General features: G+C 34.6%; 7 protein-coding genes, 1 non-coding gene and 1 pseudogene across 10 annotated transcripts in view; 2 read left to right on the top strand and 7 right to left on the bottom strand.

Moving 5' to 3' along the window:
- Positions 1-1,274, top strand: part of LOC132637006 (leucine aminopeptidase 2, chloroplastic) — a 12,981-nt gene extending 11,707 nt beyond the window's left edge. For both annotated transcript variants that reach the window (XM_060354130.1, XM_060354131.1), the window contains exons 9-10: positions 1-81; positions 872-1,274. The exon at positions 1-81 is cut by the window's left edge and continues 107 nt beyond it. In XM_060354130.1, the coding sequence (XP_060210113.1) occupies positions 1-81; positions 872-1,003 (213 nt within the window). In that variant the 3' untranslated portion in view covers positions 1,004-1,274. The remainder of the gene's footprint in view (positions 82-871) is intronic.
- Positions 1,275-3,772: 2,498 nt separating this feature from the next.
- Positions 3,773-12,319, bottom strand: LOC132637005 (probable cyclic nucleotide-gated ion channel 5; annotated as a pseudogene).
- Positions 12,320-18,524: 6,205 nt separating this feature from the next.
- Positions 18,525-20,949, bottom strand: LOC132638828 (early nodulin-like protein 14). Its single transcript, XM_060355587.1, has 2 exons — positions 20,660-20,949; positions 18,525-19,792 (listed from the first exon to the last, which is right to left on the bottom strand). Exons 1-2 carry the CDS (start codon positions 20,859-20,861, stop codon positions 19,416-19,418), a joined length of 579 nt encoding a protein of 192 aa, XP_060211570.1. The 5' UTR covers positions 20,862-20,949; the 3' UTR covers positions 18,525-19,415.
- Positions 20,950-23,453: 2,504 nt separating this feature from the next.
- TRNAE-CUC (transfer RNA glutamic acid (anticodon CUC)) lies at positions 23,454-23,526 on the bottom strand. The gene has a single exon. It is a non-coding gene; the product is annotated as a tRNA-Glu (tRNA).
- A 1,395-nt stretch (positions 23,527-24,921) lies between these two features.
- Positions 24,922-31,576, bottom strand: LOC132637004 (uncharacterized). Its single transcript, XM_060354129.1, has 11 exons — positions 31,429-31,576; positions 28,791-29,209; positions 27,775-28,349; positions 27,241-27,325; positions 26,990-27,085; positions 26,589-26,741; positions 26,274-26,381; positions 26,055-26,174; positions 25,727-25,852; positions 25,563-25,646; positions 24,922-25,201 (listed from the first exon to the last, which is right to left on the bottom strand). The coding sequence occupies exons 2-11, from the start codon at positions 29,184-29,186 to the stop codon at positions 25,076-25,078; spliced, it is 1,869 nt and encodes a 622-aa protein (XP_060210112.1). The 5' UTR covers positions 29,187-29,209; positions 31,429-31,576; the 3' UTR covers positions 24,922-25,075.
- Positions 31,577-32,921: 1,345 nt separating this feature from the next.
- On the bottom strand, positions 32,922-43,369 carry LOC132637003 (nucleoid-associated protein At4g30620, chloroplastic-like). The gene is made up of 7 exons (XM_060354128.1): positions 43,206-43,369; positions 38,150-38,304; positions 35,561-35,661; positions 35,407-35,446; positions 34,559-34,630; positions 33,770-33,826; positions 32,922-33,102 (listed from the first exon to the last, which is right to left on the bottom strand). The coding sequence occupies exons 1-7, from the start codon at positions 43,270-43,272 to the stop codon at positions 33,025-33,027; spliced, it is 570 nt and encodes a 189-aa protein (XP_060210111.1). The 5' UTR covers positions 43,273-43,369; the 3' UTR covers positions 32,922-33,024.
- A 2,592-nt stretch (positions 43,370-45,961) lies between these two features.
- On the top strand, positions 45,962-50,252 carry LOC132637002 (uncharacterized). 2 transcript variants are annotated; one of them, XM_060354126.1, is made up of 4 exons: positions 45,962-47,243; positions 48,102-48,172; positions 48,682-49,180; positions 49,772-49,999. In XM_060354126.1, exons 1-4 carry the CDS (start codon positions 46,866-46,868, stop codon positions 49,778-49,780), a joined length of 957 nt encoding a protein of 318 aa, XP_060210109.1. In that variant the 5' UTR covers positions 45,962-46,865; the 3' UTR covers positions 49,781-49,999. The 2 variants fall into 2 exon arrangements, with proteins under 2 accessions (XP_060210109.1, XP_060210108.1); XM_060354125.1 differs by having other exon boundaries at positions 46,005-47,243; positions 49,789-50,252.
- Positions 50,253-51,985: 1,733 nt separating this feature from the next.
- Positions 51,986-54,051, bottom strand: LOC132638827 (shikimate O-hydroxycinnamoyltransferase-like). Its single transcript, XM_060355586.1, has 2 exons — positions 53,532-54,051; positions 51,986-52,995 (listed from the first exon to the last, which is right to left on the bottom strand). Exons 1-2 carry the CDS (start codon positions 53,961-53,963, stop codon positions 52,120-52,122), a joined length of 1,308 nt encoding a protein of 435 aa, XP_060211569.1. The 5' UTR covers positions 53,964-54,051; the 3' UTR covers positions 51,986-52,119.
- An 8,591-nt stretch (positions 54,052-62,642) lies between these two features.
- Positions 62,643-64,870, bottom strand: LOC132638826 (shikimate O-hydroxycinnamoyltransferase-like). Its single transcript, XM_060355585.1, has 2 exons — positions 64,397-64,870; positions 62,643-63,813 (listed from the first exon to the last, which is right to left on the bottom strand). Exons 1-2 carry the CDS (start codon positions 64,826-64,828, stop codon positions 62,938-62,940), a joined length of 1,308 nt encoding a protein of 435 aa, XP_060211568.1. The 5' UTR covers positions 64,829-64,870; the 3' UTR covers positions 62,643-62,937.
- Positions 64,871-71,628: the final 6,758 nt, after the last annotated feature.

Raw genomic sequence — 71,628 nt, 5'->3', positions numbered from 1 at the left:
ATGAAATCGGGTGTGGCCGATATGGTGAATACTGGAGGTCGTCAAGGCGGTGCAATAACTGCTGCTCTCTTCCTCAAGCAGGTGACTGTCTGATCACTCTAAAAGTTTCTTATTTTTGATTGACATGTAATTTAGCTCCCGTTTGTCCATACAAATTTCACTTTATTTCAAAAAAATATAAATACAAAACACCGTTTGGTTATACATTGGATTGTTTTTTTTTTTTTTTTTTTTGGTGGGGGGTGATGTGTCAAGTTTGAGAAAGTGGTTAGTTTTAAGTGAATTTCTTCCCACTCGTAAAATTTCAACTTTTTATCAAGTTAAATATATGTTCAAACACTCCAATGACCCCTTTTCAACTTTTTTCCGAATATCACATTTTTTATGTCCAAATACCTACTTAATCTGAACCAGCTTAAGCCGCATAATATGGAATTTACAATGTCATTCCAAGAAAATTCTGGCTTGGGGCCTTATTATTAGATGTGCTTTGTACACCCAATAAGTTCAGCAGCGTCTGCATAATGAAATCTTGTGGGCATGAAGTATATACTTGAACCCGAAACCCATAAGCGTTTCATATTTCATGGGAATAAAAATGACCTGGAGCTTGTGTTCTAGCAGTGTTGCAAACTTAAGTTCAGTAGAGCCAAAAATTTCTTCTAACATCATAAATAAAAGCAAAGTGACAAGGACGGGAACTTAAGACATTATAAAAGGCTAAGGGCCTTTGTTCACACCTACAGATGATAGTCCTACTTTGTTTCAATTTTACGAAAAAAGAAGATAAAATCGTTGAGACGAGAGAGCTGACATGTGGTTTTTGTTATCGCTGAGACGAGAGAGCTGACATGTGGTTTTTGTTTTGCAGTTTGTTGACGAGAAGGTCCAATGGATGCATATCGACTTAGCTGGTCCCGTCTGGAGCGATAAGAAGAAAAACGCCACTGGTTTTGGTGTTTCAACCTTGGTGGAATGGGTGCTGAAAAACTCTACAAACTAGAGCCAGTCAAAGATTGCATCATCATTTGATGGCTAAACATATGAGGGAGTTATAATCTCAGGGGACTCTTGATGTTTGAGTGAAAAAAAGTATCAAGTTTTATGAATAAATTGGGGGTGAAAGTGGTGGAAAAGAAAAAAGCTATAGTAGGGGCTTTGATCTTCATAGACAAGATTGGAGTATACTGTGGCTGCTTTCTTTTTTGCTTGATTAGTTGCCTTAAAGTGTCACTTTTTCTTATGGAATGGAGTTTTTATCATCTGTTTTACAAGTGCATCAGTAAGATCTGACTGAGGACTCAGATTTTATATTAGAACTTTTTTTTTTTTTTTTGATTAAGCACCGGGTGTCCGGGTCTCTTTGAGCCCCGACTAATCCCGGGGGTGCACAGGCCCTCGGCAAGGAGTTTCCCGCAAGTGCACCACGGGTAATTCAGGGTTTTACCCCAGTCCGATGGCCCTCAGAAATTGTTTGCACCCAGTGGGTTTCGAACTTGAGACCTTGAAAGGGAGCACCCCAAGGCTCAAGCCAATTACCACCAGGCCAACCCCTGAGGTCAACGTGTCCGTTTGTGCTGAAAAAGGAAATGGTGATCTCTGTTTCTTTACAAGTTATGGCAACTACATTCATGAAAATAAAAGGAAGTTTGCTTGGACTTTTCAAAAATGTTATTTGCGTTTGTGTCGAATTCTCAAAAGATATAGTACTACTTTTGGTGGATGTGACACCCACCTATCATTATTTTGAGAGTTCGGACTACGCAAGTATAAATATAAAGCATTGTGCGGTAAGTCCAATGAGGCCAAGGATGCAATTTTGTGATAAGGATTGTGTGTTTGGTATGACGAAAGTCATTTTTCAAACCGATGAAGTCATATTCTAGCAAGTGTAATCATTGTACTACCTCATCTCTTAGCAAGCAAAATTATTTTTATTCTCATGAATGATGAAATTACCGTATATATAAAGTCACTTTTTCCTTCATTTACATATGATAGACGTTAAATTCCTGAATTTTTCGTGTGTTTATTTATTTATACTTTGAATCTGTCAGCTTTGCTACCTTAAAGACAATGATGAACAACACTTACCATGGCTTTAGGATTTTTAATTCAACAATCTAATGATGTTTAATTTTAGAAAGGACTCCTCTGATGGGGAGCCCTTTACCCCAGTGTAAGATTTTCCGGCGCTAATCTGGATCATCCGCCCCAATACGGATACAGGGTGAATACCAAAAGAATAAACTTTTAAAAGGAGAATTTTTACACTCTGGGTGTAATTTTGTGAATTGTGCTAACTCAGCTATTTATTTCATGGCCTTTACTTGAACTGTGGACCCTTTACTTGAACTGTGGACCCCACTCTGGAAATGGTATACCCACGTTAATAACAGGTCTGATTTCAAAATTGAAAATTTTATTCATCAGTACAATCATTAGTTAACTTGTATTCCCTTAGTTCACTTTTACTTGTCCACTATATTAAAAATAAATTTTTCACTTTTACTTGTCCACTTTAGTATACCAAGAGAAAGACAAACTTACTTTTTTAATTTTACTCTTAACATTAATTATTCATTTTCAAATCAATTGCTATGTCTATTGAGACTGTACACCAATTAATATAGATAGTATGATAAAATATATAATTCCTTTATTAATTCTTAAGGGGCATGCAAAGTGAAAAGTAGACAAATAAAGAACGGAGGGAGTAGTAATAGATTAAACGGAAAAGGGCCAAATATACCCCTGAACTATTAGAAAAGGGCTAAAGATACCTCTCGTTATACTTTGGGGCCAAATATACCCCTACCATTATACTTTGGGCACAAATATACCCTTTAATTTAACAGAGGACACGTGTCATCATATTATTAGCCTATTTTAATTATTTTCAAATTAATGAAAAATTGAGGCAAGATCCATCAACGCCGCCATCGCCACCTTCACCGTCGCCACCTTCAGCCGGCGGCGCTAGTGAAAAACATATTCACCACCACCATGCCACCCTCCTCCGCCTCCACCTTCCGTAGAGAAAGCAAAGCACCAAGCCAAAACAACTAAGACAACTCTAATATATCCCTGAAGTGGGATTTGTCTTCCTCTATTACACCCTGCATTAACAACAAAGCTCCTTATCAGCATGTGTAAAGAACTTTCCTATGCTTCTTTAATTTCAAACAATTATTCTATTGTCAAACCTTGATTATCATTATGGCACCATCCTTGTGCAAAACCTCATGGTACTCGTGACAAGAAATATCCTGCAATACTTAAAAGTATGACTATCCGATCTTTTCATATAGGGAGAACGATAACATAAGCTAATTGGTAATTAAGTACTAAATTGTACACAGTTAGGGCAGCCGGCATATCCAGAGCATAAATGGTTAACTAGTGCCGGCGATGGTGACGGAAGGTGGCGGCGGAGGAGGTTAGCGTGGCGGTGGTGAATATGTTTTTGACTAGCGCCGGTGACGTCGGCGGCAGTGGTGATGGAGGCGGTGGAAGGTGGTGACGGCCGCGTCATTGATGGACTTTGCCTCACTTTTTAATTAATTTGAAAATATTTAAAATAGGCCAATAATATGATGACACATGTCCTCCGTTAAAACGAAGGACATATTTGTGCCCAAAGTAAAACGGTAGGAGTATATTTGACCCCAAAGTATAACGAGAGGTATATTTAACCCTTTTCCGTAGATTAAATGCCTTATCTTTCACTTATTACGGACAGCTACCTGTAGTTATCTTTTAGGCAACCTGATAAAGCGTAAAAGTTTATTTACACAATCAGTGTATTAAAATTAAAACTACAGAAGTACGTAGCAATAAGACTAAACATGAATTATACATCAAGCCCATGCAAAGCTCAAAAGATTGAGCAAGTCAAGCAAAAGGCATACAAAATTCACTCAGTATATTCACTAAAATCAGGCTCTGGAGGCTTTTGCAGCTTCATCAGCTCCCTAGCACTCTTAAGATTTCGATTCCTGTGAACGCCTCGGAGAGCATTAGCTGCAAATCTCGATGCCAAGAACGTCGCGCCAATACTAAAAGAAGCTCCACCCGAGTTGCTACTGGCCCCCGCCAATGCTTCTGCTATTTCTTCTTCTTTCCTTTGAAGTTCCATAAGTTTCCTTTTCGTGAAACGCCTCCATGCTGCTTGGATAAAACAAGCAGCCCAAGTCCTCCAGTGTTGCGAGTAGAAACGAAACGTGTGTTGAACTTGTCGACTATGAAGCTTTCTGAACTGACTAGCGACGAATTTCAACTCGTCTGCGATTAGAGCAAAAGCCTCTACTTCTGTTAGAGCTTTCACCGTACGAGTAGAAGACGGAAGGTTAGAACCTGATTTCGGGTCTAGCGCCCAAGTAAGAAGTTCTTCTCCACAAAAGTCGGATTCTTTTAACAAACTGCGGTTGAAAAAACCGCTTCTGCCACCATCGGTTGTCACACTCTCAAGGCGACCTCGTATGACAAAGAGCATTTCGTCCACTGGATCTCCTTCTCGAACAAGGTAAGTGTTCTCGATGTACAAACATGGTTTTAGACGCTCACAAATTGCGTCGAGCAATCTCTCCTCCATATTTGCAAATAGAGGGACCTGAAAATCAATAAAAGGTATATTAGTAAAAACAACACTAAGCAAAAGCCAATACCGTAACAGCTCTTAACAAGCAAGAGTATAATCAGTAGCGGAGCCAGAATTTTCACTAAAGGGATTCAAAAGATGAAAAAGTGAACACGTAGAGAAGTCAAAGGGATTCAACATCTATTATATATAATACAACAACAACCAACCAGTGAAATCCCACAACGTGGGGTCTGGGGAGGGTAGAGTGTACGCAGACCTTACTCCTACCAAGGTAGGACGGCTGTTTCCGAAAACATCTATTATATATACATAAAAAATAACTTTGACTATGTATATACAGTGTAATTTTCCCTCAAAGGGGGTTCATCGCCCCTCCAGCTCCGCCCATGCTTCTAATGCTCACTTTAGAAGCATGCTTGGATTGTGGAGGGAACGTTTTCATTACCTCCATTGTACCATTGGAATCTAGCAAGAAACTAGGATAACATGAAATAAAAGAAAGGACACTATTAAGACCAGAAGAATACTGCATCATAATCATTTTTTTTGTATGAGAGCAAAGCATATGCCTAGAGATCTTACTATAGAAAGGACGGATGTATTTATCATGATGCGGCCTCCGTATTATTGAAGAACTGTACTACCATGACCACTATGAGACCCATGTTGCTCGGATTCTTTAGAAATAAAGCCAAGTGTGTGTGTCGGATCCTCCAAAAGCTATGTATTTTTGGAGGTCCAGACACAGGTGCAACGACATTTTTAGAGGGTCTAAGCAACATAGTACTCTCTCTGTCCCAAATTATGTGACACTCTTTCCTTTTTAGTCAGTCCTAAAAAGAATGACGCCTTTCTATATTTAGTAACAATTTAATTTTAAACTTCCTGTTTTACTCTTAATGAGATGATTCATTGCCCCACAATATCAATGGCTTATTTTAGACACCTTGACATAAATTGGGACAGAGGGAGTATGAGACAAGTTGATTCAAGGTGGGAGAAACAAATATAACAGAAGCGGAACATATAATTTACTTACCCTCTTCACTAGAGCGAGACAAAGATGACGCTTAATATCTCTCCTGAGATCCTTGGGCAAATTCTGAACTATATTTTCTTCATCCACTCCTCGTGTTTCTTGCCACTTGTACTGATCATAGCCCCTAACCCGTTCTCGGAGATCTTGTGGAAGCAATCGATGATGCATCCACTGTTCCGAGTCGCGCCTTCTAACTCTCATCTCTTCAAGCCGAATAGTAAGAGACTGAAGGTATGTCTGTGATAGCAAAATACCAAACTCTTGAGTATACAAAATCCCCATGGATACAAATGCCATTATCAGAAACACTTCAAAGAAATTGAAAATCATTATAAAAAAAACAAACACCTTGAACAACAGATTTGAAGCTGTATGTAATTTTCATGAGAGTCGGATTTGATGAAACCAAAGGAGTACATTAGGCAGATATCATAGTGCTAGTAATCCGAAAATTCCATCCTTTGGCTTGGAGTCTTGTTCAGAATTTCTTTTCTTGAAAGCTTACTTTCCCTAAAGAAACTTTCTTTTTGGTATCATTTTGGAAGAAATGAGAGATGGGAGCCAAAAGAAGAATAAACAACAGCAACATCTCAAAGTATAAAACTCTCAATAAGTGTTTGGACATAAAAAATGTGATATTTGAAAAAAAGTTGAAAAAGGGTATATGGAAGTTGTAGTGTTTGGACATGCATTTAAATTTAAAACAGTAGGAATTTTGTGAGTGGCAAAAAGTTTCACTTGGAAAAACTGGTCAAAACCAAAAATTTCAAACTTGAAACTCATTTTAAGAAACAATTCAAAATATCAATCCAATGATAACCAAACACTGCTAAGAAATTTCTCTTATTGAAAAAAAGGAAAGAAATTTCATGTCCAACCAGGTCCGTAGTACTTAAAAACGTCATGCCAGAAGTATCCAACAAAGATCTATATCGACATGGTACTCCACTATGGTACTTTTCAGTAACAAAGGCATAGCTTAAGATCATAAACCTCTATAGAAGTCACTAAGTGCATTATCTTAAATGTAAAATGTCTTAAAGTACTCAATTTTCATCGAGCGCAAAGTATCATATCAAATTCTTTGGTGAGCCAAATTTGCTCTATCTATCCCTGCATTGGTCAAGTGGGGCCAGAAACCCGCACATACATAATCTGCACTTTTCTGAGCTTAACACTAAGCTCCACGTGCAATTGATCATTCTGCTCACTGTTTTTACACAATGTTCTGTTCAGCAACAAAATGACGAGAAAAGTCTATAAGATATGTCAGTTCGGAAGCTACATTACTGACATTCGGTTATTACCTGCATGTTACCGATCAACAGTGCAAAGAGAATGAGCCCGAATATTGCTAGTGCAATTGAGAATAAAGACTCCCCTGGAAATGTGCTAGTTTGAAGTCCCTGTCCAAGGGTACTGCACAAGCAAAACACAAAAAATAGAAATGCCATTATTACAAGTTTACCCAAGGTCAATTACCAATTAATGTACAATAGAATTTAAAAGGCAAAATAATGTAAATATTCATTTAATTAGTTTCCCGAACTCTAGCCTAGTCACTTCTTTTCTTCTTCTTCAGTCCTCTGGGAAGGAAGCCAAATGTAAAAGAAAATCCTACCAATAGTATTGGTATAAGTATAACCTTAGTGAACAGACAATATGAAGAAAAAGAAGCATATAACACTGGAAAACATTCACTTAGGTACTTGTCTTACATACACTATAACTCCCATAGAACCCTACAATCTCGTTCACATTTAATTATAGGCTGTCCGGATTCGGGAACAGGGAAACACTACCCTTCCGTCAAACCTATTTTAATAGACAACAACCCAGTGAAATCCCACAACGCGGGGTCTGGGGAGGGTAGAGTGTACGCAGACCTGACTCCTACCAAGGTAGGACGGCTGTTTCCGAAAGACCCTCGGCTCAACATGAGACAACATGAACCCAAAAAAAAAAAAAAGGTGCCGTAGTAATAATCATTATAATAAGATTCTAGTGCCTGATTGGCAAGAAATTCCCTGCTCTCCTCATATTCAACCAGAAAAAGTATAACACTAGAAGTCTGGAACAATTGAATTAGGCACTTGACTTTTTTTTTTTTTCTATAAGCGAAAAAATATCTGAAGGCTATTGGTGCACAGTTCGAAACTTGATGGATATGCGTCCATCCCTACCCCCTTCTCCACTTAAATACCATGTTTTTCTCTGCGGTATGATTAGAACCTGTGACATACACCTAATTCACACATCACAAGTTGCGCTCTTACCACTAGATTAAAGTACTGGGTCACTTGTCTTATATCTCCCCTATAACTCCCATACTCCCCTATAATCTTTTGGTAGTGTTTAACCTAAATATAGTTTAGCACATGGTAAACTACAATGAGGTATTCAGTCATAAATATACACTTCAAACAACAATACAATTTAGCAGTAATGTGATGGAAAATCTACTATATTTTTTGACTTGTTTTCATTCCCTAGGCGTTTTCCCTGAAAGATAAGAGAGAATAACGTGAGGAGATCAGAAGAATGTTAACTGAGCGTAAAAGTAAAGTCACCTTAAGTTCTGGAGTCCCCACCACAAACAGTAGCAATATTTAGTCACAAACTCCATCGAGAAAACTATGCCAGATGACAAAGCCTGCTTAAAAATTCCAAAATCAAATGGTAGATTGTCATCATCTCCAAAAGGGCATGCTTCATTTAAAACTGATTCGCTGATAATGCTCCAAGCATTATACCCTGTCATGTCTTGATTGCCACAGTACAAGAAATCGGTGTTGCATGTTGTATTATTATGTTTACAAGCACTTTCCCAGCATGTATCATAGCGTTCCACAGAAAGCAAATACCAAAAGGAGCCAACTATCTGATAAGAACCAACAATAATGGAAGTAAGGAAGTTCGTTTCAAGGAGAAAGAAGAGCATTGTTATACATGTGAACCTAAGACCTCAAAGAGAAGCCCAACAATGTATTGAGAAATAATAGAAATAACACAGTTAAAGTGTGTGACCATCGCATCTAAAAGCTTAAACTGTTAGAGAGAGCAAGCTTTTAGTTGTTTAATTATGTCTTCAACATGCCCTCTCACGTGCGGGCCTGATTCTTTTTCATGAGCCAAGCACGTGCAATTTTTTGATAATGGTGGCGGTGAGATTCGAACCCAGGACCTCTGCCTATTCTGATACCATGTTGAAATGTGTGACATCTTATCTAAAAGCTTAAGCTATGAGAGAGAGAGAGTGGACTTTTATTTGTTTATTTAAGTCTTTAACAAATACGTGAAAGGTAAAAAGGGTGAACAAGTTAGATGGATGTTAACCAATTAACAAGTATGTGCTCGTTTGGCTCATAATCTAAAGAAGACATTAACAATTGGCAGTAAAGAGTCCAAAATTCCACCTCAAAATAACCTTTGCCGATGGTTTTGTAAAGATTGACCAATCCGAAATTCCAACTTACAGAAAGAACATCTAATTTGCATATGCTTTGTAGAAAAAGTAAACAATATATTCTAATTAGAAAATGAAACAGCAAACTCTGTATTCCGGCAATTGAATCAGACAACAGATAGCACGCTGCATTTCTTTTAATTCAATACAGCAGATATAGTTGTTAAAAAGTTTTCCACCTATTTGGAATTAATTGCTTCAGTTACAAATTAATTTTACTTTATAGATGTGATTTTAGCTACATTTAAGACAAGGAAGATGCTATTTACACAGATTGCATATTAACAAAGATTTTCCCTCATAAACCGATACAAAAATACAAAATAAGTATTCCCTCCGTCCCAATTTATGTGAAGGTGTTTGACTGGGTATGGGATGTAAGAATGAAAGGAAGATTTTTGAAACTTGTAGTTTGGAATAAGCCATAGATATTCGTGGCTATAAATCATTCTCATTAAGGGTAAAATGGGAAGTATAAAATTATATTGTTACTAAATATAGAAAGGTATCATTCCTTTTGGGATTGACAAAAAAGGAAGGAGTGTCAGTGTGTCACATAAATTGGGACAGAGGGTAACATTTTAAAACAACGCAATGAATAGGTTATCTTAGCAGAAGAGCTGATAGCAAACACTTCGACAACTTAATAAGTAGCTTACGTGACTAGCAAGCATATATAGCAGCAAATAGGATGCAGCACCAGCCCATGCAGTTTCAGCGAAGACACCAGTAGTTCTTTTCAATTCCGAAGTTAAGGGTATAACTCGGACAAATCTGGGGATATACTGAAGCAAAATGATATAGAGCAAAGCTTGTTTGGTAGCCAGTACATCAGAACCCGTCGCTCTCTGCAGGAATCTCCCAGCTACAATCTGCATAGATCCATTATATGTACATATAAGGACAATGACTATAAGAGCCATGGTAGTTTACTAAAGAAAATAACGTTGCCATTTAATGAGACACCAAAGAAATATAAAGCATTTTTTATAAACCTGAGGCAAGGGAACCACAGCAAGAAGATCGATGATAAAATAGGATCGCAAGTATCTTTTAGCAATCTGTGCAGGATCTATCACAAGTTCACCCCTTCCAAAAACTCGAGATGATGGTGCAATATAAGCTGTACGAAACTGAAGTGCCATGTGAATAAGATAAAATGCATCAACAACGGTACGAAGCGTTGTGGCAATCACAGCTAGCTTTCGATCAATCTGAAGGCAATTTGAGGTGTTATCGAAAACTGGAAGGTAGAAAAACAGTGGATCCACAGACACGGCCAGAATGCATGATATAACAAACAGTTTATTCCACAAGAGAAGGAATTTGTCTTGAGGATCAAAAATCTTCTTCTCTGAAACTTTTAGATCTTCAGGAAATACTGCCTTAGAGACACCAAAACCGAGTGTTCGACCAATAGACTTGAGTCCTTCAGATCCTTTTCTCATTCCTCTCTTAAAGGACCTTGATGGGCTGCTAGTTGCATGGCCATTGCGTCTTAAAGCTTCCATGATGAAGCCACATTTATTTACTGCTATGATGCTGACACTGACGTTAGTCCGCAGTCCAAGTAATCCAACCTAAAAAAAAATGTGAAGAAGCAGTATTAGCTGCCAAAGGGAAGGTAGAGATACTCAAAGAGAAATCATCAGTGACTCAACAAATGGCCATAATAACATTGTTCACGTCGAGCCTCCTTATCCATCAGCCATAAATTGCTTAAAACGGTAAACAGTAAGGGGTTGTTTGGTTGCTGGTTAAGAAGTAATTATTCATGTATTAAAACTAGCATAACTAAGACTGTGTTTGGTAGTATTTAGCTGCTATGTATAAAATTCAGCACATCAAATATGGTGTTTGGTTACCAGTTTACAATCCCGCATAACTAATACATATACAAGTTATGAGGTAATCTATGTATTATTTTATGCAAGGTCGAAGACGAAATAATTAATACCTGCATAACTCTAACCAACAACCAAACAACCCCTAACATCTTATGTGTTATCGTTAACTAATAGAAAAATGTCTAGTCCAACTAAAAGAGTGTCGAAAAAAATCTTCAAAGACAGCGAGGGTATGATGTAATCTACCGGAAAGACTTAAATTGCATTGATTTACCACAGAATTTTCAACAGCTCATTGCGCAACAGATAGTATTTAGCCCACAGCTCCGACTGCCATTTCACATTACAAATCAAGCACCTCAGTTTCATCAATTTACCCTTGATTTCACATTAAGGACCAACAACCTCAAAAATATAAGAACATATAACCCCCAAACTATATGTGGAAAGAAGTGGACTGAAATAAAAGTTTAATAACATTAATAAAAGATGTTTTAGTACCTCACAAACTTTTTTTGCTGCCCACGCAGATCTTGGGACGTGGAACCACAATCAAACATTTTGAACAGACAAATACATATATAGTAACTGCAATAAAGCAAAAAAATCTAAGTTGAAGATTTGAAGTCCAATCTATAACTTTACTCAAATTTGGCCACGAAAGACAAACATTGTCATCAATTCTCCTTGCTTAGAGCAAGCGCCTTGCCATTTTTACATCTTTCTATACTTGCAATAAAGCAACTCTATTTTCCAAAATGGAACCACGAAAGGAGCATCATATATTGAGCTACTTCAATAACAATTTTGATGTTCTTTTCTTACATGAAAGAGAAGAGAAAAACGTTAAAATAAGTTCAGGAAAGTGAAGAGGGCAACTTGAATAAATTGAATTTTGAAAGTTGCAGATCCTACTTGTTCAAGCAAGTCTTAAGTGCTTTCAAAAATGACAACGGTGCTAAAAGGATTCTAATTTGTCATTTTTAACCACCAATGCACAAGTTAAAAACGGACCTTTCAATAAAGCTTTTCTGTAACATATCTACCTAGAAGATCCTCTCTTGTGGCCGAGTTAAAGCGAGGAGGGAAATCTAGAAGATACAATTCCCGAATCTTCCCAAGATGTCTTGCTCGGTATATTTCTACAGTTGATGCAGAAGCTACATGAGATCAATCCCTTAAGCTAGCTGATATATCAGAACTTCACTCCTACTGGAGGACAGTTTGAAAGTTGTGAGCTAACGTTTTTAGACTAGATTTTGCACAAGTCCTAGGATTTAGCCTCGGCTAGTTTTGGCAATTATGTAAACCTGAATTCTACATAGTCAGAGCACCACTGGAACAAGTGGTTCCAATTTTCTAACATGTACCCCACTACCCCCCCCCCCCCCCCAAAACCCCACTAACCATGTTTCCCTCCTTTTTTATGTAGAAATGCTCCAAATAGCTTCTGAAATATTAACATGTACGTGGAACTGATAATCGGAAAAAACCAATTACTACATAGTAGTTACGTTCCAATATCATCATCCCTTTGAATGACATGAGCTTTTTTCATTTCCAAGTCAGAAAGCACAAACGCCATAAATTTTTAACCAATAAAGATTGACTCTTTATTGACCATCTCAACTGTAAACTTGTATATGAGTTGACAGAAATAATTCAGACAACAAAAACAGACTATACCATAACCAGCAAACTAGTCAAGACTCAAAAAAAAAAAAGAACAGGGAAAAAAAAAATTATGTTTGCTAATTTACCGAATAATCTCAGGAAGTGAAGATATAAGAAGCCACAAACCACACAAGTTTTAACCAATAAAGATTGACTGTTTATTGACCATTTCAACTATAAATTTGTATATCATCAATCAGACAACAAAAACAGATGATAGCATAACAAGCAAACAAATCAAGACTCATTTAACTAGTCAGAAAAGTCAAAAAAAGATAGAAAAACACAGGAAGAATCCCTGTAAATTTGTATATAAGCAAAAAAGAGACAAACCCCATAAATTTAATCAATAAATATTAACACTTTACTGACCATATATAAGCAATTCAGACAACAAAAACAGATGATAGCATAACAACCAAACAAAGAAAACCTAATTATTTTTGCTATTTAAGTGAAGATATATAAAAGGCACAAACCCCATTTTAACCAATAAAGATTGACTTTTTATTGACCATTTCATCTGTAAATTTGTATATAAGCAACTTCAGACAACAAAAACAGATGGTTGCATAACAAGCAAACTAATCAAGACTCATTTAAGTAAAAAAAAAAAAAAAAAAAACCAATATTGCTAATTTGAAGAATAATCTCTGCAAAGTGGAGATATATATGTAGAGGGCACAAACCCCATAAATTTAACAAATAAAGATTGACTTTTTATTGACCATTTCAGCTGTAAATTTGTATATAGGCAACAAAAACATACTATAACATAAAAAGCAAGCTAATCAAGACTCAAAAAAGAGGGAAAAAAAAAAACAGAAAACTTACTTATATTGCTAATTAAATGAATTTCTTTACAAATTAAAGATATATAGAAGCCACAAACCCCATTTTAACCAATAAAGATTGAATTTTTATTGACCCCCTCAGCTGTAAATTTGTATATAAGCAATTTCAGACAACACAAACAAATGATAGCATAACAGCCAAACTAATCAAGACTCAAACAAAACAACACACACACACACAAAAAAAAAAAAAAAAAAAAAGAGAGAAAAAAAGAAACAGAAAACTTAATTATTTAAATCAAAAGAGAAAACCCCATTAAGTTTAACCAATAAAGATTGACCCTTTTTTACCACTTCAGTTCTAAATTTGTATAAAGATTGACTCTTTATTGATAACTTCAGTTGCAAACTAATCAAGACTCCAAATAAAAAAATAAAAAAACTTAATTATATTGCTAATTCAATAAATTTCTTTACAAAGTGAAGATATATAGAAGGCACAAACCCCATTTTAACCAATAAAAATTGACTTTTTATTGACCCCCTCAGCTGTAAATTTGTATATAAGCAATTTCAGACAACAAAAACAGAAAATAGCATAACAAACAAACTAATCAAGACTCATTTAAGTCCAAAAAAAAAAAAAAGAAACAGAAAACTTAATTATTTAGCTAATTTATTGAGTTTCTTTACAAATTAAAGATACACATAAGAAGACTAGATCAAGAAAAAGTACTTACAGTTGAATTCTTTAAGGTTAATCCATCAACTAAGGTGCAAAAGAACAGAGAAAAATGGAAGAAAAAAGTTAAGGGGGTGGGGGGTGGGGTGGGGGGGGGCTGTGTGAAAGCAAAGATAAAGTCAAAAAAATAATTGTGAAGATATAAATATGAAATGTAAAGCACTAAAATGAGAAGTCAAAAGTGAGGAACAGAAGAGCATAGGTTAATGTAATAAAATAGACCACCAGGCACCAAGTTCAGACAAGAAATGCAGCTTCCCACCTACCCCACCCCCCAACCAAAAAAGACCCCACTTTTTCCTAAGTTTTTTTTTTTTTTTTCACTTTTCACTTTTTTGTTCTTTCAATAACATAGTTTTATGTTTATTTTATTAAAATTAACTTTTGATTTTGCTCTTAATAATACTATTTCAATCTCTTTTTTACTTGTTCGTATTTGACTTGACACACCTGTAAGAAGTAATAATTGAAATGAAAATTTTACTATATCACCCCTAGTTATTATAAATCAAATATATTTTAAAAGTTTTGCAGTCACCGATAGTTTCTTGAAGTTTTCAATCTAATAAGAATAAAATAGGTATGAAATGATAAATTATCTTTTAATTTTTTAAACTAAACAAGTAAAAATGGACGGAGAAAGTATGTTCTTGTTGCCACGAAATGTCATAGGAGTACTTTTTTTGTCGCAATTTATGTGACAAAATATTTAATTGATACAAAATTTAGGGGAAAAAAAGATTAAAAGGGAATAAAGGGAATAGCATATTAACGCTACAAATTCCAAGAATACTTTGCTCTTAAACTTTTTTTAAAAAAAATAAAAAATTGTGCCTAATCAAATATTTCTCTTATATAACTTTCTCCATTTTAGTTGTCATGATTACTAAAAATAATTGATTCAAAAATATTTTTTATTTTAGAAAATTAAGATAGAATTAGTGATAATTTTTTCACCTTTATTTTTACTTTAATAAATGTGAAGAGAGATTAAAATGCTGAAAAATAATAATATAAATTTAGATCAAATAATAAATAAAGATATTTAATAAAATGATTTTTTTAATTAAATATTATTTAGAGAGCGTGTAAATGGAAACATGATAAGGAACATGGACAGTAGGGAGTAAATATGAAGTGAAGAGAGTATTCAATTATTAGTATAAATTTTGGGTAAATTGAATATTACAAATATCTTCATACTACTTAGACATGCACACTTATATTATTTTTATCAATGAGATTTCAAAACTTAATTGAAAATTGATTTCACAAAATTTCGAAAATTAATTTATCCAGCTCAAACCGTGCTACCACATATTTTTTTTTTCTTTTGGTATAAACATTTCGAATCTTATAAATGTTTTTAATGATTAAAAGTTATACGCATTTTTAATATTCTTTGCCTTTTTCGTATAAATTTTTCTCATCTTATAATTTGTTTTTGAATGATTAAATGTTAGCAACAATTTCATTCTCACATTGACCAATCACTTTCTCCTTACATCGTCGTCTGTGAGCAGAGACTTAGTCACATGGGTTGACTAGAAAAAGTGGTCACTTAATTCTTTTCTTTAATATAATATAGGAAGTTAGTTTTACTCATTCAAGCCTCGTCGGGTATGGAATCGTTTTTGTTAGGGAGTGTTTTATCTTTAATGAATAATTTTTACGAATTCGAATTTAATTGGGTCCAATATAAGTATCAGACACTCACCTACGCTTTGGGAGCCGAGTCGAGCCCTGCTGGAACTTAGGTTAACACTTGTATAATAGCCGGTCATCGATTGGAAGCGAATAAAATGGTGATGAACTTTGATTGGCTTATACCTTCGACTATATAAAACATAAAGAAGAAATGGACGTGACGGAAAAAAAAGATTGTCTGAAGATAATGAATGACACAATAAATGAACAAATTAAAATTAAAGGAATCTATCATTTTCAGTCTTGAGATGACAAGGTCCATCACTCGACGGACTGAAGAAAAGGAATTTGGAAGCACTTCAAATCCGATTTTCAAGTCCAGAAGATGTCTAATTAGCCTGGAACTTATAAAATGATTGTGTAATTAGTGAGATTTTCAATAAATTTATACCAAAATTTTCTTTTATGCGTCTACTGATATGCTGAAATAGGATCATCCCTCGTCATTTTGAACTTGCATTAATATCCTTTAATTTTAGATGTATACCTCACATACATGTTTAATAATAATAATAATACATATGTAATTTTAAAATATTTTTACTAATTGACATGGAATGCAAGTGCGGCATGAGATGTGCACGCGGCGCACGAGATACACGTGTAATGCACGTAGAAGCTAGTTATAAGTGCAATAGGAAAAATAATACTCTACTAGCTCTAGTGAAAATAATATTATAAATGCAATTAAAAGACTATCAAAAGCGAACTCAAAATTAAATGTTAATAGTACTAAGGTGAGTAATCTGCTATAGTTGATTAAATTACATTTTCTACTACGTATAACTTAAATTCGGTCTATATTAAGTTAGCATACTTAAATTCGGTCTATATTAAGTTAGCATACTATCTCAAACAAATAATTTTCCAAGTTAGATGTTCTAAGTTCTCTCTTTTTATTATTTTAACTCAAGTACTTGAACAAAGTAACTATAGTGATGGAGGATGAAGTTGACACTGACGGTGCTTGTTCAAAGAACTGGAGACTATGCAATATCCAACAAATTGAAGAAGTAAAATGCCTTCTAAAAATAATTTCAGTTTAGACATTTGGGATTATTTGTCTCACAACTATGGCACAACAGAACACATTTACAATGTTACAAGCTTTAAAAATGAACCGTCACCTCGGCCCTATTAAATTCCAGCCGATTCTCTCTCTGTTATATAAATGATCATCGTAGGAATATGACTATCATCTATGTCAATCTCATTGAGACATCCATCAGGAAAATTACGAAAATCAAAGGTGGGATCACATTGTTACAAAGAATTGGAATTGACATGTTTTTTCTAATTTTGTCCATGGTTAATTGTAGCCGAGCTAATTGAGAAAGTGAGAAGGAATTTGGCTATAATGTACAATAGTCTTGATGGAATTGCACCTGTTACAATTATGTGGTTAGCTCTGCAACTAATACTTATGGGATTTGCTAAGGCTTTTAACATTATTGGTCAAATTGAGTTTTACGATAAGGAGTTTCCTCAAAATATGAACAATGTGGCTAATTCTTTGTTTTCTTGCATGGTGATTGGTGCAAGTTATTTAAACAGTTTATTAGAGCACATTTTGCATATAATTATTTGGGGTGGGGGGGGGGGGGATGGACATCCAGATTGATTAACAAAGGATACTAATCAGGGTAGAGTTGTACTACTATCTTATTGCATGATTAAGAGTGTTGAATTTATTCTATTTTATATACGTTGCTCATCGATATCAGTACAAGACTAGATTAGTAGTTGATGATGTAATTAAGCTTTATTTTTTGTTTTTCATGAACTTCGTGACATGAAGTATTAAGCAACTTGTGCTCAAAGTTGCATATTAGTGCATCTAGCTAGCTAGTTGTTTAGTATATTGTACTTAGTTGATTACGGGATATGCCTAAGTTAAGGTTTAGACTTAGATAAGAGATGATGGATGTGTACAAATACGAGAAAATTTGATCTACTTAATGAAAAGTGTTTTTGTTTTGTTTATTTTCACCAACATAGGTTGTGATGGGATGGTTAAGTCTCTTCACCCTTAACGAGAGTTCTCGGGTTTGAATCTGGAGAATGGTGTTGGGAACGCTGCCCCCAAAATGGTCCCTACAATGCACAATCCTGATTTAGTCAGGCTCCAATGCAAATACCGAACCGGATGAGAAAAAAAAAAGTATTATTGATTTTCTTTTTCTATTCTCTCCTTTTTGTGATGGAGTGGCAGTAGACTAGTTAGAGCAATATGAATATATTTGGTCGAGTCCTATCTGGTTTATCCATTTTCATAGATTTCTTGCGATTCTTCAACTTGAAAGTACTTTTCACTCAATTTTACACTACGGTACGGGGAATGCAACATATTAAATCCACGCGCTAAGGATAAGAAAGAGGAAAAAAAAAAAACTTTTTACCTCCCCCAACATTTGTTTATTGAAAAAAAAAGAAAAAAAAGGAGCAATATAGTACAAAAATATAAGGATTTAACTATTTAACTCATAATAAATACACACTCACAATTTAATTGATATTTTTTACATTATCAGTATTCATTCTTAATTTGATGCTGTAAAAATTAAAATTATACAAGTGATCAACTATAGTTAAATATAAAAGATTATAGTGTCTACAATGCTAAACACAGCCAAAAGTATTTAGCTAATTAGATTAAGTTGTTACAGTTTAAAGTAAATCTCATCTTTATCATTATTAAATTAGATCACATCTTTATCATTATTAAATTAGATCACATCTTTATCATTATCGTTTGTTTGATGTTATCTTTATGTTTAATTATCTTTACCTCGTAGTAAGAGTTAAAGTCTTTCTTTGTTTTAGGATTCTTTCCCCGGTAAAAGGATTTCACCCACTTAATGTTTTTCATAGTGATTTATTTGTAATTACATTAATTACAAGTAAAACTTGACAACAAGACTGATAACGTCTCCAATATGCCAAAGATGACAAAAAAAAAAAAAAAAAAAAAAAAAAAACAACAAAGTAATGCTAGTCTCCAATATTATGATAAGATTGAACAAAAACCTAATGTCTCCAATAATATGGCAACAACAAACAAAACCACAAAAGAAATACTACTGATAGTAAGCAAAGAATTTGCAGAAATGAGTCATTAAAAAAACCCTAAAATGTAAAACTAAGACTAATTAATTAACCTATGCAACAACAAAACTTGCCAACATAACAATATAATGAAACCTCTGGAGACAAGACATACTCAAGTTTTTCTTGTTTTAGGATTCTAACTTGTGCAAGAATTCTACCTACCGTTTTTACTAGGTTACACGTCAATACATAGCATAAAGATTTACTTATAATTAACTTATCAGTAATCTAATTGTTTAAATATATTTTTCATTATCAGCGTTAAAATGTTGGAAATAAGAAACAGGATTGCACAAAAAGGTAATGTCTCCAATAATATGCCAAAGATAACCAAAAACCACAAAAGAAATACTACTAATAATAAAGAACTACCAACATAATTTTCAAAAACAAGTCATGTTTAAAAAAAAAAAAAACTAAAATTTAAAACTAAGACTAAACTAATGCAAGAACAACAAAAGTTGCAAACATAACAATGAACCCTCCAATGATCCCAAACTTCATGCCATCACATCCACTTGCGGTAGCCGGTGCCGGAGGGAGGAATTCCACCAGAGAATCCACCGGAGCCGACGCCGGAGAATGATCCTTTGGTAAACTATGTTGAGGTGACAAAACTTTAACTTCAAGTTTTTGGCCATTTTCACAATGGCCATTTGCTCCACTAATGAAGAAAAATGGGCCTGAATTGTCAAGCAAAATCTTGGTTTCACCATCTTGATATGATTTTATGGGTTGGGCCTTGTTGCAATTGTTGTAGTCCTCTTCATTCACTTGTAGTACTGAGTCTGAGTTTGGATCATATGTCAAAACTGTAAAAATATGAGGAAAACAACAAGATAATTAGAGGAAAAATTATGGCCAAATACCATTCATTCATCTAGTTTACAAAATATGTACATAGTGCATAGGTAATGCATACTTTATACTACGTATACTATACATACATATACATATAATATACATGCTTACACACAATATATACCGCCGAAGTGTATAGGTAGCGTATACTTCGACCATGTTGGTAAACTAGTTGGCCAAAGGATGCATTTACATAAGTTTCCCATAATTAGAAGGGTAAAGAGAAATATTTTGAATTTATCTAATAAAATAGGACTTGGAGCAAAGAGTAAATTATCTTTGTGTGAGCTACAAGTCATAGATTCGAGCCGTGAAACCAGTCAGTAATATTTGGGTATGCGTAGATGGTCTACGTTAAAAAGATAGGCCCATTACTCAAAGAAAATGATTTCAGTTACATATGCGAGTAACATTTCTGCTATCACAAGTTAAACTATATTTTTATAAAAGCAAGATCACAACTCATGAATCGAAGCTCTAAAATATTACAGCAGCATGTATCAAACAACAAGAAAAAAATAATCGTAATAGAACTATTGAAAAAAAAAAAAAAAAGAGAGACCAAAACACAAAGAAAATAAACCACCAACTTACTAGCATGAACATATATATGCATGCAATGCAAGTTTTATACTAATTTTGGAGAACAAGGGATCTCCCAACATTAAATTTTAAGAAAATAACTGCGATAACATCACTAAAAAAAAATAGGAGTTAGTGACATTTGACAAACTACTTTTGTCGCTAAACAACAAAAATCCATAAAATTATAAAAACATCAAGTTAGCTACGGCAGTTTAGCGACAAACAATAATTACCTATATAATCTCCAATCTGAAAACGAGTTTTCTCAGCCCACTTATTAAATTCATCAGGTGAAGAAGGTATCTTCCAAGAATTTGCTTTTCCATCAACATCAAACTCTCTTGCTTCACCAAAACAACTTATGAATAAAGTAATCACTAGACAAGCCAATAAAGAATAATCACAAATTTTCATGGCAACAACTCTTTTTCTCATTTTCAAGAAAATGCAGATTCTTTTAAGAGAAAATTATAAGTAATGATTAGCAAAGAAGGAAATATATATATATAAGTTGATTAGATAATCGTAGGGTTTTGGGTTTTGGCAATTTTATCGCTATAATATAGTACAAGCTTTTGGTTTTGTTGAGGAGTCTAGGTTCGGAGTGATTGAGGCTGTGAAAAGTTGACACGTGGGGATCATGATAAGCCAAAAGGGAGGTTTGGAAAATTTGAATTATGATATTTAAGTGGATTTTATTTGACATTTATTTTCCATAATAATTAGCATAATGAGCCGTTTCATTTCATGAGTCTGAGCATGAAGTACAAAAAATCCTAACTTGGCTGTATTATAACTACATTACAACATTAAAGGACAACCCGGTGCACTAAATTTTTGCTATGCGCGGAATTAGGAGAACATTATTAAAAATATTTCTGTAAATAAAAGTATAAGTTTTGATTCTAGCATTATCAAGAATACTTAGAATACAAACATATTTTTCTATTACTATAAATTTTATTGTTATCGGTATTTACATGAGAAGCTCGAGCGGTAGAGTAAATCGCAAGGGACTTAAACAGGGCGAATTTAGGCATAAAAAATGAGTCACATGAACACATGGTCACCCGACTAAACTCGGTATATTATGTATATAATTCTTAAAATATATCTAATATTAATCAAAGGAACACATAGTCAAACTAGAGTGAGTGGAGCACTGGTTAAGCGCTAGGTTTAATCCCTTAATGTGGAAAATAGACAAAATAGTTATTTAATTATTTTTCTAATATTTAAAATCAACTATGTTGAAGTTCTAAATATTTGAGAGTTTGAAATCAATTAAAATTGTACCGTACATTTGTAATCTAATAGTTTTGCTTATATTTTTTAAGGAGGGGATAAGTATGAAAAAAGTGCTATTTGTTTTCTTGGAAAAAAAAAACTTGCATAGTTATCATTTCTATATTGAATACAACTTCTATTTATTTAAGTTAGGATTCACGTTCGTTTTTTTACACCAATTAATATTACTTATGGTATGTCTTATTTCGTTTAGGTTTAAAACTCACTTTAGTAAGACCCTTTTAACAAAACTGCCGTAGGCAATAAAGGAGAAACATTAGGTTTAGAAATATTCAGCAATTAAAATCACTTCAGATTTAAAGTTCTTTAACCAATTAGTGTTACTTTTGTTAATTTTCTAAAATTTTAAAATCAAAATAATTTAGATTAGAAAGGAGATGAACATAAATAAGTCCGTACTCCACATTTTAAACATGAAATCCTGATAGAGTCGATGATTGCGGAGATAAACTTGCTTGTGATTTGAGGTAAAATTTTGTAGACGATATTCTTGGTGTATGATCCTTTTTGCCGATTTTGGCTACTATGTCATGACCAAATTCTTATAATTGACATTGATATTCCCCTTCAAAGTGTGACATAGTTGTACATGTGAAAAATATATTGCGGCAAATATTGTCCACGTTAGCTATTGTTTGACAACGTGTTTTATTTAATGTCATCGAAAAATATAATCCCACAAAAAATTATCATTTGATAAGAGAGTGTAGCATATGCTAAGAACGTCGATATAAAAAATATATTATGTGAGATACAACAACATAATATATTTACTCACATAATATATTTGTCTCTCATATCCTAAAATACCTATAGTTACAAATAATATATAATTAATTTAACTAAATTCACATTGTTTACATGTTTAGTAAATATTGAATTCAACTATTATGTCCACGTAATAATATTCATTTTCATCTTTAGACAATTGCATTTATTTTAGTGAAAGTATTCTAATTATATAAATTATTTATTGATTCACGCGATGCACACGTGCAACACACGTACACTTAAGACTAGTTTTATTTAAAATGGTGAACCATCCTCTTAAAATCCTGGATTCGCCTCTGAACTTAAACCCTTGTGCTTTTTGAAGTCGATAGATTTTTTTTCTTGCTATAAATCTTTACAATTACAAGTATTAAACATGTAGAAGGTCAAGCTTGTATAATATATCATGAGACATCTTGACGTCGAAGAAAAAGTATGAGAGTACTATTGTTTAATCTAACTCTTATGGGAGCTTTAACAATTATGGACTTTATTAATTACATTTTTTTTTTGTTTTTCACCCGATGTCCAATACCCGCATTGGAACTCGACTATATCTGGATTCGCGCCGCATAGGGCCCCATTCGGAAGGAAGCGCTCTCTACCAAGAATTTTTTCATACGCAGAACTCGAACCCGAGACCTTTGATTAAGGGAGGAACAACCCCATCCGCTGCACCACATCCTTCACTTCAGTCGTTGAGACACTATTACATATTTACATTAAACTTTTTATTGTGAATCCTTACGTTTAAATCTTAACTCATAAATAACAATAGTAATTAGTGCATATTTCATTGACAGCTGCTTGCTTTTACACAGCTTATAAACCATGTTTATAAAATAAAATAAAAAACAAAAATCGATACATATATACTTCCTTATTTTTACTGATCCGGTAGAGAAATAAAAAGAAAAAAGAAAGAAACAAAATCCAAAAAAAAACATATTCCGTTGCCGGGACTTGAACCCGGGTCTCTCGGGTGAGAGCCGAGTATCCTAACCAACTAGAGTACAACGGAACCTGGTATGTATTGGCGCTCAGTCCTATCTAGACCTATTCTATTTCAATTTTCTCATAATCAAAGGTTGTAGTGCGATAGATATGATCCCTCGAATCCTTAATCAGAGGTCTTGAGTTTGAATTCTGAGAAAGAAAAACCTTCTAGTATGGAGTATCCTAACCAACTATACTAGAACAAATTTATTTTTCATTAATGCTCAGTGCTATTTGTTAGTCAATTATATTTTACGTGTTGCTATGAGTTTTCTAATAATCAAGAGTTGTAGTGTGATAGATCTCGATAGAGATTAGTAAATGTGACATACACCACACAAATTTAAGTCAGGCTCGTGCATATAAATACGTGATAGTTATTACCCAAAAAAGAAAAATTAAAATTAATTTTGAAAAAGCTAATAACGACGTGAATAATTTGAAAACTCCATTGAGAGATAACATAATCAACGATTAGGTTTTCAAAATGATAGTATTGGTCAACATTCACCATGTATATGAATGGAGTTTGGACTTTTTACCCCTTCCAATAACATTTAATTACCTGCCACATCAATACACACACAAAAAAATGGATTTGAATTGAGGTGGAGTAGTATTTTTTGGGACGTGAAAAAAATGAATGTTAATGGATTTGAATTAATGGATAGCAAGAGAAAAAAAAAAAGAATTAAAAGGGTTCAAATTCAGTCCAATCATCCAATTACAATAAGCTTGGATAATGTACACTAGTACGAAAGATAGGAAGTACACTAGTAGAGATGTAGGCAGTTTGCCCCCTAAGATTCACCACCAAAAGATGCAGTAGAATAACAAGTACACTTTCACTCATAATCAAAAGTCTCAGGTCCAAGGACTTCTCGACGTAAGTCCAAATTCGTCCATAGTACTATTATTTGATTAGATCATCGAATTTTTTATTTCTCTTGAGATTTCTTCAATGTTCAGTTGTACACGTCTTTTTTCGGAGGTCTACAACCATTATGTGACACACGAGTTACATCACGTACGAATAGTATACCATTTTGATGAATAGCTCATAATGCTGCATCTCTTCTAAAGTCGATATGAGGTTATCATAACATAATATATGAGACTCATGATTCAAGAAGTTCAATCTTCCGTGTGTAAGGTAGAAGCCCCAAAAAATGGTTCTCGATACATAAGCATTACACGACCTATTTTGAGCTTGAAAGAAGAACTGTTACACCCCCTTTACTTAAGTAATATCCTAAGGTTCCTTCTTAGCGCTTTTCTCAGCCAGGTTCTGTCAGGACTCTTTCATACGCTCGACAAAACCATCAACACAGGTTGTGACATCGGATGAAACATACAAAATAGATGAAAATCAAATGAAGAGGGAGTGGGGGGAGGGGGTTCAGTAGTTAAGTACCCTTCATAAAGTCAAATGATTCACCTTCAAAATCAAAATAGTGAGAGATCACAGTTGAGAGTATACAAAGTTACAAACAGAACTGCAGCAACATACAAAGTGTTCAAACTTCTTAATCAACATTAAAAGCCAAACTAAAGGTGGACAGATTTATATGCTCTCATTTGAGAAGTGTTTTCACAATAGACTTGGTATTCAGCTTCTTCAAGTCTGTGTAAGACTGACCACATCCCACAAACATGACGGGGGCGCCAGATATGTAAACCATGGACAATGCTGCTCCCACCTGCACCAAACGTTGAATATCAGAATACAACAACTACTACGCCTTAATCTCAAACTCAAGTGGGGATCGGCTATATGTATCTTCACTGATCATGTCGCTCCTTTAAGCTTGTCTCAAGCCAACATTATGCAAACATAAGGTAGATATAAGAATGTACTAGGAATTCTCTCTATTTTCTACCGGTATATAAATCTCTGATCTGACTAGAAATCATAGGACCTAAAGTAAACGTTTAACATGATTAAAGCATATTTATCAAAATGATAATCAAATAAGTAGGAAAAATATTAGCATCACAAACTCATAAAGTAGCATAGGCAGGCATCAAACTAGTTAATGCAAAAAGACCATGACCATGTACCTTATCATCAATGGTGTCAAACTTCGTAAGCAGAATTCCATCGATCAATCTTGGATTTGGTGAGGGTGAAAGGTCACCTAATTTCTGCAGAAACAAGAGAACGTGTCAAATTAAGAGACAAACATTGAAGATTTAGGAAATTATCATCATGATTGTAGGCAAACCTGGTTGAATTTTGACAACTGATCAACAGCATCATTTCCGACTAGCGCCTCACCAACGAAAAGGATCAAGTCTGGACTGTTCACATATATAAGCTTTGAAAGAGCTCGCATCAGTGGCTCATTATCCTGTGGAATATGACAGTTGTGGATTAATACAAAGGGAGTGAAAGATAAAACAAGAAACAAGAGTAGTTCAGCTTGAAAGGGTGGATATTGCAGCATCCAAGAAAATATTCTACTACGTTTTATGTACCAATAAGTGGAGTTATACCGAGAACTCCTACAGGGACTTCCTGAAACTGCTAAGAGATTCAAAATTCAATAGTACCTGCATTCGACCAGCGGTATCAACAAGAACAACATCTGAACCATTTCGATTAGCCTCCTGGATTGCTTCCTTGGCAACAATAGCTGGATCCTTCTCATAGCCCTTCTCAAATATGGGGATCTAATAAAAAAATTCAATGTCAGAAACTAACTTGTGCAATCTCTTCCCCAGCGGAAACCAAGAATTTCAATAAGCACAAAATTTCCAACCATGGCATACCTGAAGTCTACGTGCATGAGTACGTAGCTGCTCTACAGCTCCTGATCGGAATGTGTCACAAGCAGCCATCATTACATTGACCTTGTGCTGCTGAAGCCAATAAGCAACCTGCAGCAGAATGACATATAAAGAATCTCATCAGAAGATATACAAGGGCCCTTAAAGTAAAGAAAAAAGAGCAATTTATTTTTTATTTTTGATAACCGTGGTGACCAGGCCAGCGGGATACCTGCCACCTCCCATCAGCAACAGGTACCAGGTAACTCTATCCACCAAGGCTAGGACAGATGGGGAAAAAGAGCAATTTTAGTTTACCTTAGCAAGATTGGTAGATTTTCCAACTCCATTAACTCCAACAAAAACCACAACATATGGTTTCCCTTGTTCCTTTGCGGCATGAACATCCCTCATGATATCAATGGAGCGTTTAGGAGTTAAGATGCGAACAAGGGCCTCCTCCATTGCTGTCTGGTTTGATCAACTCAACACCTCATATTAGTATTCAGACTATACAAAAAAATACAACTATTTGACTTTGAAAACACCCTTCCTTTTAAACTATTCTTTTTTCTTATAAGCCGGAAGATACTGAGGAATGTGATTTCAAAGAACTTGGCTTGAACACTTCTTAAATGGCATTGTCCCTCCATGTTCGAGTACTTTAAAGATAAAAGATGATCTACTCTATAAATGAATGGAGGTTCCAACTCTCTTACCTGAACAGTTGAAGAAATTCTTGTAAATGAGCCAAGCTTTTTACCCTCCAGGCTTGCTGCCACTGATTCACAAAGCTTTTCAGCAATTTCCTCAGCCTGGAAGACATGTGTAACACTCATCAACCATTTATAAAATGAAAACAGCTGATAGAATTATTTTACCCTTTTCTTCTCTTATTCCAGCTTTGGTTTTTGTTGTGTGTGTGTGTGTGGGGGGGGGGGGGGGGGGGGGGGGGGAACTGTAAACTTACCACATTTTTGGTCATCAGCCTGTCCTTAAGAGCTTTTAAAGCTGGCTCTAAGTCAGCTTTCTCCAAATTTGCCTTTCCTGCGATACTGGAGACACAACAGCAACCGCATTAATGTCCAGCATTTACCAGTCAGAAATAGAGATCCATTATCTTGAAAATAAAACTTATCTATCAGTTTTTTTCCCATTTCTCTTGAATATATTTCAGCTTTTCATTAAAAAAACCCAAATAAAATTATACTTCTTCAATGTCTGATAAACGAATTAGGCCAATTTCACCGTGATTATGCATGGAGGCAGGTGAAAATCCTTCTGATCTATATATACTCATTGACCCATGTTGTGAGGACTATAAGATAATAATATCAGCCATTCCATTAACTATTTTCCATAAAGATGAACTCTCCTCTTTTCATGAACAAGAACAAAATGACCGAGACTAATCATATAATAAAGTAATCAACAAAAGAAAGATATATCAATACTGGTAAAATGACTTTTTCCTTTTCTGAAATCAAAACAGGATGAGAATTACCTCTGGAACATGGACGAGAACCAACCTTTCTTCTTTGCCTCGACCTTGCTGTCTTTCCCTGGCTCCTCCTCATCCTCCTCTGTCTCACTATCACTACTCAAAATCTCCTCTTTGTCCATCATACTCTCACCTTGAACTGCTGCCACAACTGCTATATTCTCATTCCCGTTCTCACTAATAGGATCCGTGAAATCCAATTTTGACTCCTTAGGTTTATCATCCCAGACTCTGTTCTTCTTTATCTTTTTTGTAGGCTCTGCCTTGGATTCCTTTACAACAGTAGTATCGGTTTTCTTTCCACCTTTAGACCTAAGTTTCTGTAGCTTATTTACATCAAAAGCCCCAGAACCAGAAGAACTTCTATTCTCTTTACCATTAGCCTGCACTACTACTCCATTTCCATTACTACCGTTAGAATGCCCATTTTCCAAGGCACGACTTTTTACTTTATCGCCATCTCCCCCATCTTTTCCTGATTCAGCACCACTCTTTTTTTGATTACCTCCATTCATAATAATTCCTTTCTGTACTTGTCCTTGCTTCTTACCAAGATTATTGTTGACAGGCTTGCTCACCTGTAGAGTTAGAAAAATTAGCCCATGAAAATATGACCCGCTCAACCCGCCCAAGTTTGGGCTGTCATTGGCCCACCCATGTATTAGCTCAGCCCATTTCAGCCCATCAAAACATTGAGCTGATATGCAACCCAAATTGACCTATGAGTAACCTTATCAAAATATTTTCGAAAAGATCTGTTTTTTATTTGATACACTGGGTATGTTGTTGTTGTATGTTATATATAGCCATAATAATTTTATTAGGTACTAAAAAGTTATAAAAGAACAAACAAAGAAATTAAAATATAGTAAGAATTGAGCGGGTTGGGTAATGAACCGCTCTTTAGCCCATCTTAGTCCAAACCTTTTCAGTCCAACTATGGCGCCCACTTATTAACTCGGCCCATTTTGACCCGCCCAAATTCAACCTAACCCGCCCATTGGACACCCCTAACTCACCTGCTTTGATTTCTTCATTTCCTCAGCACGGGCCTCAGCTTCCTTCCTAAGCTGCTGAAATACATTGTCAAATTCATTGTAAACAGTCCTTTTGGGGTCATAAATCTCTGAGAATTCCCGCTTAACCATGGAAAGCAATTCATCCACATACAAAAGATGAAGAATTTTCTGATACACAGCAACAAACACAAGCCCCAGATCGTTGTGAAACGTCCATTTAAGAGTGTACGCAGCTCCAGGTACATCATAGTTGTATGAAGCAGCACCTGACCGTTCCTCCAAAAGACACGAACGAATCAATGTGTCAATCGGAGAACCTCTAAGAGCATTTCCAAGCTCCTTATATGTCCAGAGGATCAAGCCCCCTCTAGTGAATATCAGTAACTGCTCTAACATCTCTGCGTTCTAAATATATACCCCTGCAAACAAAAGATGCAGGTTAAGAAAAACTCACTTCTCAGCCAGAAAATTAAAGCCCCTGCAAGTAAAACTTGCAGCTTTGAAGAATGTAGCTTCAAAAATTACCAAACTTCTATAATAGATTCAACAAATGGTACCCCACCCCCCACCCCCACCCCAAAAAAAAAGGACACAATAAAATCTTTTAAAAAATTTCTAGAATTTGGAAGCTTTACACATCAAAAGATTCCAAAGATGACTAAACAAACCTAAAAAATAATAATGAATCAACTATGCCACAATCTCAAACTTGTTGGGTATATTATATGAACACACTATATTTATTCACTCTATTCAAAGTCATTTCATTCCCAAACTGGTAACAATTCGTCTTTTAAAGCAAATTAGGAGTTCCCAAAACTAAAAGTTCTCTTATTTTTTATAGAATTTGAAAGCTTTACATATCAAATGATGAGGAAGAGGACTAAACAAACCTCAAAAATAATAATCAATCAATTATACCATAATCTCAAACTTGTTAGCTAGATTATATGAACACTCTAGATTTGTTTCTCTCTATTCAAGCTCATTTCATACCCAAACTGGTAATATTCGTCTTTTATGTAAAATGAGGGATTTCCTAAACTAAAAGTTCTCATTTTTTCTAGAATTTGAAAGCTTTACATTTCAAATGATAAGGAAGAGGACTAAACAAACCTCAAAAATAATAATCAACCAACTATATCATAATCTCAAACTTTTTTTTTTGATCAGGTAAACATATTTTCATTCATAAACATGGCCAAAACACTGGCCGTATACAAAGGGTATACTAAAAGGTAAAGAAATCTACAAAAAGAAGTAATTCTCTACAAACTCCACCCAATCTTCTATACAATTGAGGGCTCTATGGGTGCACCAAAAGAACATAAGGGATCGAATGCAACTCCTTAATCTCAAACTTGTTTGGTATGACGGAAAATGTTTTCCTATTTTCCCTTGTTTGGTTGCACTAAATATCTTGGAATATGTTTTCCTTAAAAAATTTTGAGAAAACATTTTCTGGATCAATAAAAACACCAACGCATCCCCCACCCCCGCATTATCTACCCATCCCCTAGCTACCTATCCACCCACCCCCTCCGCCACCCCGCCTACCTGAATCTACCCCCACCCCCACCCCCCACCCCCACCCCGCCTACACACGACCCCCCACCCTGTCCTTCCCCCCCCCCCCCCACCCCCCACCACACTATTTAGACTCATTTCATTCCCAAACTGATAAATAATTTATCTTTTAAAGAAAATTAGGAGTTTCCAAAGCTAAAAGTTTACTCTGCATATCATTAACAAAGAGAATTGGAAATCTGAAGTTTGACTTAAAAAGAAAAAAGATCAGAAAAAAAAAAAATTCACCAAATCCTTTTCATAATTTAAGCAATCAACCAATAAAAACTTTTTTTAAAAAAATTTATTTCATCAATTAAAAAAATAAAAACAATAGATCAAACCTCCAAAAACCCAAATCTAAGCACCCTTTAAACAATTAAAAAAAACAAACAAACAAACAAAAAAAAAATCCACCAAATTCTTTACATGATTTAAGCATATAAACCAATTAAAAATTGTTTTTTTTCAACTTTATTTCCTCAAATTAAACAAAAAGAAGGAAAATCCAATAATCTTTTGCACAATTCAAGCATGTCAAACTTCAATCAACCAATTAAAAATGTTTTTTTTTTTCAAATTCATTTCCTCAATTAAAAAAAAAAATCCAATAGAGATCAAACCACAAAAAAACCCCAAATTTTCATAATTTAAGCAATCAAACTCCAATCAACCAATTTAAACAATTTTAAAAAAATTTATTTTCATCAATTGAACAAAAAATAAAGAAAACCCAATATAGATCGAACCACAAGAAACCCAAATCTTAATAATTTAAGCAACCAATTAAAAAATAATTTTTTCTCAAATTTATTTCATCACTTAAACAAAAAATAAAGAAAACCCAAATCCAAAACACCCTTTAAACAATTAAAAAAAACAAAACAAAAAAAATTCAAGCACCTTTTAAACAATTAAAAACAACCCAGATCGAAAATAAAAATAATAAATCCAGCTAACCCAAAAATGAAAAAAGAAAAAAAGAAACAAGAATTACAAAACAAAAAGATAATTAATATATATATATACTACAATTTTAAGTAGATGAAAAAGGGGTGTTAATTATTCATACCGATTAATTTTTCTTGAAGAACTCTGAAGAAAAAAAAGGAAATGAATTGAATTGAAAGGGAAAAAAATGAAAATGAAAAAAATTAAAGGGCAAAATGAATTACTTGGTGTATTTATATGTGAAGATGTTAGATTTGACTTTTTTTCTACGTGTTGACTAAATTGTCCTTATTGTTATCAACGAAATAAAACGTGTAACTTCCTATTTTGGTAACGAATTTCATGTGAAAAAACGTGTAATAAAGATGTTGGTGAAAATAGGACAAATTACTGTATAAAAATAAATAAATATTAAGACTGAGGTCCGGTTATGTCGCTCTCGTTAAGGAGATTTAAGTTCATCCATTGGATCCTGTTTAGCTTTAATTAGAGATTTCGATGTCAAGCACCGAGTATGAAATTGTTTTTACTAGGTGAATCGAATTTAATCGGATCTCAATATAGATTGCGAGCATCGAGTGGGAAATAAAGGCAAAAAAAGATTTTTTTTTTTTTAATCTTATTCAAGCCTTATAAATTTTAAAGTATTCTGGTAAAGCATTTTTCTTTTTAACGAGTCTTATACGACACATTGAAGCTCCAATTTGGAAATTTGAATACCAAATTGTAATAACAAAAGTAAAAATAGAGTTTTGGATTTACTTGAAAACTAGACTCTATGAATGTCGATAAACACATTAATATAAAATCCTTTTCAATTTAAAACTTCAGATTTATTTTAATTGAATTTAATGGAAATGGAGAAGTTGATTTGGTTGTTGTAGGAATTTTTGGTATATAAATAAGATTTTTTTATGTAATTATAAAAAATGTGTAAAGTACTGTCCTTTATGTATTGTATAAGAAATACGTGACTTATATCCTATGATTTGAAAATATGTCGACCTGAATATCAATTTATCTGGATAAATTACCTCACAATACAAAATCATTAAAGGGTTTTAATTCATAGATTGCTATAGTATTTTTTTTTTAATGCAAAATTATGTCATATTTTAGAAACAAAGCATTTACTTAGATATTTACAACCCAAAACCTTCGATCGAAGTAACGTCAACCTTACAAGAATAGATTTCAGATTCGAAATTTGAACTTGATGAGTTCAATATTTAAGATTATTTGCACGGAATACATTGTACCTTTGAAATTATTGTAAATATTTTTTGTAAACATTATTCTTTGCACAGAATACATTGTACTTTTGATATTATTTGTTAAAGTTTTAGTGAATTTTTCATATTTATACTTATACTCCGTGTCAAAAATACTGAGTATAGTTAAATCCATCAAATATAGGCTACATCCGACTCTGACCGAGGATAGCCTGGTGCACTAAGCTCCCATTACGCACGAGAGCTGAGGAAGGGCCAGATTTATTTCTTTTATGTTCTTGTTTTGAGGAGTTCTTGCAGTGATGATTCAACTCTTATGACAATTTTCCTTCAGTGAAAAAGAATTTAAACATTCAATCTAAAAGCTTTTGAGTGCATACTCTTACCAATAAATTATAATATAATTGAAAATTGTATTCATAAGGTTGATGCAAATACACTTGTGTTTGCTAGTGTACAAAATTGAAACTCAGTGGAGACAATGTTCATTGCTTGGATCCTTCACCAAGGCCTGCTGGCATTCCCAAGCTTTGAGCAAGATCACTCATTCTTTCCTTCATTGCCTGAAATATAAGGGCCATATTAGAAAATTAAAAAACCTGAGGGTAGAATTAGATATAAGTTTGAGGTGACGACGAGTGAGGATTACTCAGTTGGTGAATCGCCCCTAACCCCAACTGTTAGGCTGGAGGTTCGTGTCGCATGGGGGTAGATAAGAGAACCATTTGTTCTTCCCACCTCCCACCTCCCTCCCCCCACACCCCCTCCTTTTTTTTTTTTTTCTTAATCATAGAGAAATCAGTGCCCTTGAAACTCGAGGATAATGAACCTGTCCCTATACCCTTCTCCACATAAATATCAAGCTTAGTTCGCATGGTGCCGGCCTCAAACCTGTGACCCAAGTCACAACTCCCGCAACCTTTGCCACTTGAACTAAGCCCTGGGGGTACCATTGTTCATCCCCTTTAGTGGGTAGTTTAAAAAAATTATTCCCTCGGTTTAATGGTTTAATTTTATAGAGGACAGCTTTTGATAGAGGATGGCGTTTAAGAAAGAAACAAAGATTTCTGGGATTGGTGATCTTACACATGCCGTGATATTTTTGTGGCTTTAAAATCATGTCATATAAGGGTAAAATAGAAAGTTTACAGTTATAATGTTTTAGAGTCTAAAAAGTGTCAAATAAAAATGGACCAGTGGGAGTAAAAGGAAAAAGTTTGAGGTTCTTACCAGTACACTTTTCTGATGTGCATCTTTGTATGCCTCTGTAATCAGAAGTGAGAGTTTCTGCAAAAGAAAAATATTCAGACTCCAATTAAACATTTGGCAAGTGAAGTTTCACAAATCACAGGAGTTCAAATATTGTTGCACTCTACAAAGCCACAATGTATATACCAATTAAACAACACAACTCACATCCTTGCCCGAAAATTTCTTCATGAAATGTGGGATTTTCTTACCAATTACAAACACATTTCATGATAAAGGAATAAGAAACGACTTGGCTAGTGTACTACACAAACTAAAAATAGAGCACTAACTGAAGAAAAGAGGGATAGGAAAAGGTAAAACGTCCTTCACACTGGCATTGTCAGGATGAAAATATGCATTTTGGTTAGCTCTTTGTGCTTATAGTATAGAACATGCTGTAATGGAGCTAACACCTCCCTTAGTGTACTCATAGCATCTTCTCGACGCCAACAATATAACATCTTACTTCATCTAAAAAGAAGGATGGAAATATGCATTCATGAATATTATGTCAAAGAAGGGTTCAAGTAAAAACATCTTGGTTTCTCGGGTAAGAATGGTTCAAAGAAATTGTATGTCAAAGACCAAGCATGAACAAATTAAGAGTACCAAGGATCTCAATGGGCAATAAGAGGAGTTAGCTCCTTATAAAATAGCTGCGTGATGCATAGAGCAAAAGATGATTAATAATTGGGAATCCATCTGTAAAGCATCAAGTTAACACATTTTGATAGGTCAAATAAGATAAGCTATGCAATATATACTCACTTCTGGCCCCAATGCCATGGCAGCCTCAGTAATTTCAGTACGTATCGGTTGCTGATTCCCAGACAGCGTTACCTGCAAATGGTGTAAATATTGATAAGTTCCCATAAAAATGTATCTACATTAGAATTTCTCTAGCATTTTCAAGTTATCATGATCTGTCAACAACAACAATGCCTCAGTCCCAAACAAGTCAAAACGAAGGTTTTGGAAAGAAATGCTACAAGAACTACTAGGCCAGCCCTGAGCATTCTATGTCTAAAACAAAGGTTGTTTAATTGTTCCAGTCAACAAACAGATCCAACTACGGGTGTCAAATGGGCAGGTCGAGCTGGATTTGAACGGGTCAAAATGAACTGAGTTAATAAATGGACACGTCATTGATCCGCCCAAAAGTTAATTGGCCTGAAATAGGTTGGGCTAAAAGAACCCGCCAATTCTTACTAAGTTTTAATTTCTTTGTTTGTTCTTTTATAAATTTTTAAGCACCTAATAAAACTATTTTTTCCCTTTATTATTGCTGTATATAACATATCAAATTTAAAAAATGTCTTTTTGAAAATATTTTGACAAGGTTTCCATGGTTCCATCAGCCCAAATTTTTAGATGGGCTTAAATGGGCTGAGCTAATGGCGGGTCACATACTTGAAAGGGTCATGTTTTCATCGGCTAATTTTACCACCCCTAGATCCAACACTTAAGTTGTCAAGTAAGATTGGTCCCCAGATTTCATCTTAATTTCCGGAGCAGTTGAATTCCTATTTCAGTTAGGTAAAGTAGAAGTGATTTCTTCAGTCAGATGACACCAAAAAAAAAAAAAAAAAAAAAAAAAAAGCAAGAAAAGAGCATACCTTGATTAGTTCGCCTTCACAGTAACCATCAAACTCTGCTCTGAAAATACAAACCACCAAGACAGAATAAGTAGAAAGTGATACATGCTGTTCTCATATTGATAGCTCAAGGGAAGGTTAAAACATATTACAAAGTACACTATTTGAGACATACAAAGCAAGCTCTTTTTGTACTCGCACTGCCTCAACTTGAACCACATTTTGTGCCTTCTTCACCGTCTCGTATAAGTCTTGCATGTTGCCAAAAAGACCTGCCTAAGATCAAGATCAAAAACCTGAGGTTGGTTACATGAAATAACAAAACATTTTTGATAAGTGAACCAACAGTTGAAACATAAGAAAGTAATTACAAGCATGCTTAGGCTGAGGAGGATCAGCTTATACAAGTTGGGTCCATCATATGAACCCTGAATATTCATTCTGTTCCACCAGGACTCATTTCATTCGAGTACCCAAAAATTAGGCAAACTGATCCCAACTAATGTTTGTCACTACTTTACCTAATTGGTTTTTGAGAATGGTAGCAAATGCCAATACTTTTACCTAATTTAAGTGTAAAAACAGATTTTCACTATTTTTTTTTAAAAAACGGAGAAATCCCCGAGGCTTAGTGGTGCATGATTCGAAACTTGGTCAGTAATGAACCGCCCCTCTAACCTTCTCCATCTTACAAGGTTTTTGTCTGATGCAGGGTTCGAACTTGTTACATGTACCTAACAAACACGTCACACTATGGACTCTTACCACCACACAAAAGCCCTGCGGATAATATAAATACCACTACTTGATATCACATATATGGATATTTGCTTCCATTGTGATTATGTTTACTTTTTTGCTAAGTCTGCATGACCTCTGAGAGATTTAAATAACTTGCAGTTTGCCATCCAAATTTTGAGAGCGATCAAACTTCCTATGGACGTGACACTTCCATAACATACTAGCCAATCAAGTGTAGAAGAAAAAGGTTAAATGGACAAATATATCACTTTTAAGTTTAGCTGTTTCATTGGATAATCAAACAGCTAAACAGAAAGTGCCACCAAAACTTAAAGGCAAGTTCTACAAAGTGGTGGTTAGACCGACTTTATTGTACGGGGCGGAGTGTTGGCCAGTCAAAAAATTTCACGTTCAGAAGATGAAAGTCGCTGAAATACGAATGCTGCGGTGGGTGTGTGGGCACACTAGGAGGGATAGAATCAGGAATGAAGATATCCGAGACAAGGTGGGAGTGGCATCGGTGGAGGACAAGATGCGGGAAGCGAGGCTGAGATGGTTTGGGCATGTGAAGAGGAGAGACACAGATGCCCTAGTGCGGAGGTGTGAGAGGTTGGCTATGGACGGTTTCAGGAGAGGCAAAGGGAGGCCGAAGAAGTATTGGGGAGAGGTGATTAGACAGGATATGGCACAGTTTCAGCTCACCGAGGACATGACCTTAGATAGGAGATTGTGGAGGACTCAAATTAGGATAGAAGGTTAGGTGGCTTATCCTTTCACCATAGTAGCTGTAGTTTTGCTCATTTGTTTATTGCCATTTGATTTCTGCATTTGATTGCTGCTTATATTTGTTAGGCCGCTGTACTTTGATTATCTTATCTATCTATAGTAGTTAATGCTCCTTTCTTTCCGGACTGTTCTATCATGACTTTCTCGCTTTTGTTATTCCTTGTTTTCATATTGTTTTCGATATGCTTGGTCCTATCTGACCTTTTGTTTTGTTTTTCCTCTCTTATTCTCCTCTCTTGAGCCGAGGGTTTTTTGGAAACAGCCGCCCTACCTTTCAAGGTGGGGGTTAGGTCTGCGTACACTCTACCCTCCCCAGACCCCACATGGTGGGATTATACTGGGCTTGTTGTTGTTGTTGTTTCATTGGATAATCAACACTTCCACTCGCTTTTTCAGTGATAACAAAACGCTAAGCTTCCTCTACTTTTTCGTTGATAACAAAGTTGAGTTTGTTGTTTCATTGGAACGCCAAGACTTCCACTCACAGTAATCCAAGGTTTGAGGCTAACGAGCTTTAAGATTGAAAAGAGACGTTTCATCTGCTTTCCTGTCGATGAATGTTTTGTTGCTTAATCAGATTGTCGACACCGAATATGTGCAACATATCTCAGTATTTGATAAATAGGCGTTAATCAAGACTCAACAGCCAGTTCAAGGTTTTTTCTAATAAAGTAATAAATTTCATTAAGGAAAGGGAAAGTTTGCCCGTATACAAGAAGTACACCAAAAAAGTAGAAAACTTTACAAGAAGTTCAAGGTTAAAACACTTGTACTACCCACAGTTAGTTCATGCAAGGATCGATGACAGCCAACTGCCAGGGCCACTTCAAATCACGATGTTTTGAACAAAGAGAAGCGAATTCAAGGCTCTCTTCACCTTTGTATCATGTGATCCACTACTCATAACTAGGGGTAATAATGATGTTAACAAGAATTGATATTTTCTTCCCCAAGGAGTTTCTTCAAAATTGCTAAAACATTTTCGATATAAAACTCCCAAAAGCAACAATGTTTCTTTAAACAGCTTCAGTTTACTGTCAATTATATTGCCAAACAATGCAATTTTTTAATTACAGAGATAATACTAGCAAGCTACCTGAAGAAGATTTTGCAATATGATCTCTATGTACACGCATATATAGCTTACAATGAGCATTGACAAGTCACCAAATAAGATATATCCAATGTCAATGTAACCAATAAAATACTATACAACGAAAGGAATATACTCAGATACCTTTGAAGAAGCATCATTGTTCTGCTCATTATTGCCCTTTTTTCCTCCAAACAGAGCACATATTTGCAGAGGTCTGGGATTATCTAAAACCTTTCGACAGCCAGATCGTGATAAAGTCCACATACCAACTTGATTTACACTAGAACTCGGTTTGCCTGCAAAGACCAAAATTTTAGAATAATATATTTTTCATTAGGTGCTTAATTTTTCCTGGGAGGTATAAATGAAAGAAGACTTAATGGCACTTGTAAGAGTAAACTGAATGCTGAATAAAGAACTCCAAGAAGGTAATACTTGAACAACACAGATATGTTAAAATGGAAGGGAACTTTTACTAAATATTGACACTCAAATATAAGCCATTTCTCTCTAAATCCAGAAGATTTTTCAAACAATGTCTGGAACACAGACTAATGGTAAAGCATCAACCTAAAGCATGAGCCTTTTCTCTTGATGATAGAAGCACATTAGTACAAGTAATACGAAGGTTTATATATGTATAGCTTAAAACAAAAGTACTCCCCCTCAAACTTATTCATTACTGAATCAAGCCTTCACAAACACTTCCACACATGTGAAGGAAATGAAAAACACATAATCTGCAGATACAGGGGGATTCGGTGGCTGTTGAAGGAGAAACTCAAAAGATTGATAGGAATTTCCCATTGTTATTAAAGGTTTACTAAGATGTACCTTCGTTTGCACACGGCCATGAAAAGAAATATGATAGAACAAAGGCATGTACAAATGTATAACTTCATATTTGGTACCATCAAGGCATATACAGATTTTCCTCCTAATGCAGAACTACCTACACCTACACCTGAGCGCAGATCCACAATCAGTATTTGAACGATTAATTTTCTAATTCTGCACATCCACTTCTACCTTAAACACTTCGGCTATGCTTCTATTTGTCCTCAGCACATTTGGCTCAGTAGTTTAAGTCCTAGTAGTCAGCATTTGGTAAAGAACTTAGACCGTGTTCAGGAAGCTGCATCTTATCAGTTGTTTTACGCCTGCTTGGTAAGAGGCTATGTTAAAGGAATTAGAAGCGTCAGAATCCAATTATATTATACTCCACTCAAGTGTCCATTTCTTTATCAATGAAAAACTGAGAAAATGATCAAGAAAACACAGATCGTCCATCAAATAAATTATATAGACGGCCACCAATTACATCGATTATGAGCTAAGTTGCTCATACTCAAATGCAGGTGTCCGACACGGGAGAGAATCTAGAGGTCGGATCCTTCATGATCTAAATTTTAAGATTCGGAGATACAGATCATGGATTTGGTGCGGATTCGGCTAAAAATAATTCACATATCTAAATATAGAGTTATAAGAATATGGAAAAATATAGTGGATATTTTGAAGGAAAACAACGCACAAATTTTTGAGAGCAAGTTCGAATCTGTAATTATTATCAAGTACAGATGCATCTCTTTACTGTTTTTCGGGTGTAACGTGGCTATTACAAATAATATGCCATGATAGACTTCTTGAGTTCATTGCACATTCAATTTAAAGTTGGTGACTTTTTAATCCAAATATCTTTTAACGATTAAAAATTATGATATCACTCTAGCTTTTGTTTTGATTTAAAAAATCATTGTATCTTTCTTGACACCCACACCCACGTCGTGTCGACACGTGTGCGCTACCGAAAGTGAAGATACCGAGCAACTTAGTTTATGAGTAAAATGATAAATGTATATTTCATTTCTAACCTCATCTTTTGTCTTCTTTTTGTGCTCTTTTAGCACAATAGGTTATTCATTACTCTTTTTTTTTTTTTTTTTTAATAATCATGGTGTCTAGGCCAACTTGCACGCACCTCAACTAATTCCATGAGGTACCGCCACCTCCCCCTAACCCCCTAACACAAGGTACCAGGTAACTCTGTCCACTAAGCTGGGACATATGGAAAGAAATCACCTAGTATCTTTTGTCTCTACTGGGATTTGAACACGAGACCTCATGGTTCTCAACCCACTTCATTCACCACTAGGCCAAGGTTCTTCATTACTATATGCATGACTATAATGAATGACCAATCTTTAGCTTCCTTCTTCATCTCTTTTAAGTTCAGTTAAATGTGTTAAAGATTAACAAAGAAAGCACCAACCCAAAACAAAAAATGCAACCCTTTTGATGATTTGGAATTGGTTATGTGGGTTACAGGTTAGATGTAATCAAGTGAATTTGGACAAATGAAAGGGAAATTGGGAGGATCTGTTAATCTGAGGACATGTTTGAGAACTTTCTTAGCGGTGGGGGTAATTTTGGCCACATAGTATAACGGAGGATAGCTGTAAGCAATATATTAAAGTAGAGGGGTAAATTTGGCCCTTTTCCCTTAAAAACTATAGCTCAATAAATTTTAATAAGCACATTAATACATTTTCTTTTTTCAGGTTAAATTTTATTTAGTCGTACTAAAGAAAATAAAAATATTTGGTACATAGCTAATGCTTCTTCAAATTATATTCACGATACTAATCATAGCTTAGGAAAATTCATCAAGCATATTAAAATATTTACCTATGCAGAGAAATTATAGCTAATGTTTCTTCAAATTATTTGCATTTACGAATCATAATTTAGTAAAGTTCATAAAGTATATTAAAATATTTGCCCTATTCAACTTTAAAAATCAGATCTTGTTGCTACTCATGCACAAATCATGTTTAAGTATCAAATCAATAACAACATTTGGTTAGAAAATAAATTATTCACTATAAAAGAAATTCTTGAAGCGTATAAATAATCACGACATTTCGCTTTTTATAAATATAATTTCTTGAGAACAATTGATGAATACATTTTATATTAGTAGACTCATAAGAAAACCAAGGAGCGTAGATAATGCACCTAGTGCTTTCGTAAATGAATCATTCCCTATACAATATCACTTATCAAAGCTCTAGGCAACTATAATTATTGGTGTGTGCTTTTTTATTACCAGTTTTTTTTTTTTTTTTTTTTGATGATGCTACCGCATATACTCTATACTATTCTGCTTACTTTGGTATCATATATCATTCATGAAAATTGTTATAGAGTAAACAAAAAAAGAAACAAAAACAAAAAAGCACATGCCAATATTTATTTATTTTTTTGATAAGTGATGCCATCTGGGGATGATTTATTTACGAAGCACTAGGTGCATTATCTATATATTCACGAGGGGCTTGTGACAAAGATGAAGCCCCATTTCTTCAATTTCTTTAAACGGTTATCTCATTGTGAAAGCAACAAACTTAACCGAGCTTCAAATTTTATTATCTCATTTTTTTTTTTAACTGGCCAATAGACTCCCACCAACCTCTATGAGCTCTTTCTCTTGTTGATAAAGGCACATTGGTCCAAGTTATAGGAAGGTTAGTATATTTCGTTGCGCTTGAATAAATTACTCCCTATCAAACTTATTCACTACTGACAAACCTTCACAACCACTTCAACACATGTGAAGGAAATGAAAAACACATAATCTGCAGGTACAACAAGACTCGGTGGCAGTTGATGGAAAAATTAAAAAGATAAGTTGATGGAAAAATTAAAAAGATGATAAGATTTTTCACATTGCAGTTAAAGGTTTACTAAGACATATCATGGTTCGCATACGGCAATCGAAAGAAAAATGTCAGGACAAAGGCCTATACCACTACTCCTCAAAAGCAGATCCAAGATTTAAATTTTAAGGGTTCAACTTTTAGATTTCTACCATTGAACCAATTACATTTCTGAAATTATGGTTCAAAATTTTTTTTTTCTTTTTGAAATTTTAGTGATTCTTCACATGTATATTATACTCCATGTCGAAAATAGTGGGTTCACCTGAATCCGTTAACTCTTTGCTACATCAGCCACTGCTGTACTCCTTTATGGCAATGGGCGCAAGCTTAACAAAAATATATATTGTGGAAATTTTGTGATTGTGTGTGTATATATAGAACTTGTTTGGAAACATGCTCTCTACCTCCCAAGGTAGGGATAAGGTCTGTGTACACTCTACCCTCCCCAGACCCCACTTGTGGGATTACACTGGTATGTTGTTGTATGTATATAGAACTTCCACGGATAGGAAAATTTTGTGATTACCAGCAAAATTAGCCTTTTTCAACAAAGAAAGTTGCTAGTTTTATATCAAGATAGCTAATAGCTTCGACCGAATGGTTCTCTTTAACTTTTCAGGGCTTTCTGTAAACTATCACCATAACCCCCCATCAGCAACATCTCATTTTTTAAATAACACCAATTTACGCATAATCACTAGGGGTGGCAAAATTAACCCATGAAAACATGACTCGCACTACCCTTCCAAGTCATTAACCCGCCCATTTACTAACTCAACTCAGTTTGACCTGCCTAAATTCATCCCAACCCGTCCCTTTTGATGGAAAGTTTTGTGATTACCATCAAAATTATCCTTTTTCAACAAAGAAAGTTTCTAGCTTTACATCAAGAAAGCCAATAGCCTGGCCCTCTTTATCTTTTTTTGGGCTTTCGGTAAACTATCAACATAACTCTCCAACCCCCCCCCCCCCCACAACCCAAAAACCCACACACACAAAAAAGCAACATCTCTTTCTTCTTCTTTTTTAGGGCGCACACAGCTTGTGCGCCCCTCAGTCTGATTCCACGAGATACCTGTCACCTCCCACCAGCAACAAGTACCAAGTAACTCATTTTTTAAATAGCACACAACTTACACATAATTACAAGGGGTAGCCCAAGAAAGCATGACTTGCACAACCCTTTCAAGTCATTAACCCGACCATTTATTAACTCAACTCATTTTGACCTGCCCAAACTCATCCCACCCCATCCATTTGACACCCCTAATCATCACTAACCAAAGCAAAAAAAATGTATGCAATAAATCAAGATTTCTAGTGTGGTCTGAAAATAATTCACTTGTAATGAATCCTCTATATTCATCTTAATATCAAATAACTTGTCTTTTACAGTAAACCCATAGTTCTTTAAACTAAAAATTACCAAAAAAAATTAATCTTGAAAAAATTAATTATATAAAAAAAGAACTTACAGTAATTGTGCTTAGTGAAGCTATGAAGATTTGAAATCCCAGTTGTGAAAGCACTTGTTGACCCCATTTTTTCACACAATAATTTTTTTCAAGGAAATGAGTAGTTTTTTTTTTTAGAAGATGGATTGATTTTTTTTTTTTTTTTTGAATTATGGATATTGTTTCAGTTTATTATGAAAAAAAAGTATCTTTATGCTTCTTTATGAGTCCGAGGTTGTAGTACTTCTGGATAAACTTTACTTTTGCCCCCTCAAGTTTTAATAATATCAATATAACGCTGAATATTTCTACTATTTGTACTAGTATCCTTCTCCCTATATGTGTATTACCATATGTTGCTCCATTTATTTAGTATCTTGATATATTGTTGTGTTTTTTCTCTTACATTCTTGCATTTGACTATGTTTCTTTTGAGTCAGAAATCTATGGAAAACAGTCTCTCTATCCCATAAAGGTAAAGGTAGAGATAAGGTCCTGCATATATATTATTCTCTCCAGACCTCACAAGTGAGATTACACTTGATATTTTGTTGTTGTTGTTGTTGTTGTATACTAGTACACTTCTAAATACGAAAAAGGGCCAAATATACCTCTGTACTGTAAAAAATAGTTTAAATATACCCCTCGTTTCAGTCCAAATATACCCCTCCCATTATACTTTTTGGTCCAAATATTACCCCTTCCATTGTACTTTAGCACAAATTCGCCCTTAATTTTAACAGACTGACACGTGGCAAGCTTAGAAACAAATACTTGTTTCATTTTCTAAACCCACTCATTTAACTCATTCCCGATCCATTAAAAGAATTTGTACATTATCACGTAGATCTTTTATACATATCAGGTGAATTTCTTAACACAAACACACAGTCTAAAATAAGATTATTAAGAGCCCGTTTGGATTGGCTTATAAGCTGTTTTCAGCTTTTTTGAGTGTTTGGTTGGCCATAAAGTCATTTTGTGCTTAAAATAAGCTCAAAAAAATAATTGGGCTCATTTGACTTAGCTTATCTAAAGCAGCTTATAAGCTGAAAGCAGCTTATAAGCCCAAAAAAATAAGTTATAGCCTGTTTGGCCAAGCTTATTTCCCCCCCCCCCCCCCCCCCCCCCAAAAGTACTTATTTTTTCAATAAGTACTTATTTGAAAAAAAGTGAGGTGTTTGGCCAAGCTTTTGGGAGAAAATAAGTACTTTTGGGAGTAGCAGAAGCAGTTTTTCAGAAGCTAAAAAAAATAGCTTTTGTCTAAAAGCACTTTTTTGAAAAGTACTTTTGAGAAAAATACAAATAGAAGCACTTTTTAAAAGCTTGGCCAAACACTAATGACTGCTCAAAAGTGTTTTTTTAATTAATTGGCCAAACACAAACTGTTTTTCGCTAAAAGTGCTTTTTTGAAAAGTACTTTTAAAAAAAGTACTTTTTAAAATAAGCTGATTTTAGAAGCTTGGCCAAACAGGCTATTAGACTATCCAACTTATTTTTTTTAGCTTATAAGCTGTTTGCAGCTTATAGACATAAGCCCATCCAAACAGACTCTAAGTTGTGTCGAATCCACAACTTATACAATAGATTCACACTTGGTGTCACGTCACTTCAGATAACTGTATGTAAAATGTGAGATTAGTAACTTGAAGAATAAAGTTATAAGGAGAAATTCAGATAACTGCCTATAAAATATGAGATTACTAACTTGAAAAATAAAGTTATGATGGATAAAGTTTACTTGTATTTTTATTGTATAATAAAAAATAAACTATTAATGTGTATACTACATCCATTATATACTTTTGTTTGTTTTGCTAATAGATGCAACAAACAAATTTTTTGGAGAAGGTTACCATACTTCAAGAAACTCATATCCCACATTTAAAATAAATTTGAAATCAAAATTTACTTTTGTGCATTTAAAAATACAGATGGATCTGATGAAAGAATTGCCACCTCTTTGGCATAGCATTGATTCTGAGAGCTAAGACAGGTGGGGCTGGGAATGGCGTCACACAATAACAAAAGTTAGGTTTAGATTGGACTCTTCCCCAGTTTTCCAGCCACCACATTGTTTTTCTTAATAATTAAAATGTTGATAATTCACTAATCCGATTAATTTGATTTCACATTTTCGTGGCTAAAAGAATTTCATTTTCGAAACTCGAACTGAAAATTCCGATTTACAATAGTGAAGGAACGTCTATTATTCTATCAATCTCCCGACGGTCAGCATTTTATTGGAGGTTAAAAAGCATTAAGTGATTTGATAGGATACAAAAATGTGCTTTATTTTTTTTTTTAAAATTTTCGATTAAGCTCACGCACACTTCAATTATCTCAACGAATATTGTTACCTCTTATTAGCTTATATACTAGATATTATAACAGTCAATGAACTTTACTGTTTCACTACACATCTTTGATGGCCAACATTCCAATGAAAGTTAAAAATAGTAGATGATTTCTTCCGTCAAACTTTTGGTAGATGAATGAGCTGATAAAAGGTACAAATATCTATTGGAATAATCGAAGTGCGTACAACAAACCCCAAAATACAAAAAAGGTAAGAGCACCTTTGCTTAGGTTTAGCTAGGTTTAACTCAATCAATAATCAAAGGAACATGACTAGATGGGCCCACATAACACCACAAAATTTAGTGGCTCGACTGTAGAAAGAAATCTTCACAAGCATGGTTGCCAAACTATTTTCTCAATGGCTGGCGATAATAATTGATGAATTAAAAAAAAAAAAAAAATGGAGGGCAGAAAAGTACTTTCACATAAGGATATACTTATAATAATTTGAAAAAAGCCCATCACCATCAAAACAGCAGCCTAAAAACAAGGCACTTTCCAACAACTGCAGATTCCTCTCTCCCTATACCTTTTTTCAGAAAAATTCATGGCTATCACAGTCCCTCTTTCTCTTTCTAAAAAATACCCACACTCTCTTTCTAAAAATCCCATCTCATAAGTCATAAGTCATAGAGTCATCACTTACCTCTTTTTTTCTATTTTTCTATGTCTATATGAATGATATAATACTATGTCTGTATTAAATCTATATATTTATCCTTTCCCCTGTTACTATCCTCATCAAGAATCAGCCCACAAAGAAGATGACATTGAAAAAGATAAAAACACACACATAAAACACAAAAACTACACACACACAGAGACCTACTTTCTTACATTCTAATGGCCCAACTGGACCAAAAAAACACACACACACACACAGAGACAGAAAAAAAAAAAAAAAAAACTACACACACACACCTACTTTCTTTCATTCTAATGGCCCAACTGGACAAAAAGCACACACACACACACTGAAAAATAAAAACACAAAAACTACACACACACCTACTTTCTTTCTTTCTTTCTTTCTAATGGCCCAACTGGACCAAAATTTATGTACAAAAAAAAAAAAAATGAAAAACGTAAGACTCATTAGAGTATATAGTAAAGAGGAGATGTCTTCATATTTCTTCCAACTTCACCTCATACATGCAACATATGATATGACCATAAAGATACAATCTTTTTTGCCATAATTACCCTTCTGCAACATCCCAAAAAAAATTTCCCAATCTTCATCAACTTCACTGTCTCTCCTAAAACAAAAAACAACAACAATGTATAATAACTATACTATATTTTTTTCCTTCTCCATTTATGTGGGCTTTTTGGGGTTTGTTACTTTGTCTTGGTCAAGAGTTTATTCACAAAGAAAAACAAGAAAAACAAGAACCTTCTCATCACCTCTCTTTATTTTCTTTCTTTCTCTATTATTACAACTACTCCTTTATTTTGTTGTACTATTATTGTTTCTTCTCTCTTCTCTGCCCCCTTTTCTTGTTTTTTTTTTCCAACTTTTTTGTCTCTTTATATTCTCCAAGATCTAATCTTTTTTGGTTAAGGGATAAATTTGTGATCTGTATGTCTAAGAAGATGAAAAGGGTTGCTTTGGAATCATCATCTTATGGTGTTTTTGAGGAACCAAAGGCTAGGAAGCATCAGATACTATTGCAGGACTATCAAGAACTCCAAAAGGTATATAAAAAAAAAAATTGTGTCTTTGGTGTGTTGAATTGTTTTTATTTTTTATCATTTGTTTTAAAGATCTGTGCTTTTGTTTTGATTATAGTTGTTTTCTGTTGGAGTTTCTTGGTTTTGGTTGTTAGAAATATGGTGTCTTTTGGTGTAGGAACTTGTTTGGTGTTTGATCTGTTTCTTATTAATGATTCATTTGAGTTTTTTATTTGGTGTCTGTTTGTTCCATTTCTGTCTGAATTTACCCTTTTCATCACTCCTTTATTGAGTTTATCTGCCTTGGTTGAATCTATTTGTGTTTTTTTTTGTCCTAAGAGATATTAGGAATTATGTCTAGAACAAACTCTTAGCTTGTTATGCGCGAGGGTTGTGGTAAGATGGATATGATTCTCGGGTTTGAGCCCTGGGTATGGAAAGAATAATGTAAGGGAGCGCTTCACCCTTAATTGAGTCGTACACGACAAACATCTGGATTAGTCGAGCCCAATGCAGTTATTGGACACTGGATGTGAAACCAAAAAAAAAAAAAGAGAGAGAGAACTCTTAGCTTGTTATGTTTTTAAATTCTCAAAGCTAGTGGGCTCGAAACTCAGTGGCTGACGGTTTCACCCTCTACAAAGACTAGGTTTTTGTTTGTGGCAGGGTTGGAACTTGGAGCCCATGACGTGCACCTAAACCACACATCATGTGTTGCACTCTTAGTGAGATCAATGCATCAGGGCAACAAATTTTAGCTTGTTTTCCATTATGATCATGCTATACTTTGAACTGCAAGATGATGCAAGGCTGTTTTATTTTTATAATAGAGTAAATAATAATGTGTATTTGTGATTAACACATGTAACCTACAATTTACAGGAAACTGATAGTATAAGGCACAAATTGGAGGATTCAAAGCTGCGGAAATTAAGATTACTAGCTGAAGTTCGGTAAGTTAAGACAACATATCTTGGATAATACAATTAAGGGAAAAGAATTCCTCCGGTCATTATGTTGGAGTTCCTTATTCTGCATTTCATGGGATTCTTCATGAAGTGCTTCTTTTGGAGTTAAACTTCCGTTTGTCCATATTTTGAAAAAACGTATCTCTTGTTTTTCATTCCCATTCTCATAAGAACGAATACTATGATTCACATTTTATACAGGCATGGATACACATACCAAATCCATAGGATATCTTCCATCTTGAACGTTATATATATATATGGTGATTTAATAAAATATCTACGATTTCTCTCTATTTGTTCTGTTAAACTAGCTATTTGTTGTATACTATCAATGATTTCTACATAAGGGGGCAAGATGATATCTTGAGCAGGTACATATCCTTTTATTGAGTTGATGTAATCATGACTGAATTGCACTTCTGTACATATGCATTTTCTAAAAATGCATGCACTATTTGAATCTAAGTGCAGTTTTTCGCATAAATGTGCAGTTTCCTACGCCAAAGGCATAAGCATCTATTGCAATCAAAGTCCTTAAGTCCTCAAAAAGGGCAAGAGCTAGTATCACTACCAAACATAGAAACCTACCCCAAAAGTAGGTCAAGGGACCAAGTTATTACTAGCAAAAAAGAGGCCAAGCTAAACAAATTGCCCCCTCTTCCTGGACTAAAACAGAACGGAAGGATACAGGTTGCAAAAGTAGCTGCCTACAAGAAAACTCCTGATATTCATGTGAACCAAAAACAGAAATTTGGTGGAGGAGTGGAGTTGGACCGTAAATCTAGAGTATATAATGGAAAGGAAGTTCCATCCCGAAAAGGACCTCCAGCCTATGATATGATGAAGCAGAACGAGAGATTATACATTGCAAGCAATGCTATCTCACGGAGCAGCTTGCCTGCTTTTGATTTAAATCAGGAAAATGGTCATAGTGGCAAAGAAGCTGCATTGCCTACTCGTGCTCCGGTCTTCGATTTGAATGAAATCTCGGTATGTAGTAAAATTAAGCATCAAGTACACTTTACATTTATTTTGTGTGTGTTATACTTTTTTAGAGAAAATAGCAGCAATGGTCCCTTATTTCTGATTGAAAGTTTAAAATAGTCCCTTAAGTATTACCTTAGCAATTTTGGTCCTTTAATATTACCAAAAGCATGCACTTTTGATCTCTGTAAGATATTTACCAAACTTTGATTGCTAAATTTAATTGGATCTGTGGAAAAAAAAAAAATTTAACTAGAAACACCAGATTTTTTTTTTTTGTCAAAACCAGAAACCACAACATGAGAAAACTACACCAGACAAAAAATAGATAATAACAAAACTGCAACCTTAAAAAGTTACATCAAACTACATAATTTGCAAAAATTGTACTTTCAAACGTGAGTCCCATTAAATTCTTTTTATTTTTACAATTCTGATTAAATTTAATAACCAAGGTTTGATAAATATTTAATGCACACCAAAAGTGTTCACTAATACTGCTCAAGTGTACTTAAAAGGATTATTTTGAACCTACCACCATAAATAAGGGACCATTCTAATAATTTTCTCTACCTTTTTTACATCTTTTACCTCTAGACTTTCTAATTCTACAGATGGGTGAAGAGGAAACAGAAGTAAATATTGATCAGGTGCAGTTTGAGGAGCCAAAGAGAAGTCTTATTCGTAGCCTCAATGATGATCAGCACAACGATTTAAAGTTATTGGTCTGTAGAAACGTTGGAGAAAACACTTCTCAGGTGGGAAAACGAAAAATATCATGGCAAGACCCTGTAGCTTTGAGGGTTTGATCCATCTTTCACCATTCAGTTAAATGTGGTAAGAAAATTTTGTCAAACTTGAACTGGCCTTACTAGGTCAAATTTCTGTTGACATGTAGGTTTACGTTATCCTTTGTGTGTAAAGAATCTTCTTATACATGTAATACGCGCACACGATACGTTCATTGCTAGCAACGAGATGTAGTCAGTGTAATTCGTTCTCTACATTGAATAGCATATATCTTCAGCAGTTTTCTGGTCAAGCTATGGACTTTGTGTTCTTTGTTTGTTGGACTTCACATTGATGACACTCAACTACATGCTATGGTTTGACTGTTCTTTTGGATTCTCATTTATCAAGAAGAGTTGTCCAAGCATGTCCTTTGATGGATTTAAGTTTCTTAGAGAAAAGACAATGGATGCTGTTGTGCCGTTCCGTTATGCTATCTGAAGTCCACTGGACCCACTAATCTCATATTAGTTTTGTTCTCACATGAACCTTCTTGAACTTGTGTTTCGTTCCTTGAAGGTTTCGAACCACAATCGCTTTTGCTAAATGTTACGGCCTAATAGCTCTAATTGCTGAACTATTGACCCTATTTGTTCGGATGGGTGGTCACACCAAAGAGTTCCCAGACTGCATTCATACATCCGTAAGTAACTAGTGTGCAACATGGAAAATTTCATCAAGAAGAATCAACAAAGAAAAGAAAAACGAGTTAACAACATTAACATGTCTATTTGAGAGATTGTCCTTATGCTGAGGAGTGCCCATGTGAGTTCGTTGAAGTGGTTACACAGACCTGTGGTCCTCTTTTATATTCTGTCGAGGGTTGTTGCATTTACTTGACTATCATCCTTTAACATTCTTCAATGAAAAACTGCTTGATGGAAGCTCACTTTGCAAACCTCATATGGAGGTGTTAAAGCTTTCAGTTTTGCTCTATATAGGACTTTCTATCACTTATACTGTAAACAGAATACTCAAAAAAGTTCATTACCTAGCAATTCTTGAATTAAAACCAGTGTTGTCAAGGCTTATTTAAGGCACGCTTAAGCCTTGAAGCTGAGAAAAGCTCAGGGAGGGCGCTTCGCGTCACTTAAGTTTCATTTCAAAGACACTATAAGGCGTGCGCCTCATTGTTCATGGGTTCTATCTTGAATCAAGCAATACTAAACAACGAATATAATCGGCTAATAAGCGTATTAAACTGTTAATGGAAACATTATGGATGAACTTGTTACGTTTCTTGAATTGCATATATATTTTTATTTTTTACCATTCATTACGCCTTTTTTTTAAAAAAAAAAAAAACTTAAAATTCATCCTTAAATTGTGCTTTTTAGAGTTTCGCCTTTGGCAACACTGAGTAAACCATCCATTGATTTGTGAAGGGAACTGAAAGGCTCTTCAGAATTTCAAAAGATATTCAGTGAACTAACTAGGGCAACACCAACTCATACTCATTCCTATAGACAAGTATTGCCATATAGAATATTGGCTCAAGTGTGTTATACATGAAGAATTCACATAAGAGATAAGGCAGATATAGCACATTGTACAAATTTGGATAGTCCTTTTGGACTTCATTTGCAGACAAAGTAGTAGTAAGACGATCTTTAGCATCTTTGGTAACCGGTCCAGCATAATAAAAAGAAGGGCGGCAAGAAACAAGAAATAGTTTATCAATACTTTTACTTCATTGCCTCTCTTATTCGAGGTTTCAGGTAGCCGATAGAATTAGTCGAGGTGGGCAAAGCTATTCCGGATACCGCCTTAATTAAAGAAAACATTCTTACTTCGCTGTCCCCAAATGCATACACACACACACACACAAAAAAAAAACAAAAAAAAAAAAAACAAATAAAAAGTTATGCATATATGATCCAACCACACCAAAACTCAAGCACACCTAGAGATAATCACGACCTATCCTTCGGAGACATTTGATAAAATTGGAACGATACAGAGATCATCAATTCATGAGAAAGAATTTGAAAAAACTGACAACTTAACCCACAATTAACAAATAAAAAGTTAAACATCTCTAATCCAACCAGACACAATCATGACCCGTTCCCTCAAGGACATTGATAAAATTGAAACGATACAGAGATCATCAATTCATGTCCCATTTTCTTGGAAATATTTGTAAACGTTGTCTCTCAAAAATCATACAAGTATTTTCCAAAAGTTGGCATATGATCAGCATCTAAACACACAGCCAATCTCAAATTCTTGTCATCATTTGGACTTGGCAATATATACACTGTCCCTTCATACAAAATACAAGCAGGTCCCATGTGAATTGGTTTTCCCCATCCAAAATCTGAATCATGAACAGGCAACTTAGTCCAACTATTAATATTAAGATTAGGACTAGCAAAATACGTCGGCCCTCGGATTAATTTCGATAAATCTGTCATTAATTCGAGATAATCTATCGCTGATCTTAAATATTCATCGTTCATTCTTGCCAACGCATCGTGAATTCTTCGTGCAGTTTTTGTCAATGGCTCTGATTGAAGTTCACTAGATTTAGCAATTGGTGTAGCTGTGAAAACAACATTTCCTAAGTAACCTTGTGGTAAAGGAGGAAAAAGTCTTGTCCTACCATTTGTAGCAACATGTAACTTTGTCAATTGGTCATCGTCTAGGCCACGTGCCTTGCACGTGCAACGCCAAATGTGGGCCGCGAGGACTTCATAAGTACTACCCTCGTGCTCCGACCTGGTCCTGAGTAGGGTAAGTTGGTCACTTGTGATCTTAAACATGGCAGTGGTACTGGACTTTAGGTTGTTAACTTGATCGTGAACATTCTTTAGGGTCGGTGGATGGTGATACTCGACGTGTTTAAAGGCAGGTGTAGGTGGGTCCCGCGCAAGGAGGAGGGTCCGGTTGATGAACGGGGGGACGGCGACGGAGAGTCCACGTGCGATTTCTGACCACGTGTTGATGAAATGAATGGATGAAATACCATCAGATAATGTATGGAAAATTCCACATCCTAAGGAGACTCCACCACACTTGAAACGAGTTACCTAATAAAAAATCCACATTAATAACAAAATTAATTCACAGAAATGCCATGATATGTAAGAACCACAAATTCTAAATGTGCTTTTAAATTTTAATATACGTTGAAAGTCTTTCTTTCTTTTTCAAAGTTTGTGTCTAGCCAAACCCCACGAAGGAGTTATTTTCTTTAATGTAGCATGCAAATTGTGAAATCACTGTCTCGTACATCTAAGACAAATTCACTACTAAACTGTGCTCGTCGAAAACAGTTTTCTACAGTTTTTCGTCAGAATCCCAATTTAAAAAAAAAAAAAATCTGCGTGAACATTCATCGAGAAAATGCCTATTTCTAGTATTAAAATAAAAAGTTTGAAAGGAATTGAGTACAATAAATGGGCGCAGAGGAATTTTTTGACTACAAGAAAAAGTTTCTCTCCCCAACCGAGGTGATAGACCATCTTAAGACCGATGCATTTACCAGCCAAAGGGCAAAAAGACGAGATTAAATGCGATTCTACCGATAGAGAAGAAAATAACAAAAATATTTGAAAAAGAGTACCTGAAAGATGACAAGTGGAAAGGAAGTGATTTCATCAGAAGTATCAACATTAGGAATGAGTTTATTCTTCATCTCCAAACTTGGAACAAAATCACCAAAATCATCAATAAAAGTATCATCACTTTGAGCTTCAACAAATAATACTCCTTCCCCATTACAATTTATTTCAATTCTTCCTTCCTTATTTTTAGCTAATCTTCCAGCCATTGGATAAAATGAAACTAAAACATTGCTTAAAGCCTCTTTCATAATTCTTGAATCAAAGAAATTATTTTTGGATAATATTCCATTATTATTAATTGGCTTGTAGAAATATACAGTCAAAAGATGGATTCTTCCAACTATTAAATCAAGATTTGAATTCCATAGAATTTTTAAAGGAGTTGGTTTTGATGGTTTCACCATTGTTGTTTCTATAATGTTGATCTTCATATTCTTGATTTTCACAAGCAAAAAAAAAAAAAAAAAAGAAGAAAAAGATAACTATAATATAATGAGAGGGATGAAGATGAATGCTTGGCTCTAGGAGGAGGAATATTTATAGCCTGAATTACACTTTATTGTGATTGGTCAGTACTATAAGATATTATATTTTTCTTATGGATATAGTTTATTGTCTTCTATTTGATGATTTACTCGGAGAGGAGACTCAGGATTTAAATTTAAAGAAAATTTACAGCCTATAACTACCTCTAAGACTTATTTATTAGTAATAGTTACCTTTTTTTAAAATTATATTTGATAGCTTAATTATTTATCGAATTACCATCTATAACTTGTTTTTGTAACTGCAGTGTATTTCTATCTCTCCACTTACCCACAATCTTTTTTTTTCCAAATATTTTTCTCTCACCTATCAAATCTATTTTCTCCCTCACCCCTCTTTCTCTCTCTGTTCCATCTCCTAGTCTTTTAAATTGATTTTCTTTCACGTATCAAATTTATTTTCTCCCTCACTCCTCTTTCTCTCTCTCTCTCTCTTCCATCACCTACCCTAGATCTCATTTTCTCTTACAAATCAGAAGAATCCTATAGTAGTAGCAGTAGCCATGGTCGACGACGGAGTGAAGCTTTGTTAAAAAGAGCCATGGTCGACGACAGAGTGAAAAAAAGAGCACGGTGAAGGACGACAGAGTGAAACTTTATTAACTAGTCCAATTGAAAGTCTTTATCTCCGGATAACGTCCTTTTTGTAGCAATCTGAGACGACTCGCTTCATTCCCATGAGAACACCATTGATGAGAGTTGTGGAGCTTCATGCCCACCAAGCGTTTGATAAAATGTTTCAGTATATTTCAGTACATTATTTCGCTGTATTTCAATGTATTTATCTTTTTTGTGTAAATATAGTGAATGTTCCAAATATAGAGCCTATTTTTACTACACTTTGTTTTCATGACTTTTGTATTTCGCTGTATTTCAATGTATTTCTGCGTTTTGTATTTCTAATTTATGAAACAGTTTCTGATATATTTCATTGTATTCCATTGTATATACGCATACTACAACTTTATATTTCTTAAACAATTAACCATATTTCATTATATTTTAGTGTATATTTTTCTGTATTTGGAAGTTTTTAGATCTTTAGTAATTTTTTAATTCAAAAAGTTTTGATTGTGATAAAAGTTGATAGAGATTCGTAAGCTTTTATGGAAGAACAACCGTTATGCGTGATTTATGGGAAGTTTTAAATTGAATCCCATTTTTTTTTTTTAAAGTTCCATAAATAGGGCCTGATTTTACACTTCAGTGATTTGTGTGAAATATGGTTGATTTAATTTGACTTACTATTTAAAAAAGGAAAAGAATATTATGTTAAAAAATATAGCCTATTTTTAAAAAATATGTTCCAAAAATAGAGCCTAAATTTACTCTAACGTGTTTTGTATTTTTCTGTATTTCGCTATATTTCACTGTATTTCAAAAATGCGCGATACAACTGAAATACAGCCAAAAGCAGCTACGAATTGTAAATCTTCAACTTGTAGCTATAACTAGTTAGAGACTATTAAAAGGTAGCTATTTGTGGAAGTTTTACTAAATTAAATGGACTCGACATGTTAGCGGAGCCATTTTTGTCTAAGGAGTGTCAGTTGACACTCGATTATATATATAATATATTGAATTCCCTTTGCTTTTTTATGTTTACTTCTTTTCATTTTGAATCGCCTTGATGAAACATTCTGGCTACATGTTAGGTTCTTATTAAACTCATTTTATTTTTAAAATATGAGTTGTATCTAATATTTACTACATTTTCACATATACTGTAAACTTATATTCCTTCTTTATTTAAGGGTTAGCACTTAGCAGTTGTTATTCTAGTACGAGCTTCAACTTAACAAATTAAAACACATAATAAGGACTAATTAACTTCAAGTACACAATAGAAGCAAAGACTAACTGAAAGTAGAAGGAATATAATAACATAAGCACTCGTTTGGTTTTCGGGATTATAAAAATAACTTTGATATATTCGATATTATTTATAATTAGTTTAATTATATTTTTATTTCTCGTATAAGTAATACCAATATAATTTTATTGTGAGATATTGGTATGATTAAAGGGTATTTTTATTTTAGGTACTATTATCCAGATATGCTAGCTTAATACATATTTTCTTAATTCCATACAACAACAACAATAACGGTAGGGGTGTACAAAGAGAACCGACAAATCGCACCAAATCAATAAATCGAGAAAACAATCTGAGTAGTGGTTTGGTGTTGAAAAAGAAAAACTGACCATAATTGGTTTGGTTTGGTTTTAACTGGAAAAAAAAGTCAAGTCGAACCAAACCAACCCGACATTATATGTATTCTTTTAAAAAAAATTATTTGTAATGTAATTTATAAATATTTCTTAATTATTTTTCATAGCTTTTGTCTTTTTATCATATTATTTCAAGCTTGAACTTAGAATTTTGAATGTTAATAAGTTTTATATCCCATGGATGTTAGTAACTCAAATAAAGTCCAAACCAAAACTAACTCAACACTAATGCTAACAAAATAAATTCAATTCTAACTAACAAATGAAATTTAATTCTAACACCAGGAATGACAATAATGTTGGATATCTATTCTTTAGTTTTTGCATAATTGGTTTAGAGAGTAAAAATACATGACTTAATTTTTTTCTCTCTTTGTCTTGTAATTAAACTTATTAGCCGTACTTATTTTAGCATGACTTTGTATTTTTAGATTATGGTCATTTTCTTTATGACTTATTAATTAGCAATATTTATTCTTAACCGATTTTATTATCTTTTTTGTTGAATATTTTAATACAATGTCATCACTCATTTCACATTTTATGTAATTTTCTTAAGAAACATCTTAATTATATAGCTGTATCTTACTAGGACTAAAGAAATATTTGAAGTAAAAGTTATATGTTTTGTATGAAGACTTTTCCGGGGAAAAAACCCCGAGAAAACCGAATAACCAGAGGTTGAAAAATCCGAATTTTATTGGTTTGGTTTATAAATTTAAAAACTCGACGCAATTGGTTTAGTTTGATATTTGAAAAATCCGAACCAACCCGGTGCATTTACACCCCTGAACAACAACAACAACAACAACATATTTTCTTAATTCTATCTCGCATAAAATAGATTTCAATATAAATTATGAAAATATTATTTATATGGAAAAAAAAACCGACATTCAATTTTTGTAACTAACATTCATGTGCTTGTTAGGGGAACAACGTTGAAGAAATTAGAACCACACGAGCATGAATCATCACCTAACTATAAATCTATGATAAGCTCACCTACTCACAAATTCAGACGAGAAGATTTAAAAAACATCACAACTGAGATTTGAACTAGTGACGCAGAAGAGTTGGGACTCATTTATTGTAAATAGCTCTAATGTGGATGATTTCATCGATCAACGACAGGTCGAATGTGATCGGATGGATGAAATCTCTCTATCTTTAATTTAGCCAAAGGTTTCAGGCTTGAGCCTTAAGAATGGAGATATTCCTGATAGGGACCGTTTCTTCCTTTTATAGGCACTATATGGGCGTGAATCCGAATTAGTCGGGCCAATAAATTTCAGATACCAGATGGTTAAATCGAGTTACACCAATTTATTGTGGATGATTTTGATAAGCAAGTGATGTAATCGGATGGATGAAATCTCTTTATGTGTAGTCAAAGGTCTCGGGTTCTAATCCTGGGAAGGAAGACCCCTAATAAAGAACAATTCTTCCTTCAATAGGCACTACGACATAATGTGAATGCAAATTAGTCAATTTAATAAATTCGAAAAAGGCTCAAATATGTCATTGAAATATCGAAAATGACTCGTCTATGCCACTCGTCAATAGTTTGGCTCATTTATGCTATCGCCGTTACCAAAATGGCTCATCTATGCCATCGTCGTTACCAAAATAACTCATTCATGTCATTTTTCATTAAAACCGGTTTCACAATACCAGATATGACATGTGACCTCCAATTAGAGGTCCACGTTGTTCAATTAAAGCAACCCAATTTTAAATCCCAAATTAGTTTTAAAAAACTACCCAAATTAATAAAAAATGGCATGAATGAGCCATTTTGATAACAACGATGGTATAAACGAGCCAAACTATTGACGAGTGGCATAGATGAGCCATTTTCGATAGTTTGTTGACATATTTAAGCCTTTTCTGTAATAAATTCCAAATAACAGATAGTTAAACTGAAAAAGGATAGATTTTAGTGAAAGCAATTTTAATACCTTCACATTCATGGCTTGTCAACTTCGAATGGGAATAATAATAGCTCAAAATGAGGATAAGAATAGCCCATCACTTTCATCAAATGAATGTGGCATTAACTGTTGTAGGTGGAAAAATACAAACGTAGAAAGAGTTCAAGTTATACGGATCGATCGATTGAGTGAAAAATATTTATACTTACTTAAAAGATAATTAATTAGCTACAGATGCCGAATTAAAATTGTTGCAAAAGATAATCCTTGGAACGTTGTCTAACAAAATATGTTTTGCACCAAAGGGTGATCTCAACTAGAGATGAAATTGCACGTGTTTATAAATTGAACGATATTTCTATATATTATTCTTGAGTATTAAGGAAAAACCCGCCATCTATGAAAAATATGCCGAGGCAAGTTGGCGCAGAGCTAAGAGCTCAGTGAATAATGAACCGACAACACCTACACCCTCTCCACTTAAATAACAAGCTTTAGTCCTTGCAAGGTTCCGAAACCGTGACTTACGCTTAACACATGCATCCCGTGTTTCACTCTTACTGCTTAGTATATATAGTAGAACACTTAGCATCAAAGTGAAGCACTAATTCCTCAATTGCGTCAATACTGCAACAATTCAAAGTCAAAGCTCACAAGCAAATAATAATGTGAAGTCTCATTTCACAGACAGGAAGATGATCCTATTAAATATGGCAACTAATAGAATCAAAACATCTTGGGAAGTTTGTTAACTTGAAATAACTTTAACACACTAATTTTGATTGTACAACATATTAGATCAGTCAAAACTGTATAGCCGCTCTGGTTGTCCGAATAATTTTTGACTGCCACAGGAAAATGTTATAATATTATAGAGATCATATAATATAACATAACATGAAAAGTTAATTCCTAAAAGAATTTAGTTTATATCATGAAATGTTGTTATAAAGGATGTCTGTTATAGAGAAGTCACTTTACTACCAATCTATAGCAAAAAAAAAGGTACAAAAGCAAGCTAATAGAGAAAACTGCAGAATGCAAATACCAGCGAGAGCAATAATAAAACTACCAAAGGAGCCAAAACTGAAGACAAACTTCTATTATCAAATTCTACTTCAGAATAGAGTAAAGGTTGGAACAGTTGCATTTATGAACTCACAAGTTCGACAAAACTTAATATAACAAGTCAACGGGAAAAAATAAATGAAAAACTAATGGAATACAAAACAGCTGGGCTACGTAAAGCAGCCCGTTGCCTCGACAGCAAATATGGCATATAATTTACCATGTTGCAAAACTGTCTTTCGTCGTCTAATGAACACACCTTGGGAAAAAAGTATACAACTCGCATAAAATCATCTGTTCTTTACTGTTCCAATTATGAAAAACTGCGATACAGTTGCTCTGGTTAACTTTACTGGAACAGATTTTTGCAGGCTTCAATATCACTTGCTTGTGAATCTAATACTCCTTGACTCGTAGGGCTAGAGCTAATAAATCCCGTGATGCATTTCACATTGATGACATGGGAACTCAACCACATGCAATGGTTTGACTGTTTTTTTGGATCCTCATTCATCGAGAAGAGTTGTCCAAGCATGTTGCTTGGTGGATTTAAGTTTCTTATAGAAAGGACCAATGGATACAATTGTTCCGTTCCGTTATGCTATCTGAAGTCCACTGGACCGTCTAATGGTATTAGTTATTCTCTCACACGAACCTTCTTGAACTTTTGTTTCGTTCCTTGAAGGTTTCGAACCACAATCACTTTTGCTAAATGTTACGGCCTAATAGCTCTAATGCTGAACTATTGACCCTACTTGTTCGGATGGGTGGTCACACCAAAGAGTTCCCAGACTGCATTCATACATCCGAAAGTAACTTAGTGTGCAACATGAAAAATTCCATCGAGAAGAATCAACAAAGAAAAGAAAAACGAGTTAACAACATTAACATATTTATTTGAGATATTGTCCTCGGGCTGAGGAGTGTCCATGTGAGTTCGTTGAGGTGGTTACACTGGCCTGTGGTCCTCTTTTATATTCTGTCGAGGGTTGTTGCATTTACTTGACAAAGTGCACAATGATGGTCATCCTTTAACATTCTTCAATGAAAAACTGCTTGATGGAAGCTCACTTAGTAAACCTCATATGGGGGTTTAAAGCTTTCAGTTTTGCTCTATATAGGACTTCTATCAGACTTATACTGTAACAAAATACTCACAAAGTCCATTACCTAGCAATTCTTGAATTAAAACCGGCGTTGTCAAGGCTCATTTAAGGCACGCTTAAGCCTTGAAACTGAGAAAAGCTCACGGAGGGCGCTTCGCATCACTTAAGTTTCATTTCAAAGACACTAAGGTGTGCGCCTCATTGTTCATGAGTTCTATCTTGAATCCAGCAAATACTAACAACAAATATAATCGGCTAATAAGTGTATTAAGGGAAACATTATGGATGAACTTGTTACATTTCTTGAAACGTATACTCCATATTTTTATTTTTACCATTCATTGCGCCTTTTTTTTTTTTTAACTAAAAACTCTCCCTTAATTGCGCTTTTTAGAGTTTTAAAACTACTAAACAAAAGTGAAATTCGATCAAAATTTTCGACCACACGCGGTCGAAAAAGGCCAATTTTCGACTGCAAGGCATGGTCGCTAATAACTAGGGTGAATTTTTTTTCGACCTCACGTGGTCGAAAATTTTCGACCTCACGCGGTCGAAATAAGTTTTCTACCTAAATTACGAAAATAATTTTTTCGACCACCTAAGGTCGAAAAAGTTTTTTTTATTTAAATATTAATAAAAAATTTCAACCGCACGCGGTCGAAAATATTACTTTTATACAAATATTATTTAAAGTTTTCGACCTCTTCTGGTCGAAATATGATAGAAGATAAAAATAATAAAAAAATATTTTCAGAATCTCGACCGCATGAAGTCGAAATTTAGCAGTATTGTTGCCAGATTTCGACCTCATGAGGTCGAAATTATCAATATCTGGGTGAATTTTCGACCTCATGTGTGGAAAAAAATTTCCAGCATTCAGCTGCTTTTACAGCAACCCACCTGCCAATCACACTCATCAACCAAATCAACAATGCAATTCATCAACACGTCCAATTCATCAAAGTACTTCTACATTCACGATGCGTTGGCAAGAATGAACGATGAATATTTAAGATCGGTGATAGATTATCTCGAATTAATGACAGATTTATCGAAATTAATCCGAGGGCCGACGTATTTTGCTAGTCCTAATCTTAATATTAATAGTTGGACTAAGTTGCCTGTTCATGATTCAGATTTTGGATGGGGAAAACCAATTCACATGGGACCTGCTTGTATTTTGTATGAAGGGACAGTGTATATATTGCCAAGTCCAAATGATGACAAGAATTTGAGATTGGCTGTGTGTTTAGATGCTGATCATATGCCACTTTTTGGAAAATACTTGTATGATTTTTGAGAGACAACCTTTGCAAATATTTCCAAGAAAATGGGACATGAATTGATGATCTCTGTATCGTTTCAATTTTATCGATGTCCCTGAGGGAACGGGTCATGATTGTGTCTGGTTGGATTAGATATGTTTAACTTTTTATTTGTTAATTGTGGGTTAAGTTGTCAGTTTTATGAAATTCTTTCTCATGAATTGATGATCTCTGTATCGTTCCAATTTTATCAAATGTCTCCGAAGGATAGGTTGTGATTCTCTCTAGGTGTGCTTGAGTTTTGGTGTGGTTGGATCATATATGCATAAATTTTTATTTGTTATTATTATTTTTTTTTTTTGTGTGTATGCGTTTGGGGACAACGAAGTAAAAATGTTTTCTTTAATTAAGGCAGTATCCGGATTAGCTTTCGCACCTCGACTAATTCCATCGGTTACTTGGAACCTCGAATAAGAGAGGGCGATGAAGTAAAAGTATTGATAAACTATTTCTTGTTTCTTGCCGCCCTTCTTTTTATTATGCTGGACCGGTTACCAAAGATGCTAAAGATCGTCTTACTACTACTTTGTGTGCAAATGAAGTCCAAAAGGACTATCCAAATTTGTACAATGTGCTATATCTGTCTTGTGTTAACTCTTCATTTGCAGACAAAGTAGTAGTAAGACGATCGTTAGCATCTTTGGTAAGCGGTCAAGCATAATAAGAAGAAAACAAAGGCAAGAAACAAGAATACTTTATCAATATTTTTCGTTCGTTGCCTCTCTTATTCGAGGTTGCAGGTAATTGATGGAATTAGTCGAGGTGCGCAAAGCTAGTTCGGATACCACCATAATTAAAGAAAACACTTTTACTTCACTGACCCCTCCCCCCCCCCCCCCCCCCCCCCCACACACACACAAAAAAAAAAAATTAACAAATAAAAAAGTTAGGCATATATCATCCAACCACACCAAAACTCAAGCACAAGTAGAGATAATCATGACTGATCCTTCGGGGACATTTGATAAAATTGGAACGATACAGAGATCATCAATTCATGAGAATGAATTTGAAAAAATCGACAACTTAACCCACAATTAACAAATAAAAAGTTAAACATATCTAATCCAACCACAACTCAACCACCTGGAGACAATCATGACCCGTTCCCTCAGGGACATCGATAAAATTGAAACGATACAGAGATCATCAATTCATGTCCCATTCTCTTGGAAATATTTGCAAAGGTTGTCTCTCAAATGTCATACAAGTATTTTTCAAAAAGTGGCATATGATCAGCATCTAAACACACAGCCAATCTCAAATTCTTGTCATCATTTGGACTTGGTAATATATACACTGTCCCTTCATACAAAATACAAGCAGGTCCCATATGAATTGGTTTTCCCCATCCAAAATCTGAATCATGAACAGGCAACTTAGTCCAACTATTAATATTAAGATTAGGACTAGCAAAATACGTCGGCCCTCGGATTAATTTCGATAAATCTGTCATTAATTCTAGATAATCTATCGCCGATCTTAAATATTCATCGTTCATTCTTGCCAATGTATCGTGAATTCTTCGTGCAGTTTTCGTCAATGGCTCTGATTGAAGTTCACTAGATTTAGCAATTGGTGTAGCTGTGAAAACAACATTTCCTAAGTAACCTTGTGGTAAAGGAGGAAAAATTCTTGTCCTACCATTTGTAGCAACATGTAACTTTGTCAATTGGTCATCGTCTATGCCACGTGCCTTGCACGTGCAACGCCAAATGTGAGCCGCGAGGACTTCGTAAGTACTACCCTCGTGCTCGGACCTGGTCCTGAGTAGGGTAAGTTGGTCTCTTGTGATCTTAAACATGCTCGTTGTACTGGACTTTGGTACGCTAACTTCACCATGGACGTTCTTCAGGGTTGGTGGAGGGTGATACTCGACATGTTCAAAGGCGGGTGTAGGTGGGTCCCGGGCACCGAGGAGGGACCGATGGATGAACGGCGGGATGGCAACGGAGAGGCCACGTGCAATATCCGACCACGTGTTGATGAAATGAATGGATGAAACGCCATCTGATAATGTGTGGAAAAGGCCACATCCTAAAGAGACTCCACCACACTTGAAACGAGTAACCTAATAAAAAAAACACATTAATAACAAAATTAATTAACATAGTGACTAGAAAATACAATTCAAGCATAGGGATATATGAGGTCGAGTTCATCCAATTATTATCAGACATTGTGGTAGTATGGTTGAGATTTCCACCTTAACCAGAGGTCCTGATATCGAGTTACGAAAATGGAGAAAGAACGGTTTACCTCTTAGAAGGTTTAATTACCTGATCCGGACACTACTGTCATAAAAAAACATGCGTTTTACAACGAACTCCAATCGAAAAATGTGCTTGTTAGAAACCGTTTCCCACAGCCTTTCATCAAAACACCAATTTTTTTAGGATTTCGACGAGAATATTTGTCGAAAAGATGTGTATTTCTAGTATTAAATAAAGTTCAAAAAGGTGAGTGAACTCTCGTCTAAAAGAAGAGTTTAATAAGTTGTAGAATTTTCTGACAACAAAAAAACATTTCACCCCAACCGAGGTGATAGGTCACCTTATGACCAATGCATTTACCAGCCAAATGGCAAAGCAACGGGATTGAATGCAACTCAACCAATACAGGTAAAAGAACAAAAGTATTTGAAATTAGAGTACCTGAAAGATGACAAGTGGAAAAGAAGAGATATCACCACAAGTATCAACATTAGGAATGAGTTTATTCTTCATCTCCAAACTTGGAACAAAATCACCAAAATCATCAACAAAAGTATCCTCACTTTGAGCTTCAACAAATAATACCCCTTCCCCATTACAATTTATCTCAATTCTTCCTTCATTATTTTTAGCTAATCTTCCAGCCATTGGATAAAATGAAACTAAAACATTGCTTAAAGCCTCTTTCATAATTCTAGAATCAAAGAAATTATTTTTAGATAATTCTCCATTATTATTAATTGGCTTGTAGAAGTACACAGTCAAAAGATGGATTCTTCCAACTATTAAATCAAGATTTGAGTTGTAGAGAACCTTTAAAGGAGTTGGTTTTGATGGTTTCACCATTGTTGTTTCTATAATGTTGATCTTCATATTCTTGATACTCACAAGCAAAAAATAAGAAGAAAAAGATAACTATAATATAATGAGAGGGATGATGAATATTGTTTGGTTCTAGGAGGAGGAATATTTATAGCCTGAATTACACTTTATTATGATTGGTGTACTATAAGATATTATATTTTTCTTATGGATATGGTTTATTGTCTTCTATTTGATGATTTACCCGCAGAGGAGACTCAGGATTTAAATTTAATGGACTCGACACGTTAATGGAACCACTTTTGTCTAAGAAGTGTAGTTGACACTCGTTGATTATATATATTATATATTGAATTTTCTTTGCTTTTTTATGTTTACTTCTTTTCATTTTAAATCGCCTTGATGAAACATTCTGGCTACATGTTAGGTTCTAAGTAATAAACTCATTTTATTTTTAAAATATGAGTTCTATCTAATATTTACTAGATTTTCACGTACACTGTAAACTTATCTTCCTTCTTTATTTAAGGTTTTGCAGTTGTTATTCTAGTACAAGCTTCATACCTAACAAATTAAAACACATAATAAGGACAAACTTCAAGTACACAATGGAAGCAAAGACTAACTGAGAGTAGAAGGAATATAATAATATAAGTGCTCGTTTGGTTATCGGGATACAAAAATAATGTTAACATATATGTCAAAAACGTAGAATAAAAGGGAACAGCGTTGGAGAAATTAGAACCGCATGAGCATGAATCATCACCTAACTATCATAAGCTCACCTACTCACAAATTCAGGTAAGAAGATTTGAAAAATTATCACACCTGTGATTTGACCTAGTGACGCAAAAGATACGACTAACTTATTGTAGATAGCTCTAATGTGGATGATTTCATCGATCAACGACCGGTCGGGTGTGATGAGATGGATGAAATCTCTCTATCTTTAATTTAATCAAAGGTTTCAGGCTCGAGCCATAAGAATGAAAATATTCCTGATAGGGAGCACTTCTTCCTTTTATAGGCACTTGATGTTCGGCTTAAAATGCATATATTTATTTATTTATTGTTGGCCTCACATTTTAGTACTTTTAATCGGCTTTTGCGTATTATTATTATATTGCTTTGTACTTAATATTATATTTTTATTATGTAAAAATGAAACGGTGTGAAGATGAAGAGATTTGGAGCAAAAATTGAATAAAACGCGGAAGAAAAAAGAAGGAAAAAAGAATAGAGACAAGTGGTGGAAGTCATCATTACCCAATGATTGGAGTATGTAACCAAAAGTCAGTATTGAAATTAAGCAAAGAAAAAGTGACGCACCTGGGCATTGACGCGTGGACGATTAACAGTGCAGAGCGTCCAAATATTTTCCGGATCCGCTTTTCCTATTTCGTTTGGGCAACTCGGAGGATTGCCCTTCTTTTGGGGCGGTCTTTAGTTGTTGCCCCTCAAATTGCTGGTTTTTAATTTTTGCTCTTCACGTAGCAATTTTGAGGTTTATGTAGAAATTTTGAGATTTTGAGTTCGAATTCTCGTTCACACATAAAAATAAAAAATAATTTCGCAAGACAAGACTTGGGGAAAGTTATGCCGGAGCCGGCATACGAGCGCTTAAGGCATAACTAAAGTCTGCCGGAGGGGACATACTTTGCCTTAAGGCATATATTTTATATTTTTCACTTTGTAAGGCAAACTTTTAGTTCTGCTTTAAGGAAAAGTTCCACCTTATGGGACATATTTTTAGTTATGTCTTAACTAAGAGTCTGTCCCATAAGGCATAACTAAACTATGCCTTAAGGAAAAGTCATATAGCGGAACTTTTCCTTAAGGCAAAGTCTACGCCTTAAGGAAAGATTCCGCCTTATGTGGCATACTTTTAGTTATGGTTTAACTAAAATTTTACCCCATAAGACACAACTAAATTATGCAAAAAGTTCTGCCGGATCTGGCATAACTTTAGTCATGCCTTAAGCGCACGTATGCCGGCTCCGGCATAACTTTCTCAAGTCTTTCCTTGTGAAATCATTTTTTATTTTTATGTCTGAGCGAGGGTCCGAATGCAGAACCTCAGGATTTCTACGTGAAGGGAAAAACTTAAAGACAAAAAATGAGGGGCAAAATCTAAAGACCACCCCAAAAGAAGGGCAATCCGCGCAAAAAAATGAGTTGGTTTTGGATTCAGTTATTTTATCTGGGCTTTTTCCTACACCTATAAATAAATCATAAGACGAGGTTTTTACATAACTTTGGATAACTTGAAATCCTTACTTTAGAATTTTGGACCTAGAGAGAGCTTGGAGCCGCCGTAGAGGCCGTAGTTATAGGGCATTATCTTCTCTTCTCTATAATACTTATTTTTACGTTTTTTTATTCGGATGATTTGTTATTTTTCCTCCATGTCTAGATGGAGCTTAAATTTTTAGTTTTAGGGTTTTGACACAAATATGAAAGGTGACGTTTGATTATCATTTATATCTATTGATTTTTCATCTTTGGGTTACTTATTTATTCTTGATCTTAATTGTTTGATTATTTGACGAAATAGTTGGGCACTGGTGCGTGAGTTGGACTTGAAAGAGGGAATTCACGTACGTAATAAGAATAAATAGAGTTTGTTCGATTTAATCATTTCTCTACTGAGGATAGAAATATACCCTTTAGCCCTACTTAGTTGGTTATGGAGAAGTAAATACGTTCTTGTTACCTCTGGCTACCATAGAAATATAGGCGTTATAGTAGCATCTACAAGCTTGTGAGTAATTCGAACGAATATCACAAAGTTAACATCAACCCGTCAACTGGTAAACCAGGAAATAAAATAGGTATAACAATTGGAAGACTCAACTGGATTGTTAGTGGTCATAACCCTAGATCAATCTCTTCTCCGATAAAAATCCGATCTTTCTTGGTTGAAGTTCAATATTGGCTTTCTTTTATTCTTAGTTAGTTTATAAATATAAATTTAAATTTATTTCTTGTTTAGATAATTAGCATTAGTTTAATTTAGTTGACAATTAATCATAAGTCCCTATGAGTACGATATATGGACTTTAATCCTATATTACTTGTACGACCGCGTATACTTGCGTATGCGTTTGGGAGCAACAGCACTACATGGCGTGAATCAGAATTAGTCGGGCCAATAAATTTCAAATACCAGATGATTAAATCGAGTTACAACCAATTTATTGTGGATATCTAATGTAGATGATTTTGATAAGCAATCGATGTTGTCGGATGGATTAAATCTCTTTATGTATAGTCAAAGGTCTTGGGTTCTAGTCATGAGAACGAAGACCCGTAATAAAGAACGCTTGTTCCTTCAATAGGCACTACGACACACTGCCGGCTTATCCCCTAAGCGGCTAAAGCATAAGCTTTAGGCCCTAACAAATTAGGGGCCCCAAAAACTGATCCTACCATTAATCAAAAGTTCAATATATTATGGCTGATGTAAATATGATGAAAGAAATACATAATTAAATTAGTAGCTACTTGCATCTTCTTCAATTACTTGAATCAATTTTGTTCTAACTCCAGCTTTCGATGATATTTTTATCCTTTCAAGATTTCTATAGACAAAGTTTACGTTAATTATTTAGAACATAAAGTGTTCTAGATTGGAATTACGAGCTGGTTGATTACATTATTAATTTGTTACATTGTCAACTGAACAAGGAATATCATAAAAAAATTATTAGAGGAAAAATTAACAATTTTTCATCCCAAAAATTAGAATGAATAGACTTCAAATGAAAAAATATATAAATTTTTTATTAGATAAACTTAAGGCCTTCTTATCAAGGTTAGCTTTAGGCCACCGATTCCATTCAGCCGCCCCCGCTACGACATAATGTAAATGTAAATTAGACCAATTAATAAATTTCAAATAACAGATAGTTATGATTTTAGTGAAAACTATTTTAATACCTTCGCATTCATAGCAGGTCAACTTCGAAAGGGAATAATAATAATAGCTCAAAATGAGGATAAGAATAGCCCATCACTTTCATCAAATGAATGTGGCATTAACTGTTGTAGGTGGAAAAATACAAACGTAGAAAGAGTTTAAGTTATACAAATCGATCGATTGTGTGAAAAACATTTATACAATTAAGTTACTTAAAAGATAATTAATTAGCTAAAGCTTCGGATGCCGAATTAAAATTGTTGCGAAAGAGGAATTTGTCGCCTCCTTGGAGGTTGGAACGTTCAAAGTTAAAGAGGGGTGTCCCGTCTAACAAAAATATGTTTTGCCCCAAAGGCTCAACTAGAGATGAAATTGCACATGTTTATAAATTGAACGATATTTTTATATATTATTCTTGAGTATTAAAGAAAAACCCGCCATCTATGAAAAACCGCCAAGGCAAGTTGGCGGAGAACTAAAAGCTCAGTGAATAATGAACCGACACCTACACCCTCTCCACTTAAATAACAAGCTTTAGCCCTTGCAAGGGTCAGAAACCGTGACCTGCACTTAACACATGCATTACGTATTTTGCTCTTACTGCTCAAATATGCCATCGAACTATCGGAAATGGCTCATCTATGCCTCTCGTCAATAGTTTGACTCATTTATGCCATTGCCGTTACCAAAATGGCCCATTCATGCCATTTTTCATTAATTCTGGTTATATAATACCAACTATGACACATGGCCTCCAATTAGAGGTTCACGTCGTTTAATTAAATCAACCCAATCCGATAGTTCGATGGGTCGGATTATTTTATTAATTTGTGATTTAAAATTGGGTTGGTTTAATTAAACAAAATGAACCTCTAATTGGAGGTCGTCACATCTAGTGTTGTAAAACCAGTGTTACTGAAAAATGGCATGGTTGAGCCATTTTGGTAACGACGATGACATAAATGAGCCAAATAATTGACGAGTGGTATAAATGAGTCATTCCTGATAGTTTGATGACATACTTGAGCCCTTTTCCGTTGTATATATAGTAGAACACTTGGCATCAAAGTGAACCACTAATTCCTCAATTGCGTCAATACTGCAACAATTCAAAGTCAAAAACTCACAAGCAAATAATAATGTGAAGTCTCATTTCACAGACAGGAAGATGATCCTATTAAATATGGCAACTAATAGAATCAAAACATGTTGGGAAGTTTGTTAACTTGAAATAACTTTAATACACTGATTTTGATTGTACATCATATTAGATCAGTCAAAACTCTATAACCGCTCTGGTTGTCCGAATAATTTTTTACTGCTACAGGAAAATGTTATAGTATTATAGAGACCATATAATATAACATAACATGAAAAGTTGATTCCTAAAAGAATTTAGTTTATATCATGAAATGTTGTTATAAAGGATGTATGTTATAGAGAAGTCACTTTACTACCAATCTATAGCAAAAAAAAAGGTACAAAAGCAAGCTAATAGAGAAAACTGCAGAATGCAAATACCAGCGAGAGCAATAATAAAACTACCAAAGGAGACAAAACTGAAGACAAACTTCTATTATCAAATTCTACTTCAGAATAGTGTAAAGGTTGGAACAGTTGCATTTATGAACTCACAAGTTCGACAAAACTTAATATAACAAGTCAACGGGGAAAAAAAAATGAAACTAATGGAATACAAAACAGCTGGGCTCCGTAAAGCAGCCCGTTGCCTCGACAGCAAATATGGCATATAATTTACCATGTTGCAAAACTGTCTTTCGTCGTCTAATGAACACACCTTGGGAAAAAGTTATACATCTCACATAAAATCACCTGTTCTTTACTGTTCCAATTTTGAAAAACTGCGATACAGTTGCTCTGCTTCACTTTACTGGAACAGATTTTTGCAGGCTTCAATATCACTTGCTTGTGAATCTAACACTCCTTGACCCGTAGGACTAGAGCTAATAAATCCCGTGATGGATTTCACATTGATGACATGGGAACTCAACCACATGGATTTAAGTTTCTTATAGAAAGGACCAATGGATACAATTTTTCCGTTCCGTTATGCAATCTGAAGTCCACTGTACCATCTAAATGGTATTAGTTATTCTCTCACACGAACCTTCTTGAACTTGTGTTTCGTTCCTTGAAGGTTTCGAACCACAATCACTTTTGCTAAATGTTACGGCCTAATAGCTCTAATGCTGAACTATTGACCCTACTTGTTCGGATGGGTGGTCACACCAAAGGGTTCCCAGACTGCATTCATACATCCGAAAGTAACTTAGTGTGCAACATGAAAAATTCCATCGAGAAGAATCAACAAAGAAAAGAAAAACGAGTTAACAACATTAACATGTTTATTTGAGATATTGTCCTCGGGATGAGGAGTGTCCATGTGAGTTCATTGAGGTGGTTACACTGGCCTGTGGTCCTCTTTTATATTCTGTCGAGGGTTGTTGCATTTACTTGACAAAGTGCACAATGATGGTCATCCTTTAACATTCTTCAATGAAAAACTGCTTGATGGAAGCTCACTTAGTAAACCTCATATGGGGGTTTAAAGCTTCCAGTTTTGCTCTATATAGGACTTCTATCAGACTTATACTGTAACAAAATACTCACAAAGTCCATTACCTAGCAATTCTTGAATTAAAACCAGCGTTGTCAAGGCTCATTTAAGGCACGCTTAAGCCTTGAAACTGAGAAAAGCTCAGGGAGGGCGCTTCGCATCACTTAAGTTTCATTTCAAAGACACTAAGGTGTGCGCCTCATTGTTCATGAGTTCTATCTTGAATCCAGCAAATACTAACAACAAATATAATCGGCTAATAAGTGTATTAAGGGAAACATTATGGATGAACTTGTTACATTTCTTGAAACGTATACTCCATATTTTTATTTACCATTCATTGCGCCTTTTTTT

The sequence above is a fragment of the Lycium barbarum genome, chromosome 4 (assembly GCF_019175385.1).
Source record: "Lycium barbarum isolate Lr01 chromosome 4, ASM1917538v2, whole genome shotgun sequence".
NCBI classification, from domain to species: Eukaryota; Viridiplantae; Streptophyta; class Magnoliopsida; order Solanales; family Solanaceae; genus Lycium; species Lycium barbarum.
Note: the sequence above shows the minus strand (reverse complement) of the source record. Positions and strands in the feature narration are given on the sequence as shown.

Bases quoted from the DNA above. Each gene is read 5' to 3' on its own strand.
- LOC132638828 (XM_060355587.1), bottom strand. From the start codon at position 20,861: ATGAGAAAAAGAGTTGTTGCCATGAAAATTTGTGATTATTCTTTATTG. The intron at 19,793-20,659 runs GTAATTATTGTT...ATATTTTTACAG, and splicing joins TCAGATTGGAGATTATATAG to TTTTGACATATGATCCAAAC.
- LOC132637004 (XM_060354129.1), bottom strand. From the start codon at position 29,186: ATGTTAGAGCAGTTACTGATATTCACTAGAGGGGGCTTGATCCTCTGG. The intron at 28,350-28,790 runs GTGAGTTAGGGG...CTAACTCTACAG, and splicing joins AAATGAAGAAATCAAAGCAG to GTGAGCAAGCCTGTCAACAA. The intron at 25,202-25,562 runs GTACATGGTCAT...CGTTTGGTGCAG, and splicing joins TTGACACCATTGATGATAAG to GTGGGAGCAGCATTGTCCAT.
- LOC132637003 (XM_060354128.1), bottom strand. From the start codon at position 43,272: ATGGGGTCAACAAGTGCTTTCACAACTGGGATTTCAAATCTTCATAGC. The intron at 38,305-43,205 runs GTAAGTTCTTTT...TGGTCTTTGCAG, and splicing joins CTTCACTAAGCACAATTACT to GCAAACCGAGTTCTAGTGTA. The intron at 35,447-35,560 runs GTATGTCTCAAA...TTGTATTTTCAG, and splicing joins GTACAAAAAGAGCTTGCTTT to AGCAGAGTTTGATGGTTACT.
- LOC132637002 (XM_060354125.1), top strand. From the start codon at position 46,866: ATGTGGGCTTTTTGGGGTTTGTTACTTTGTCTTGGTCAAGAGTTTATT. The intron at 48,173-48,681 runs GTAAGTTAAGAC...ATAAATGTGCAG, and splicing joins AGATTACTAGCTGAAGTTCG to TTTCCTACGCCAAAGGCATA. The intron at 49,181-49,788 runs GTATGTAGTAAA...CTAATTCTACAG, and splicing joins TCGATTTGAATGAAATCTCG to ATGGGTGAAGAGGAAACAGA.
- LOC132638827 (XM_060355586.1), bottom strand. From the start codon at position 53,963: ATGAAGATCAACATTATAGAAACAACAATGGTGAAACCATCAAAACCA. The intron at 52,996-53,531 runs GTACTCTTTTTC...ATTTTTTATTAG, and splicing joins TTCCACTTGTCATCTTTCAG to GTAACTCGTTTCAAGTGTGG.
- LOC132638826 (XM_060355585.1), bottom strand. From the start codon at position 64,828: ATGAAGATCAACATTATAGAAACAACAATGGTGAAACCATCAAAACCA. The intron at 63,814-64,396 runs GTACTCTAATTT...TTTTTTTATTAG, and splicing joins TTCCACTTGTCATCTTTCAG to GTTACTCGTTTCAAGTGTGG.